Source organism: Chelon labrosus, assembly GCF_963514085.1.
Source record: "Chelon labrosus genome assembly, chromosome: 14".
NCBI lineage: Eukaryota > Metazoa > Chordata > Actinopteri > Mugiliformes > Mugilidae > Chelon > Chelon labrosus.
This window is the reverse complement of record NC_140347.1, coordinates 23,682,516-23,743,463: the sequence shown is the minus strand read 5'-3', so window position 1 is coordinate 23,743,463 and position 60,948 is coordinate 23,682,516. Positions and strand designations below refer to the sequence as shown.

At 40.0% G+C, this 60,948-nt stretch overlaps 3 protein-coding genes and 1 long non-coding RNA gene across 4 annotated transcripts; all 4 read left to right on the top strand.

Moving 5' to 3' along the window:
• Window positions 1–2,043: 2,043 nt before the first annotated feature.
• LOC311499627 (adhesion G-protein coupled receptor F1-like) lies at window positions 2,044–4,684 on the top strand. Its single transcript, XM_084560695.1, has 4 exons — window positions 2,044–3,556; window positions 3,681–3,722; window positions 4,168–4,210; window positions 4,309–4,684. The coding sequence occupies exons 1-4, from the start codon at window positions 2,246–2,248 to the stop codon at window positions 4,419–4,421; spliced, it is 1,509 nt and encodes a 502-aa protein (XP_084416821.1). The 5' UTR covers window positions 2,044–2,245; the 3' UTR covers window positions 4,422–4,684.
• Window positions 4,685–22,482: 17,798 nt separating this feature from the next.
• On the top strand, window positions 22,483–24,370 carry LOC311499859 (adhesion G-protein coupled receptor F1-like; the record flags this gene model as incomplete). Its single annotated transcript, XM_084560997.1, has 2 exons — window positions 22,483–24,287; window positions 24,356–24,370. The coding sequence occupies exons 1-2, from the start codon at window positions 23,289–23,291 to the stop codon at window positions 24,368–24,370; spliced, it is 1,014 nt and encodes a 337-aa protein (XP_084417123.1). The 5' UTR covers window positions 22,483–23,288.
• Window positions 24,371–24,376: 6 nt separating this feature from the next.
• LOC311499498 lies at window positions 24,377–26,775 on the top strand. Its single transcript, XR_014699449.1, has 2 exons — window positions 24,377–24,953; window positions 25,067–26,775. It is a non-coding gene; the product is annotated as an uncharacterized lncRNA (long non-coding RNA).
• Window positions 26,776–49,559: 22,784 nt separating this feature from the next.
• Window positions 49,560–51,924, top strand: LOC311499858 (adhesion G-protein coupled receptor F1-like; the record flags this gene model as incomplete). The annotated part of the gene is made up of 3 exons (XM_084560996.1): window positions 49,560–51,066; window positions 51,191–51,232; window positions 51,814–51,924. The coding sequence occupies exons 1-3, from the start codon at window positions 49,756–49,758 to the stop codon at window positions 51,922–51,924; spliced, it is 1,464 nt and encodes a 487-aa protein (XP_084417122.1). The 5' UTR covers window positions 49,560–49,755.
• Window positions 51,925–60,948: the final 9,024 nt, after the last annotated feature.

Genomic DNA, 60,948 nt, shown 5'->3' with positions numbered 1-60,948 from the left:
TCCAGTGATTGTGGAACTTTTCCACACTGCACACATAAAGAGTGTCCTAACATTTCGTATCTCTGCTAAGTTGGGACACTGAAGCTGTAAGTGCAAGAACAAACTAAATAGGATTGTGGCAATGGCATGCAAAACTGTGGGAAAACCCCAAAAGTCTCTGACCCACATTTACACCGAAAGGACGGGGAGGAAAGCTAAGAGAATCCTGGCTGACAGCTCCCAACCTCCTCTCAAATTTCCATCCCGGTGGACAATAATGTTTTATTCTATTCTATTCTATTCCATTCTATTCTATTATGTGTACCAGTAAACCTTTAACAGGCCGTCTTTGAAGTAAACTAATTGTAATGACTCACTGACAATGACTGATTCTCTCATTAAAAACCATATTTAAAGACAATAGAAAGCCATAGCAACAAATAAAGTTAGAATAAAGTTAGAAAATATATAAAACATCCAAGTAAGTTATTGGTAGATAAGGTAAATAATTTACATCTCTGTTATCTGTGGTATTAAAGACTAAATACATTTCTGTGTGGTTTAATATGCTGCAACAGTAGATTGGCTATCTAGACTACAAACTGGCTTTTACTCAAGAGTTTTAGTTGACATTACTTATTTATGGCAGTAGTGTTTAAAGTGTAATGTAATGTAATATATAATTCAGTTTACATGTGTAATCTGAATTGAACTGAGTCGAATTAAACTGTAAAATGGTATTCCAACAACCTAGTGGAAAAAAATGGCCATGCCGTTGTTTCAGTACTGATTTCATATGACAATGATGATCATTGATTTCAGGACTTTATGAATGTAAGCTGATACGGACAGATGGTTCAGTGTTCCGAGAGACGTCCAATGGATCCTTCACCTTCAGAGAGACACCCGTAATCCAAGTGAAACCACTCAGTGCAAATGTGAAGTGTGGGGGTGGAAATGTATCAGTGGAGTGCTCTGTCAACAGTCCCTACGAGGTTGAGTTTCTGAACATGTCAGGTGCAGGTAAATCTGAGCCAAACAAAAGGCAAATCAGCTATCAGCTAAAATCATGTACCTATTAAAGTATCTCTCATGTCAACTTTTTATAATAATATTTGTTATTTTAAGGTTGTCAATGTTTAAATTTTTGCTTTTTTTTTTGTTTGTTTGTTTTTTGTTCACAGGAATTAACATCACCCATCTGTTTCCGGTCCCTGACAATTGTACAACAAACCAGGAAAGGAAGCTCATTTGTCAATCAACGGATTACCCATCATTTAAAACAGAAATAACACTGACATTTTCAAATGACAGTGAGTGCTGATCCAAATGTTTCAATCCAAATATAATTCAGATCCACATATGTTTTCCTATAACTACAAGCACCGACATGAAAATCTCCTTTTTCCCTCTAGAATTCGTGTGTTTTGATGATGAATTTGGAAATGCTACTGTAGGTTACAAGGTTGTTGCACCATGCGAACCACACAAGGTGGGAGAAAAGACAGCAGTTTGTAAGGGAAATTGTCAATTTGAAGATCGCCAAGACAACTGCGTCCTTCAACTTGTTCAGGAGCTCTTTGTGCAGTCTGAGGTAATCGTGTTCTCCACCTGTTTCTATCACCAGATGATGGCATTAGCGGCTGCCTTCCTTCAGCCATAGTTTTTCCCTTTGTATTATTAAAAATGTTGGTTTGCTTTGGTAACAATAAAACAAAATGTTCAGTGACAAGACAGAATATGCAGAATATCAGTCGATTACATATTTACATAATTGTTTAACCCAATAATGGAGGTCTTGATTCAAAATGTCTAGCTAAACATGACATTGCCTAGCTAGACATTTTGATTGAAGGTTTTGGTTTTCCAACTTAAATTGGATCCTTGAGATAACCCATATATCTTAATTTCCTACTTTCACAGTCTTTAAATAATAATTCACTGCCAGAATTCTTGGATGAGCTCAGCAACATCACTGTCACTTCCACTCAGAAAGTGACTGAATCTCCTGCGACCATCAGGTCCATTGTTGAAATACTCAGAAATGTAGCCAACACGTCATCATCATTAAATATCTCAATAAGCAGAACTTTAATGGAGGTAAGTGACTTAGTCTGCCAAGGTTTAAATGTTGTAAATAGTATTGTTTTAAGATGTAATACCTTCTTTTCTTTCAATTTAGGATGTGCTGTTAACTGTAGGTGCTCTCACCACAGACGAGGCCAGAGAGTCATGGAACTTTCTGAACACCAATGATACCAGAAACATGTCATTAACAAGAAGTAACATCCCCACAGCTGAAAGTGTCAGCTCATTATTGTTGCAGTCTCTTGAGACTATAACAAGGGGCCTTACCAATGACACTTTTGACATTGATACTCCTTTTATTCTCTTGAACAAAACTACATTCACAGACACTTTCAGTGCTGACTTCAATTCTTCAGTTGAGATAGACATACCAGAGTCTGATGGAGGAAATAAGTCAATCACTGTTATAACATTCTCCTCAATGGAAAAAGTACTTCCCGCAAGAGATGAAGGCAATTCATCCCTCAACGTCATCAATGGCAGGGTTATACTAGTTCAATCCAGTGGTACTGTCAATAACATCTCAGTCACATTTAATGTCATAAACAACACTCTGGACAATCCTCAATGTGTTTTTTGGAACTTTAGCTTCTTTGATGGTCTTGGAGGATGGGATGACCAGGGCTGTGAATTGGTAATCAGTGTCAGCGGACGAGTCACCTGCAACTGCAACCATCTGACCTCCTTCTCTATCCTTATGTCACCCAACAGTTTCAATGACCCTGTCTTGGACTATATAACCTACATTGGAGTTGGCATATCCATAGGTTCCTTGTTCATATGTCTCCTCATTGAATCTGTCATATGGAGAAAAATAAGAAAGAACAACACGTCTTACTTGCGCCATGTTTCCATTGTTAACATTGCAGTGTCTCTTCTGATTGCAGACATTTGGTTTATTATTGGAGCATTCATTTCAGACACAAATGAGACAGACAGCAAAGATCTGCACAGCCCAGCATGCACTGCAGTTACATTTTTCATCCATTTTTTCTACTTAGCCCTCTTCTTCTGGATGTTAGCATCAGGTCTGCTGTTGCTCTACCGTATGGTCGCTGTCTTTGAAGGGGGGTTGTCTAAAACATCTATGTTGGCTATTGGATTCTCTCTAGGCTATGGGGCACCCATCATCATTGCAACCCATACCATAGCTGTAACTGCACCCAGAAATGAATATATCCAAAGAACTGGGTCCTGCTGGCTCAACTGGTACGAGTCCAAGGCTCTACTGGCGTTTGTGATACCTGTGCTGTCAATAGTGCTGATAAACCTCATAATCCTTCTTGTGGTGATATACAAAATGTTGAGGAGAAATGTAGGAGGGAGTGCTGCCCAAGCAACTGAGAGGCACATGATTATGGTTATTGCCAGGAGTTTGGCTGTACTCACACCATGTTTTGGATTAACTTGGGGCCTGGGAGTTGGAACCATGGCCAACCCAGACAACAAAGGATTTCATATTGCATTTGCATTGTTCAATTCACTGCAGGTACTAATTCAGTATTTAATAAAGCAGAACTGTATATTATATTGTACTACCTACATTATTTACTGGCTTGTCTGCTATCACTGAATCCCTTATAGCTGACGTTGCTCTTTGTTTCTTTGTAAAGGGTTTCTTCTTATTGGTGTTTGGAACACTGCTGGACAAAAAGGTATGTCTGTCTCAATATACATTTTAATCAACATAATTAAAAGCCAACTCTGATGTAGAATCCACATCTTGTGTAGCTGATTAATGTGTGATTTAATACGTAGATTTAAACAGATAACTTGGGATAAATGTCCACCTTTAAAGGCTACTTCATGGTTTGTCTACGTCCGTTAATGATCCCAAAGTGGCAGATTTTCACATTCCTCTACACGTTCAAGAAAGTGTCATAGCAACATCCTCATGCAAGGAAAAGAAGCTTCCTGTGGTGTTTGGCTGGGCACCTTGAACAAATATAGCTTGATTTGATTGAAGCGATGAGCTTTAAAGTTAGAAACACAAAACATTGCAAAATGTTCCCAACTTTGAACTTCACAGTTCCCTTTAAAAATAAATGCTTGATGCTTGTTGTATAGCAGTGTGCTTATTTCTGAGATGAAACTTTACAGGTGTGGTCAGAATTAGCAGCAGCAACACAACAGTGGGACGAAGGTAATAACAGTTTTCTGAATAATATTTTTTTTTTCCAGCTAATTGGTTCCTTTCAAATATTGTGATGGATAATGTGTTTACTCTTAATTTTGTTGTAGAGCACCAGCGCTGGAATGGACTGGGTTTGGACAAGAAAGTGGCTGGACAGAGTCTGAATGACAATGTCACACATGACACGAAAGTAACCTTTGCAAAACTTAATAAACTTTAAAATTTCTATATTGTCCAAAAACTGCTCACAGCAACAATATGTAATACACACCACCAAGATGTGGGATATAATATGTTGTGAGGACCCTGAAAATAAACATCACTGGAGACAGAGATCCATTTGCACTTGTCATGCCCTTTACATCACATGACCCCAAGAAGGCAGTTTTATTCAAAGAGTTCTCTTTCTCTTTTCCTCAAAACTACAAACTCAACATGCCCTGGATACCAATGAACGCTACAACCATCAGACTCAGCATAAACTATTACTTAGTAACTGTTGCAGAACATTTCATAAATTTTCCTGAACATAAACAATCTCTTATATTGGATGTATAATATTGTATTTGCCCTTTACAACATTTCTGTGTGTACTTGTGCACAGGCTGTGATAAAATACATTGTAAATACAAGAAAAACTGCACAATGCATACTGGCTCTTCTTTTGGTTTACTTTGCAACTCAAATCAGTTAGCCAAAGCAAGGCTGTCTGACACAGCTGAGTGATCTTGTTTACTCACAGTGTGGCATCAGAATGATAAATTGTCCTGGGTGATCCTTTCAGTCAGATTTAATTCCAGCAGGTAGAGGCATATCCTGACATATCTTTATGAATTCTTTTATTAGCATGTCTTCATTTGTTCTGCTGTTTATTTGGTCTATTGCATGTTGCCAGTTACAAAATGTTTATATATAATGCGTAGTATATCTGTTCCTCATTATCTGTAAATAATGTAATGCAGACATGTATCATTTCTTTCTTTGTATGTTGGTTATAATTAAATCCTTTGAGAAGCCATTGGAATTTGTGGGATTCCTCCTTCACATAACTTGCTAATCTGGCACAACGTTAAAAATATTTCTGTCTGTCAAGGTTGGATAGACGCCTGATGGCACATTTTCAAGCTTTTGGTTTTACTTTGAGCCCAAGCAGGCAGAGGTTTCAAGGCAGCTGCAGGGTAAACAGTGAAGCAGGTGATCGCTCACCTGGATCAGTTTGTCAAAGAATATAATACGTCACAGATTTAAAGTGGTTTGGGAATTCCAAAAACCATCACTTCCTTGTTTTATTTTGGGTAAAATGAGGACGCAGTGGACACCACCAGGTCATTCAGGGTTACAGTATATTACTCTTGCACATCAATAATACAATTTGCACTGTTAAAACTTGAGAAGTCAAATAAAACACAAATCCTCTTAACCTCGTCATCTAAACAAAATAATCCTTTTTTTTTTTTGCATGTTTCAGTTGCAAGATTCATCATCCAGATCTATTTGTTTGGTGGTTTTGCATAATGGTTCTATGGGATCGATGGGAGTACTAGGTAAATTTGTGCGTCATCAGTTTAACTATGGCAAGCAGGTTTATTGTTGTAGATGATGTGACGATCAAGTACGGCTTAGAGTCAGCCTTCCTGTGTGTATGGGGATAATTCTAACATCAGATTACATCCTCTTACCCTCACACACAAAGATAAATAATAAATAAATAACTCAATAAATGTGGGAAGGGCTTCCTTGAAGGATTAATAAAGTATTCTGATTCTAATTAATGCTTCCTCTGACATAGCTGATAACAGTGTTGTGCTAAAATGCACCGTGACGTTGATAATACTCACTTCAATTGGCAGGCAACATGTAGACATTCTATACTATTACAGATTACTAATGTTAGGATTGGATGGATAAAAAACAACGCATTCTTTAGCTGCAGTAGGGAAACATTATTTGTCTGTTGGATAGAAACATTATTTGCTTTATGAGATTTATCTTCAATAGGTCTTATGATGTCTTAGAAAATCAAAAGTGCAGCTGATTTAAATGTATTCACTTTCACAGGAAGCACACCAGTGCCAACTCAGTCGCCGCAAGATACGACAGATTGGCACATAAACCAATCTCAGCCAGCTTTCATAGATCGTATTAATACAGAGATGACCACAAAAAAATAGATAAATAAATTAAAAAAAGACAAAAAAAAAAAAATGAAAATTTAGTAGCTGTAACAACTTGGATTTGCTTCTGGTCTGGTCTAGATGTGTGGTAGTAACATCCACATGAAAGCCAGGTCAAAAGGTTCCTGTTGCAGGTAAATCTGAAACAAACAAAAGGCAAATAAGCTATGAGGACATAATTTCCCTATTAAAGCAGTTCTTGTGCAAACTATTGGTGATACAGTATGCTGTATGCACCGTACTGGTGTCTAGCTTAAGTTTTGTGCTTTGTTGGTATTTACGCACAAGGGACGTGGTCACTTGCGAGTTTCCAATCCCTAGTAATTGTACAAACCAGGAAAGGAAATTTATGTGTCCATCATGAACCCATCCAGTTTTTTTTTTTAAAAAACAAAAAAAACTAAAAACAATGTTTTCCCACAGGCGATCCAAACTTGAGAAAGAATTTAGTACAATTTTATTCCACACATGTTCCTGTGTTTACAAAACCTGCCTCTTTTTCTCTAGGGTTTATGTGCTACATTGAAGAATCTGGGAAAGGAACTAGAGGTCGCAAAGCTGAAGTATCCTGCAAACCAAATGGTGTAGGCATAAATACAGCAGTTTGTACCGCAAATAGTAAATTTGAAGGTTGTCAAGACAGCTGCATCTGCTCAGCCAGTCCAAGAAGATCTTGTTCTCCAGCTGTTTCTGATGTGGTGATCTGGGCAAAGCTGGGAACATGGGCCTTATTTTTGGTCTCCTTGTGTTTTAGAAGATTGCTTACAGTGCAAAAACTATGCATTGGCCCTTCTCGTGCTCAGAGAGCGTGACTATTAATTCAAGTAATTTTTATCTTTATTTATTTATTTGATAGGGACAGTGCACATTAATGAACATCTATTCAGACAGCAAGACGTAAATATGCCGGATTATAAAAAGAAAAAATCTTAAGAGCACCGCCCACTGCTGGATTTCATTTTAGTCCCATTACCTCCACTGAAGTATAACGTACTAGGATCTCTGAAGAACTCTGCACCTGGGTTTGACAATAGCAACGCGGAGCTACTTAAAGTAGTTTCTGATCCCATTGCCAATCCACTGACTCATATATTCAACTTGTCATTTATTAAAGGAACTGTGCCACACGAATTGAAAACAGCCAAAATTACCCCCATTAATTACAGGGGATACATCATCAATCTGAATCAATCTAAATCTGAATGAATTGACATGTAAGTGTTTTTTGCCTTGTGGATTATTAATCAATTAAAATCCAGTACAGAATTTGGGCAATGTTTATAAGTAAATAGAAAATACTTTATTTTCACAATAAAAGTTTTTGTTCAGAAACAACACAAAATGATCACTTGAGGACAAATTATTTTTCAGGCAGTGTTCAGAAACTACAATACAATTATAAAACAAAATAATTGCACAATAATTTCATTGCACTTTTGCACAAGTGTACAAAATTATCACTCCACAACAAATATTATAAATAATGTAAGGAAGTGTTTAGGAAGTACAATACAATACAAAAATAAGACAACATTTCTCCCCTTAAGTGCACTTTTTTCTTCTTTTCAGGGGTCTGTCAGGGCTAGGTGGGCGGGGGATTTAAAAAATTCCCATATGCTTATACAAGTTTGTTGTGTTACCACTGTATCATTCATTCATTCAGTCATCTTCTATACCCATTTAGTCCTGTTAAGGGTCACGGGGGTCTGCTGGAGCCTATCCCAGCCTATCCCAGCTGTACACCCTGGACAGGTCGCCAGCTAACACAGAGACAGACAACCATTCACACTCACATGCACCTACGGCCAATTTAGAATCACCAATGAACCTAATGAGCATGTCTTTGGATGGTGGGAGGAAGCCGGAGTACCCAGAGAGAACCCACGCAGACACAGGGAGAACATGCAAACTCCACACAGAAAGGCCAGCCGGCCCATGGATTCGAACCGGTGACCTTCTTGCTGTGAGGTGCTAACCACCTCGCCATTGTGCCGCCCCGCCACCACTGTATCTTACAACCTTTTTACAAATAGTACAACTTGCTAACGTTTCATTTTCGGCCCGAAAAGATAACCAAACAGCCCTACTCTTTCGCTCTGCCATGCTCCTGTGGAACTGTGCCACACTAATTGAAAACAGCCAAAATGACCCCCATTTATAAAGCTGAGGATCCAACCATCCTTACCAACTACAGGCCCGTGTCTCTGTTACCAACCATTTCTAAAATCCTCGAAAAACTAGCTTACAACAGACTGCTGAGATATCTTGAAGAGAATGAAATACTATACCAACATCAGTATGGTTTCAGGAAATCGATATCGATATTTGGATTGATCCGCCCACTAGTGAGCAGTTCCTTCCCTGGAATGTGCCACACGGCGAAGTGTCCTTGAGCAAGACACTGAACCCCCAGTTGCTCCCAGTGCATGGCACTGGTATGTGAATGTGTGTGTGCTTGTGTGAGCGAATGGGTAGATGTGTCTGTGACTGTAAAGCGCGTACCAATAGGTAGAAAAGCAAGGCCATTTAACTATGTAACTAATTTATCTATTTCTCTCAGTATCTTACTATCTATCTACAGTGATTCTCAACAAAATCTGATACAACACTACTAACTCTCAAAGGAACTAACACCAACAACAGCAACAAACCAACCTTCTCTGCAAAGAAACATTCAAATTAACACCACTAATTAGGGATAGGATATCCGGGATATCCCTGAACACACTCGATCCCGCCAAGTGATACACATGACAAACCGAACCCATCAGGTGATTCGTATACCCGCTGAAGCACTTGAACTGCTTCGAACGTAAGTATCTCCCTTTGGGCGCTCTGGTGTGTATTTGTGTGGTGGAACTGTAACTTGTGTGTTATGTGGACACCCGTATTGGCCTTGTGTTTTTATTTTGAGGTGACTTCCGGGACGCTCACTGCAAGTAGCAGCCAAGGCGCCATCAGCACCTGGTGCTGCGGCAGATCTCCGCCACCACCTCTGAACCGCCATGGTACCTGGTCTGGCTGTCACAATAGATTATTTTACTCTCCTATTACAAATTGACTATTTTAACGTGTGTAGCTCACATTTTAAAACCTTTTAATGCTCTGTGGCCTTTTAATGTCAGAAATATAATTCCTTGTAATAAATAACTGTGTAGTGCACCGACATTAATTGTTTCCCGTCCTCTCTTTCGCCTGGTCGCTGTTAGTGTGTTCTCCCCCGATTTTTACAGAACCTGCGTCCCCTTAAACAATAACTTTTCCACTCCATGCTGCTCAACTGTATGTAAAAGTAAAAACAATTCTGAATATAGCAATGAGGTCCCAAGTGGACCCCATCAAAGGTTTAATATGTTTTTATTCACGTGTGAGAGCAGATTTTTTATTTTATTTTGTTTTTGGACTGAATGTTGGACTGATAAAACAAAAAGCAGCACAGCTTTTTTTCTGTACTCTAAGACTAGACTTGCACAAAGACTATAGAACTCCTATACCCATTTTCTGCACATGATGTATCCTCATTTTTCATTTGTTTTACATTTGAGTTTCATCTTACATCGGCTTTTGTGAGGACATGTGCGTGCAGACCAAACCGTTCTGCACATTCAACAACAACAAACTATGGTTCACTGCAGAACTGAGATGTCTACACCAGGACAAGGAGGAGGACCTGTACAAGCAGGCCAGGAACAAGCTGACAAAGGAGATCAAGGCAGCAAAGAGGAAATACACAGAAAAGCTGACGGACCGTTTTTCTGCCAACGACTCTTCTGCAATTTGGAAAGGCTTGCACACCATTACCAACTACAGGAGACCATCCCCCCACCCTGTGGGGAGCCCTCGCCTGGCTGAGGACCTAAGTGACTTCTACTCCAGGTTCGAAAGGACTTTCACACCTTTCACTTCCCCCACCATCTGAAGTGGACCTCCCACATAGACTCTGTAAGGAAGAAGGCCCAGCAGAAGCTGTACTTTTTGCATCAGCTCAGGAAGTTCAACCTGCCTCAGGAGCTGCTGATAATCTTTTACACTGCAATAGTCCAGTCTGTCCTGACCACGTCCATCACGGTCTGGTTTGGATCCACCACCAGGCATGACAGGGACAGACTGCAGAGAACAGTCAGGTCTGTAGAGAAGAACATTGGCACTGACCTTCCCTCCATCCAGGACCTGTACTGGTCCAGGGTCAGGAAGCAGGCCAGTAAAATCTCCACAGACCCCTCACACCCTGGTCACAATCTGTTTAGACTCCTCCCCTCAGGCCGTTGTTACAGAGCACTGTACGCCAAAACCACCCGCCACAAGGACAGTTTCTTCCCCAGTCACAGAGTGTGAGACCATTCACATGAACAATAATCTATAACTCTGCACTATTGTATATAGTCACTATACAAAATCCTGGTTTGGTGTATATATCTGCTCTTATTCTATATTTTATGTGTATAGATAGAGATTTATTTTATTTTTATTTTTATTTTTATTTTTATTTTCTTTCATTTATTTAACTAACCCTAACCGAGTCAAATTCCCTGTATGTGCACATACTTGGCCATTAAAGCTGATTCTGATTCTGATTTTCTATTATACCTGTTGTGACTAAAATGTGTTTTCTATCTGTAATTATGCCTTTAATTTGTAAAACGGAAATGTATAATTGCTTTGCATTGTGTGTTTATGAATGAAAACCTTGTTCGTAGTTACAATTAAACCCTTTAAAAAGGCATTTTAATAGAGTTTGCATTTTCTTACTCGCCATCATCTCCTTGATATACTCCACAGCTAACTTTTCTGTGTTGCCTTGATCTTGCGCTTCAACTTCTTTCCCCGTCCAACCCATTGCAGATGTTCATCTCGTAGGGATCACTGTTGTTAACGGTCAGTGTTGCTGTGGCATATTCTTGCTTTTTGGTCTCAGTGACGGTCGTAGCAAAGATTGTAATGCTGGAAGAGTCCAGTAGATTTTCAGAATGCCCTTCTGTGACGGGGTCAGTTTTAGGTTGCATGTTTTGTTATTTTGCATGTTGGGCTGTTTTGTGTTATATTGCATGTTGTGTTGGTTTGAGTTTTCTAGTGTTGCTTTTTTAGTTGACATTTGTTAAATTGCATGTAGTCTTGCATGTGGTCCGGACTGATCTTGAACTATACACGGACTCAGCAGCAGGTTAATTAAGCAAATGAGCCCCAGCCGGCGGGCAAGGAGCTGTAACCATATTCATTCAGGCAGTGGAAGCAAAGCGGGCAGGAACGCTGAGGGCGGAGTGCTCCCAAGAAAGGACCAGATCACCGAGACACCATCACCTCCTCCACTAAAAGGGAGAAGGGCAGATCGAGCGGCGGACCGTGCGTGTTGGGAGAACAGAGGTGGACGGCAGACAAACGGGAATGGAGGGGAAGCGTCGTGGGCTTGTAGAGGGGTGTGATCACGATGCAACCCTCTTGCAGCTAAGTACCCTCTCTGACCATTTGTAATAGTTTTAGAGTTTTTATCGGGATTTTAGATCTCCCTTCTGGACTTGAAAGATTTTTTCCCGACGGTTTACCTCAGTGTTTTATCTCTTTCCGGTGTATGTGCTCTGGAGCAACTGAGGGCCTTGGCCGCCATCGCCGGGAGTCGAGACCGGTCGGTACAGCCTGGTTCGAGCGTGGGATTTCCTGGCGACTGTGTGACCCTATAGGGGGAGACTTTGGGCGGGGTTATTTATTTTATTGTAATATATTTTGTATACACTTTTAGTCCAATTGTGGTTTTTAACTCTGCTCACCCTGATATACCAAAGAACCTAGGCTCCTTAAACCTAGGTGGCGTTGTCGGCCTTTTTTTTTTTTTTTTTTCCCCAATTTATACATCTTTCTTTAAATTGTAGATTATTCCAACCTCACCACACTTCACTTTGTCTTGGTTCCTGAGGTTCCAGGTGTCTAGCTTACTAAAGATCTTAAATCTTAGGTCAGTCGCCCTTATGTTGAGATTGGAAGGGTTTGCTATTGGGACTTGGTACTCAATCTCTGATGGCAGGGATGATGGTATCTCCCCCTAACATGTCATCCTAGTTATGATACCAGTTGCTGTTTGCGGATGTTGGAACACTGAGCTATCAGTTCTTTTGATGTTAATCTAGATGGGGTTTTGAGTTTCAGTAGGTCCAACATTATCTGTTTAATAATCCCGCTTACTGGGGTTGCTTTTATACCAGTGCTCACATCTCTTGTCATTTAGAATCAGAAAAGACTTTATTGCCAAGCATGTTTGTACATACAAGGAATTTGCTTTGGTGTTTACGCATAAAATAAAATATAGAAACTATATTATAGAATAAATATAGAAACTTGCTCTCACTATGCAAATATTCTCCCTTCGAGATCATAGTTGAGAAGTCCACTGTTGCCATGGGACACAATCCAGTTTCCCATAGTTTGCCATTGGCATGTGGACTACTAGGGAATAATTTATTTAAAACACTAAAAGGAAAAGATATTGTGTGGATCTATAGTCTAGTGTTGTTACAACATTAAAAATGAGAATCTCGGTAGAAGAATTTGTAAAATGTTTTTAAATGTCAAATTGGCATACAGTAGTAATTTACATGTAGAATTTGCATGTGGGTATACAAAATATGCAGAGGTATCATAACAGTGTGAGACTTGTTTAATCTTGTAAATAGGTGTGGGAGTTGGAAAAAAATATTCCAGGAAGTTCACAGATAGTCTCTCTATGTGAATATTTGTCTGTGTATCTGGAGAAGTGCAGTAAAAAGGTTGCATCTTCCTGACAAGAACCTTTTCAGAGGCAAGAGGACAGGTAAAAATCTTAAATTTCACTATATAAGTGGTTATTTATTTTACTATTACTACTAATACTCTTCAATTGTAGAGAGGTGTCTGCTCTGAGAATAAATCCAGTCCAGAAAATAGTCAAAGAAAACTCAGTTAAGTAAATTAAATTATTATCTGTGAATTTCCAAAGTTCACTTCTAGGATATCAAGGCAGAGATGGAGTCTATCTGTTCAGAAGTGTTTACAATCAGTGTAATGAGACTAAGGTGTTGTTCAGTGAATTATTTTTGTAGAAGTGTATGATTGCATGGACAAAGGAGCTTTCTGTGGAGCTCAGAAAAAGTTGCCGGAATAGGTCACAAAACCATTTATAACGAGATTGGTATCCACAAATACACAGACAGTGAACAAATGGAGGATCCAAAAAGTGTTTAATAAAAAAAAAAAAAAAAAAAAAAGGCAACTGGACTAGTAGACGTTTATACAAGTCCAGTTGCCTTTTTTAAAACACTTTTTGGATATACCATGACCTGGATGACTGAGAACCTTCACAGACGACTGTTACCCTCTACAGGAGTAGTAGACCAACAAAGATCTCTTCAAAAACTAATGTAATTAATCAAATAAAAATCCTTGGCTCTTGTGAACCACCATTTAATTCAATTAATTTATTTATATAGCGTCAATAACAATACAAGATGTCTGAAGACGCTTTACGAAACCTGGCCTGAAACCCCCAGAGAAAGCACGAGTTACATAAGAAACTCGAGGGATGTTTAGAATTTTTGATTTTTTTTTTATTAAAAGCCCTCTCTCACATTGGCTAATGTTAATGTTCTTGAACATCTGGGCCAGGACTGCTCATTAACAGACAAATTAATTCATTATAAATTAAACCGGCATATTCTAAAAGAAAATGTCACGACATCTATCCATGCGGTGAACCCTAATCCAGTAGAAATCTTGTGGAAGGACCTGAAGGAAACTGTTCATGTGAGGAAAACCACCAGCATCTCATAACTGAAGTGGTTCTGTACTGAGGAAGGAATGGGCAAAAATTCCTCCCAGCTGTTGTAGATGACAGATCAGCAGTTACAGGAAATGTTTAGCTGCATTATTGCTGGACAGGGGTCAAACCAGTTACTGAAAACAAGAATTCACATATTTTTGATACTGACAGGCTATGTACAAATAATTAATGAAGGGTGTCCTGTGGTGTCTGGCCACAGAATGTTGTTAGTGGGGACCCTCAGGTCCTATGGGTAAATGGAGGGGCCTCTGTGGACCATCTCACAGATACTTGATCAGTTTGCAATCTAGGGAATTTGGAGGTTAGGTCAACACCTTGTGCTGTTTTTCATGTTTTTTGAGTTGTTCCTAAAGCGGTTTTGTGTGTGTGCCTGTGTCAGGCTGCATCCTGATGGGGATGGCTGCTGCCATCAAGGAGTGTCATTGCTATAGGGTGGGGGTGCGTGGTCTGGTCTAGGTGGGTGCTACATGTCTAAGTAATATCTGAATGCCGGGTCCAAAGTTCCCCAGCACAACATTGTATTGTTGCAAGACGGTCAGTGTTATTTACAGCACTACCCCTGGTTTTAATGTTATGCCTTGCATACTACTTACTGTGATGTACTGTACACACAGTGTGTGCAGCATTGCATGGAAACATAAGCAGGAACTTCAGGGCTTGGAAAAACAACATTTGCTTGTTAAATGTAGGCAGGGAGAAAAGGGAAAAGGGAACACCCCACTGAACTCATTAAAAGCATGGATCATACATTTCCAATACTATTTTTATATTTCCTTAGTACCTATCTTGTAGATCAGAGGTCTATATATTTGCATCCAGGATTATCTCCAGAATTTATTTAAAACAGAAGGAATTTTAATTCAGTATCAACTTCTTTTAACAACTAGACACATGTTCTGAAAATTCTCTCCTATTCTAATGGATAGTTAGTTGTTTAGTTTATTTAATCTGCAAACTCTAAAATCCAACAAAACTACGAGCTATTGGAACAGAGCCAAGTGCTGTGTTGTTTGAAATCTATTAACGCTCAAATTTCAGTAACATACTCATAGTGTGGCAAAGATTTATTAAAATGCTGCAGCACCATCATGTGGCATTCCATGGTCATTTGTGAAAGAAGCTGACTTATTTACTATTTGTTTCAGAGATCTATTCTCAGCTCCAATATAACATTTTTGAAAGTTGCATACAATCACTGTAAACTAATTGATCATGATGATGATCATACATAAAGACAAAGATTCCAAAACACAGGATTAGATGTTCTTTGTGCAAACACATACAAGAGTTCTTGCTGAATTGGTTGAAGAAGCTCGGGAGTTTGGTTGAATTTTGGGATGCTTCAGTAGTAGTGCTCCTCTGGTTCATGGGGTGTTTTGGCCTTTCACACTATACACCCTCATCAGAGGCGGCCGGCTATATGTTCTTGGTTATTTTAGTCCGTCCTTTGTCACAGACCCTCTCAAGCTCTGCTAAATGTGATGGGCGTGAGATACCATCCAGAACTCTTTCTGGCCTACTGCTGAAGAAGGGGACTAACAGTATTTTAATATTATTCCAACTGTCTCTTATCCAGTTTAGTTAAGTTTGTCCTTCCATGTGTGTAGCTGTCATTGCTGTATATTTTTAAAGTCTATAATTTCTAAAACTGTCCTCGGCTGTCTCTTGCCGTGCTGAACAATAAACATGAACACATTATGTGAATGCAATGGTCATATGCCACAACAACCACAAGTTTTCACATTGCAGGAAGGTGGGGCAATTTTTATTTGTTGACTTCCTGGTACCATTTCAGACAAGGAATCTGCACAGTCTTAACAAGCTTAACAGCTTATAGTTTTGAGCATCTCCACTGGTTTTCCCTACAATATAATAATGAAAAGTGATTGTATTTACTATATTTACTCTCTAGTCAGGATGGCTTTACCAAAGGCTGTAGGATACGTGGTTATTCTTCTGACTATATGCTGCATTCAGGAGAATCAAGGAAACGGAGAGTCTCTGAATGTCTTCAATGAGGTGAGAGGAAGAATTAATAAGTACTAACACTAGAGTTTTATACCATAAAATACTGAAACTGGTGGGATTTGATCACTAAACATACTCTTAACTTTTTAGTTGATCATTACTACTTAGTTACAGTTATTGATCTATGTAGACTGATCTGCACAGTTGAACTCATCTGATGATTTTTCCAGGAATTAAATGATACAAAAGGAACCCCCATACATGTCAGAGAAAATAGAGCAAGTGAGTCACATTTTAGTTCATCAGCTATTATTAACCGATTGATAATTGCACATCTCTGTGCTGATTATTAGAGCAATACATACTGATCACTGAATCTGTTCTGCCCTGTTTACTGATGTATCAGTTCAACAGTGGCACAGTATCTGATCATGTCTGGTTCTACTCTAGCTCTCACTAATTCCATTGATTATGAGCTCCAAGCTGTTATGAACATCTCTAATCTGGAGGATCTCCGAATGATTTTGAACAATCTCAGCTTTCCGTTAACAATCAACAGCACAAGTGAAATCACCAGCATTGACATCACAACAGGTAAAACATCCTTTTATTTATTTATTTTTTAACTCGGTTGTTTTCCAAAGGTTGATGTGTCTTCACTCTAACAGCAAACATTGAGGTGTGTGCTACTGTTTCTTCTCTCAGTGTGTTCATCATCTCTGAGTGGCTATCGCTGCACATGTGGGGAGAGCTTTGCTTGGTCGTATGACAGCTGCATTAAATATGGAGCCTGTGATGCCATCGCTGGTGAAACATGTGGATGTATTAATGGCATCCCAAATGACGACCAGTACTGCCAGCCCAGCATCAGTCAAACAGGTACAACTGATGGCTGTCACACAATACATCATTTCATCATGGTACAATGCAACCGTGTCTTGGCTGAATCACAGACAGACAGGAAGATAAATGTATTTTTGCTTTTTTAATGGCAGTCAGGTAGTTGACCTCTCCACAAGCCTGAAGAGAGGAATCTGTCACATGCAGAGAGAGATTACATTTGACCCCACTTGTTTCCAATTATTATTTTTAACAAATGAGTGACATTTATTCTAAAGATTTTACTTGGGAAACACTGGATGGAACAAACACCATCTTGTGTCTTCTATAATTTGGAAATATACTATATGCAGCATGTTTGGTTCCATTGTTGCCAGATAATTAATAACAATAATTATTTATACGATATGTTCAGGGCCTATACAATATAAAAGGGCAAATATATGGTCAAAGTTACAATTAAATCATCTGATGTGGGTTTTAAATTAAGACATGGAGTTTTTCTGGGCAGAAAGGGAAATAATTTAGTCTCCACAGATATCATAACATTTACAACCCCAACTCCAACTGGTATGGACAACATTTTACGTTGATCTCAATTCCACACATTCTGTAATCACTTAACTAAAATATTTATCAGTCAAGAAGAGCTTTGACTGATGCTAATGGTGTCTGATTTATTTGCATTGATGATGACCACAAACACAGCAAAGACCTTTACCCTTACCCTGAACATGGATTTCAACTCGTCATACAATGACCCAAGCAGTAAAGTTTTCCAAGACATTGATAAATCAGTGAGTGTTAAGGCTTTTTTCTGTGTTTGTCAATGATATCACAATGTTGATCTAGTTAATGTGATATTTATTAATTCTGGTTTGATTCATCTATCAATTTATCTAACAGATTCAAAACCAATGTAAGGAGCACATCTCAACTTTATGTTCAGCAAAGTTAATCTCATTTAAGTAAGTACATTTTGAGTTGTTTAAGTTTACACTCCCTATTACATAAGTTTTGGACTTTGGAATTTTGGATTCTTTTCAACCATAATAGCAAAGTACGTAAGATTGAGGAAATGTAGTGTTAATTTATTACATGTTTGCATTGGTGTGTAATCATCTGTTGAAGCTTTAATCACCTTAGTCTCTTCTACACACTTGGAAAGGAAGATGTGATTGAGGGGCATTCTTTTGGTTGCAACCTACACACTGCACCTTTAAGTTTAATGTTAAATAGAAATGTGGCAGGGCGGAAGTCTTGACGCTTCAGTAAGATATTTTAAAGTTAGTGCTAACTAAAACTTGGTCCAAACGCTTTCTGTAGGTAATGATTGGGGGATGGCACCATGGTTTCAGAACAGATGTAATGTGGTCCTATATTACTTACGTTATATCTGGATTTTTATTGGTATTCAATTCTGTATTACAGGAGCGGAAGTACCATTGCTACCTTTACTGTCAGTGCTACAACTTTTCAAGATACAGAAATTACAGCACTTAAATCTGGATTATTTACAGAGCTGAGTGGAAAGTAATATTTGACAGTAAGACAGTTTTGTATGTTTTTTATTATTTTCATGTGTATAATCTTTGTGTTGGATGGTTTTATGATAATTGTGTGAGTTTTTTTCATGGAGTTGGTTATCTCTTGTCCATCCAGGTACAGCATTCTTGAAGTTTGATCCAAATGAAGAATTCTTTGAAAATAGTGTGACTGTAACGTGTGGCCCTCCACCAGAGGGGCTCAATTTTGGTACAGACTGGATTGCTGAGTGGACACGTAATGGAAATCTCATACGTGAAGACAGAGAACACAGCTTTTCGAGACAGAAAGGATCAGCAACATTAGCTGTGTCAAGATTTTTCCGAACTGACAATGGTAAGATGGATAGATGGATAGATGGATAGATAGATAATCACACAGTTCCCACCAAGACACATTCAACATTAAAAACACACATTTAGAGAACATTAAAACACACGTGACTGGTGAAGTGATAAAAAGTGCAGTGTCTATTTAAGGGTGTTCAGGATGGTGATTGCAGATGAATGAAGGATTTTTTTGTAGATGTTTTTCCGGCCCAGTGGAACCTTGTACCTTCTGCCTGATGGCAGTAACTGGAAGGAGTGATGAAGGGGATGAGAAGGGTCCTCTGTGATCAGGGTAGCCTTCCTGATCATAGAGCAGCTGTTCAGGGAGTGTGGAGTGAACCACTTATTTTGCTGGCCTGCTTTGTTAAGTTTGATCTTGTGTTTGGTGGTGAGAGAGTTATACCAGGATGACATGTTAAATGTGAGAACAGATTTAATGAGTGACCGGTAAACCAGGGTTAAAATGTCCTTGCTGATGTTGAAAGTTCTAAGTTTCCTCAGGAGGTGGAGGCGCTGTTGTGCTTTCTGATAAATAGTGTCAATGTGCTGCTCCAAGGATAGACAAGTGTCAATCTCAGTCCCCAGACATTTAAAAGACTGGACCTGCTCTACCAGCTGTCCCTGGATGTTGAGTGGCTAGAAAAGAGATGGTGATGTTGCTGCTTTGTTTCTGCCTCCACAGCACAACTCTTTGGTCTTTGTTATGTTCAGCTCGAGTGAGTTCTCACTAAATTGTTTTGACCAGGTTGCTGACTGTCTGCTGGTATTGGGACGGAGCATCAGTGCCAGTCATGTGGGCCACTAGGGCCATGTCATCTGCATACTTAAAAAGCGTCTTTCCTTCACTGCTGCAGGAGGTGCTGTTGGTGTATGCAGAGAAGAGGATGGGGGATAAAACACAGCCTTGAGGGAGCCCTGTGTTTACAACAAGTTTGCTCGATATTAAAACCGTTTAAAAGCACCTGTTGTGGTCTGTCCTGTAAAAAGCTCTTTATCCACAAAACCAGTGTTGGATGGACCTGAGGGTTTAAAAGACAGTGCAGCAGGGTGTTTGTGCTTACAGTTTTAAAAGCAGAAGAGAAGTCCACGAATAATATCCTAGTGTGTGGGTGTGTATAGTCCAGGGGCCTCATGTACGAAGTGTGCATGCGCCCAAAAATGTTCCGTACGTACTCGTTCACAGAAGAGTTCAGATGTATCAAGAATGAATTAAGTTCTTCTTTTTTCCCATTTTACTCATTCTTATGTTTTCATTTTCTGATTGTGCAGAGAGGGGGATCTCAGGTGCAGGGTCAATTTAAATGTAATTTGCATATTTAAAAGAGGGCGTGGATAGGGAAGGGTCGGGTACAACATGTGCACTCAATTCCACGTTGACTGGGATGTACAAGGGAAATGTGCTTCTGGAACTGAGCGTGCGCCACGTTTTAGAAGGAAATCCACGCACGTCTTTGTACATGAGGCCCCACGTGTTTAGTGACAGTGTCTAAAAGTGTGAGATTTGCATCCTCTACACCACATCTTGCCCTGTATGCAAACTGGAGTGGATCCAGTTTCACCCAGGGCTCTCTCCATGCTTTTGCGCAGCACTGATGTCAGGGCCACTGGCCTATAGTCCTTCATGTCCTTTCCATACACCTTTTTGGACTCCTTCCACTGGCTGGGGACACAGCCAGAATCCAGAAGATCCTGGAACAGCCTGGTGAGAATTCCACTTAACTGAGTGGTGCAGTCCTTTAGCACCCTACCTCTGAGCCTGTCAGGGCCAGGGGCCTTGTGTGGATTGATTCTGCCTCGGATGGAAGTCACTGGCTGTTTATCAATAGTGAGTGCCTCCCTCGCATTTCCAGTTGTTACTTTCTTCTCTACTTTACTTTTAAAGTTGATCTTGGCCACCTTGGCCTTTCTCCTGAACTACTTTTCCAACTTCCTTATCCTGGGCTTGTCTCCTTGTAAGAAAGCCTTTTTCTTCTGGACCAGGCAACGTTTCATGTCCTCGGTAATCCATTTCTTATTGTTTGGGTCAATAGTTATCTGTTTGGTGGGAGCAACAGTGTCCTCACAATATAAAATATATGATTTTATCACATCTGTCAGCGGGGCGGCACAGTGGTGAGGTGGTTAGCACTGATGCCTCACAGCAAGAAGGTTCCGGGTTCAAATCCATGGGCCGACTGGGTCTTTCTGTGTGGCGTTTGCATGTTCTCCCTGTGTCTGCGTGGGTTCTCTCTGGGTACTCCGGCTTCCTCCCACTGTCCAAAGACATGCTGGTCAGGTTAATTGGTGAATGGTTGTCTGTCTTTGTGTTAGCCCTGCGAGCGGGGCGATGGACTGGCGACCTGTCCAAGGTGTACCCCGCCTCTCGCCTGATGACAGCTGGGATAGGCTCCAGCAGACCCTGCAACCCTTAACAGGAATAAGCAGTTACAGAAGAAGATGCTTAGATAGCCAGCTGAAAATCAATGTTTCAAAAACAAAGGAGTTGGTTATCTGCACAAAACGAGATCTGACAGTAGTTTCACTTGATGGTCAACTTGTTGAAACTATGGAAACTTTTAACTGGCACAGTTCTGGACTGCCAGATGAACTTCTCAGAAAACACAGACTTTGTTTTTAAGAAATGTTCACAGCGGCTTCACCTTCTGAGAAGACTGAGCTGTCTTGGGGTCATTCCTGTGATTCTGGAACTTGTCTACACTGCACACGTGTCCTAACATTTCATCTTTATGCTTAGTTGGGACGAGGCTGTAAGTGCAAGAACAAACTAAATGGGATTGTGGCAATGGCACGCAAAATTGTGGGAAAACCCCAAAAAGTCTCTGACCCACATTTACGCCAAAAGGACGGGGAGGAAAGCTAAGAGAATCCTGGCTGACAGCTCCCAACCTCTTTTTAATCAGTTTGAAGTTTTGAAGTCTGGGAGGCACTATAGAGCACCTCTGGCCAAGGTTTTTTTTTTTAAAGTCTTTTATCCCTAATGCCATTGGCATTCTTAACACAACTAAGTGACCAATCCACATATGGTGACTCGAACTGCCATCCACCGCTTTACTGTATTTATTATTATGTCAATGCAATGCTGTGTGCCTGTATTTATGTCAACTTTTGTATTTTAGTACTTTCTGTCTCCTGTGTTGGTGAGCTGAAAACAAATTTTCACCCCGGTTGACAATAAAGTTTTATTCCATTCTATTCTATTCTATTCTATTATGTGTACCAGTAAACCTTTACAGGCTGTCTTTGAAACTGTAATGACTCACTGACAATGAGTGATTCTCTCATTAAAAATCATATTTTAGTTTTTGCTAGATAAGCCAAATAATTTACATCTCTGTTATCTATGGTATTAAAGACTAAATACATTTTTGTGTGGTTTAATATGCTGCAGCAGTAGATTGGCTATCTAGACTACAAACTGGCTTTTACTCCAGAGTTTTAGTTGACATTACTTATTTATGGCAGTAGTGTTAAAAGTGTAATATAATGTAATATCTAATTCAATTTACATATGTAATAATAATATAATCTGAATTGAACTGAATCAAATTGAACTGTAAAAGAACAACCAACAGTATTCCAACAACCTAGTGGAAAAAAATGCCCATGCTGTTGTTTCATTAATACTGACTTCATATGACGATGATGAACATTGATTTCAGGACTTTATGAATGTAAGCTGATACGGAAAGATGGTGCAGTGTTCCGAGAGAAATCCAATGGATCCTTCACTTTCACATTCAACTTCATCCTTCAACGTGTTCACGAGCTCTTAGTGCAGTCTGAGGTGATCTAGTTCTCTAACTGTTTCTATCACCAGATGATGGCATTAGCGGCTGCCTTCCTTCAGCCTTTGTATTATTAAAAATGTTGGTTTGCTTTGGTAATAATGAAACAAAATGTTCAGTGACAAGACAGAATATGCAGAATATAAGTCGATCACATATTTACAAAATTGTTTAATCCAATAATGGAGGTCTTGATTCAAAATGTCTAGCTAAACATGACATTGCCTAGCTAGATTGAAGGTCTTTAAATTGGATCCTTGAGATAACCCATATATCTAAATTTTCTACTTTCACAGTCTTTAAATAATAATTCACTGCCAGAATTCTTGGACGAGCTCAGCCACATCACTGTCAACTCCACTCAGAAAGTGACTGAATCTCCTGCGACCATCGTGTCTATTGTTGAAATACTCAGAAATGTAGCCAATGCGTCATCATCGTTAAATATCTCAATTAGCAGAACTTCAATGGAGGTAAGTGACTTAGTCTACCAAGGTTTAAATGCTGTTGTAAATAGCAATGTTTTTGAATTTAATACCTTCTTTTCTTTCAATTTAGGATGTGCTGTTAACTGTAGGTGTTCTCACCACAGACGAGGCCAGAAAGTCATGGACATTAATAAACACCTATGATACCAGGAACATGCCATTAACAAGAAGTAACATCCCCACAGCTGAAAGTGTCAGCTCATTATTGTTGCAGTCTCTTGAGACTATAACAAGGGGCCTTACCAATGACACTTTTGACATTGATACTCCCTTTATTCTCTTGAACAAAACTACATTTACAAACACTTTCAGTGCTGACTTCAATTCTTCAGTTGAGATAGACATACCAGAGTCTGATGGAGGATATAAGTCAATCACTGTTATATCATTCTCCTCAATGCATAATGTACTTCCCACAAGAGACGAAGACAATTCATCCCTCAATGTTATCAATGGCAGGGTTGTACTAGTTCAATCCAGTCGCAACGTCAATAACATCTCACTCACATTTGATGTCATAAACAACACTCTGGACAATCCTCAGTGTGTTTTCTGGAACTTCAGCTTCTTTGATGGTCTTGGAGGATGGGATGACCAGGGCTGTGAATTGGTATTCAGTGTCAACAGAAGTGTCGCATGCAACTGCAACCATCTGACCTCCTTCTCTATCCTTATGTCACCCAACAGTTTCAATGACCCTGACCTGGACTATATAACCTACATTGGAGTTGGCATATCCATAGGTTCCTTGTTCATATGTCTCATCATTGAATCTGTCGTATGGAGAAAAATAAGAAAGAACAACACGTCTTACTTGCGGCATGTTTCCATTGTTAATATTGCAGTGTCTCTTCTGATTGCACATGTTTGGTTTATTATTGGAGCATTCATTTCAGATGCAAATGAGACAGACAGCAAAGATCTGCCTAGCCCAGCATGCACTGCAGTTACATTTTTTATCCATTTCTTCTACTTAGCCCTCTTCTTCTGGATGTTAGCATCAGGTCTGCTGTTGCTCTACCGTACAGTCGCTGTCTTTGAAGGGGGGTTGTCTAAAACATCTATGTTGGCTATTGGATTCTCTCTAGGCTATGGGGCACCCATCATCATTGCAACCCATACTATAGCTGTAACTGCACCCAGAAATGACTACGTCCAAAGAACTGGGTCCTGCTGGCTCAACTGGTACGAGTCCAAGGCTCTACTGGTGTCACGGGGCAGAAGTGTGGGTTTTAGTATGATTTGAATATTTTGTTTTATTGAATTTTAACCTTTGCATGCTTTTACTTGTGTTGTTTTTAACCATTTTATTTATTATGTTTTTAATGCATGCGTGTGTTTTTAACTAACTACTGCCCGTGAACACACCACCATTTGCACCTGGGAGGCTCCGCCCTCTCCCCGTACCACGGAACCAATCGGTAGCGGGGGAGAGTGGCGGAGGGGTATATAGAAAGGTACGACCCGGAAAAGAAGGCACGATGGGAGAAAGACGCCAGAGGTCCGGCGATAACATGTAGGAACAGAAGGAGAACGTGATGGACGGATGGACGGATGGACGGACGGACGGATGGACGGATGGATGGACTGACTGACTGGGGACTGAGATAGGACAGAGTCATCATGCGAGAGGAACGCCAGAGGGACGTTGTGGCGGCGTGAGGGGAGGAGAACGAGGAGGAGGCCTTGAACGAGAAGAGAACGGCCGAAGGCAGCGGGTGTCCCAGCAGCGGGTGTGCCGGCCGCACGAATGAAGAGACCGCGGAGCGTTACTACACGAAGTACTCGCAGCGGCAGGGCAGTGCGCCCTGCCTGGCGGGTAAGTTTCTCCCTATGGGCCGTCAGTAACGCTCTCGTGTGTGGTTGTGCGGCGGCACCGGAACCCGTGCGTTGTGTGGGCACCCGTACTGGCCGTGTCTTTTTATCTTCCAGGTGTCAGCCGGGCAGCCGACTGCCAAGAGAGAAGAAGAGGCGCCTGCGGCACCTGGAGAGGTGGAAGGCCTCCGTCATCTTCCCCTCTGAGCCGCCTCGTCCCCGGTCTGGCGGCCATGATTGACTCTCTTTTTTATTTTGTTTTAGTAGTGGACAGTTTTTAATGTTTATTTGTATTCTTTTAACTTTTGGTTTTAAAACCTTTTTAAGGTTTTAACGTTTTGTTCTTTTATTGTTTTTGTATTTATTTTAAGTTCTATTAATAAACCTTTTGTTTTTAGTACACCGGCTCTCGTTGGTTTGCCGTCCTCTCTCTCCTCTGGTCGCTGTCAGCGTGCTCTCCCCCGATAAATCACCAGTACCTGTGCTTCCCCCCTTTCCCTTCAATAACAATAATAACCTTCTCTTCATTCATCATCATCCACTTCTCATCTCCCCCTCTTTCCCCTCGTGACAGAAAATGGCGTTGTCGGCAGGATCGGGGTAAGAGCACCTGCAGTGACTATGAGAGGAGGCGGCCATGTTGTATGCCGGTGTACCCTGATACACCTAGGTCAGAGTTTTTAGGACCAAGTGACTGTTTTAAAATGCAAGGTTGGAGGAACACGGACGAAGCTGGAAGGAACTCGGACAAAGTTGGAATGACCCCCCAGTGCGATGTGAAGACGGTTAATGTTTGCAGGGACTGCAATTATTAAGATCTGGGGAGATGTCACGGGGCAGAAGTGTGGGTTTTAGTATGATTTGAATATTTTGTTTTATTGAATTTTAACCTTTGCATGCTTTTACTTGTGTTGTTTTTAACCATTTTATTTATTATGTTTTTAATGCATGCGTGTGTTTTTAACTAACTACTGCCCGTGAACACACCACCATTTGCACCTGGGAGGCTCCGCCCTCTCCCCGTACCACGGAACCAATCGGTAGCGGGGGAGAGTGGCGGAGGGGTATATAGAAAGGTACGACCCGGAAAAGAAGGCACGATGGGAGAAAGACGCCAGAGGTCCGGCGATAACATGTAGGAACAGAAGGAGAACGTGATGGACGGATGGACGGATGGACGGACGGACGGATGGATGGACTGACTGACTGGGGACTGAGATAGGACAGAGTCATCATGCGAGAGGAACGCCAGAGGGACGTTGTGGCGGCGTGAGGGGAGGAGAACGAGGAGGAGGCCTTGAACGAGAAGAGAACGGCCGAAGGCAGCGGGTGTCCCAGCAGCGGGTGTGCCGGCCGCACGAATGAAGAGACCGCGGAGCGTTACTACACGAAGTACTCGCAGCGGCAGGGCAGTGCGCCCTGCCTGGCGGGTAAGTTTCTCCCTATGGGCCGTCAGTAACGCTCTCGTGTGTGGTTGTGCGGCGGCACCGGAACCCGTGCGTTGTGTGGGCACCCGTACTGGCCGTGTCTTTTTATCTTCCAGGTGTCAGCCGGGCAGCCGACTGCCAAGAGAGAAGAAGAGGCGCCTGCGGCACCTGGAGAGGTGGAAGGCCTCCGTCATCTTCCCCTCTGAGCCGCCTCGTCCCCGGTCTGGCGGCCATGATTGACTCTCTTTTTTATTTTGTTTTAGTAGTGGACAGTTTTTAATGTTTATTTGTATTCTTTTAACTTTTGGTTTTAAAACCTTTTTAAGGTTTTAACGTTTTGTTCTTTTATTGTTTTTGTATTTATTTTAAGTTCTATTAATAAACCTTTTGTTTTTAGTACACCGGCTCTCGTTGGTTTGCCGTCCTCTCTCTCCTCTGGTCGCTGTCAGCGTGCTCTCCCCCGATAAATCACCAGTACCTGTGCTTCCCCCCTTTCCCTTCAATAACAATAATAACCTTCTCTTCATTCATCATCATCCACTTCTCATCTCCCCCTCTTTCCCCTCGTGACACTGGCATTTGTAACACCTGTGCTGTCAATAGTGCTGATAAACCTCATAATCATGATTGTGGTGATATACAAAATGTTGAGAAGAAATGTAGGAGGGAGTGCTGCCAAAGCAACTGAGAGGCACATGATTATGGTTATTGCCAGGAGTTTGGTTGTGCTCACACCATGTTTTGGATTAACCTGGGGCCTGGGAGTTGGAACCATTGCTGACCCAGACAACAAAGGATTTCATATTGCATTTGCATTGTTCAATTCACTGCAGGTACTAATTCAGTATTTAATAAAGCAGAACTGTATATTATATTGCACTACCTACATTATTTGATGGCTTGTCTGCTATCACTGAATGCCTTATAGCTGACGTTACTCTGTGTTTCTTTATAAAGGGTTTCTTCATATTGGTGTTTGGAACACTGTTGGACAAAAAGGTATGTCTGTCTCAACATACATTTAATTAGCATAATTAAAAGCCAACTCTGATGTAGAATCCACATCTGATTAATGTGTGATTTAATAAGTAGATTTATACAGATAACTTGGGATAAGTGTCCACTAGGGATGTGCGATATTTAATCGCTTACGATATATTGTCAAAAACATTTCCCACGGTAAGAATATGTCGTCCCGCGATAAAAACGATAAATTCCCATTGATGACGTATATATGTGCGCGACACACTCGCAACCCAACTCCTATGGAATATTGACAAACTGACAATAGCAGATACGCAGATACGCCGCAGCGAGGAGCTTGTTCCTAAACGAGGCTCCACCTCCGTTATCTGGTTTGGTTTTAACCCCTTAATGCCTGAATTGATTTTTTAATTATATAAAGAAACTAAATATTTGTATTTTTGCTTACCACTCCGGCTGGTCCTACGAGAAACTAGTGCTTGCAAAAGGTTCCTAGGAATTTTTTGAATCAGCACAAACCGACACTGGAGTATTACATGCGTTATTTCGGCTGCAGTCTGAACGGAAACAGTGCGTCGCGAATTTGCAACACTAGGCATGAAGGGGTTAAAAAGTCTGATGCAGAGCAGCAAATTACAACATGCAAGGTTTGCAAACAAATAGTGCATAAAAAGGACAGTAACACCACTAATTTGTTCCACCACCTCAAACCCAAGCACAAACCAGAATATAAAGAAAGACAGAAATGCGCGAGGATGCAGAAGCAGCGTCGACTTCATCCAAAGAGTCCGGTAAAAAAACAACTCAGATAAAACTTGCCGATGCATTATAGTCAAAAAGATTAGGCTGAAATGTTGTTTATTTATCGTCATTTTTATCGTTACTGTGATAAATACCAGAAATTATCGGGATAAATTTTTTAGTCCATATCGCCCATCCCTAGTGTCCACCATTAATGGCTATTTCATGGTTTGTCTCCATCTATTAATGATCCCAAAGTGGCAGATTTTCACATTCCTCTACACGTTCAAGAAAGTTTAATAGCAACATCCTCATGCAAGGAAAACAAGCTTCCTGTGGTGTTTGGCTGGGCAACTTGAACAAATATAGCTTGGTTTGATTAAATTGATGAGCTTGAAAGTTGGAAACCCAAAACATTGCAAATGATTCCCAACTTTGAACTTTACAGTTTCCTCTAAAAATAAATGCTTGATGCTTATTGTATAGCAGTGTGCTTATTTCTGAGATGTAACTTCACAGGTGTGGTCAGAATTAGCAACAACGAAACAACAGTGGGACGAAGGTAATAACAGTTTTCTGAATAATATATTTTTTTCCAGCTAATACGTTGCTTTCAAATACTGTGATGGATCATGCGTTTGCTCTTAATTTTGTTGTAGAGTACCAGCACTGGAATCCCTCCAAGTAGACTGGGTTTGGACAAGAAAGTGGCTGGACAGAGTCTGAATGACAATGTCACACATGACACTGTTTGGATCTCTGGGAAATGAGGTTCAAAAACATGCCTGTGATTTTTGAGAATATGGAGATATTTGCAGTTGGCACTTTAAAAAAAAGAATTAGTACTTAGTTCTTAATTATTCTCTTGTTTTAGTACAGATCTGCTGTTTTATTGTTTTGCCACAGACTGAGTCATGTTGTTTTCTTGTCAGTTTTCTGATGGCAACAATGTGTCATCTGGTCCATCATCCAGTGACTCTCTCTCTTCTAGTCAGTCAGAATAACAACTAACTAGGCAAACCAGCTTAATACAATATTCTTTTCACTGCCTCAACTAGTGATTTGGCTCCTTTGGCTCAGCTCCCTAGAAGAGCCGACTCATATGGCTCCCAAACGGCTCCAAAATGGCTCTTCGTTTATTTTCACACTAAGCCTTCTATTTTATTGTAATACCTGTTATGGATACTTATTGTGTTGGTTAGCATTTCTCATTCACTGTTTTCATAAAAGCCTTATTTTTATGCATTTTTGTCATTACAAAAATACAGTTACTATTGTTTTAATCAAAGGTTTAAATGAACAACTGAAGCACAGCAAACAAATCAATTAAATACAGGCCAAAGTCTTAACATTAGGACACTTTAGATAAATGTCTTTAGAGCAGGTTGGCATTCTGACATGCCAGATGCCTCAGCATGGATGTCTCGTTTTTAGATTCGTAGGAGCAGCTAAAGTTTTGGCTCTCCCAGACAGGAATCGGCTCTTCTCGTCCACTACAAAGAATCAGCTCTTAGAGACGGCTCGTTCCTTAACGACACATCACTAGCCTATATGACAAGTCACATGTAAAACAGTTAAATAATTATCTGAAATTATTAGTAAACTTTAAAATTTCTATATTGTCCAAAAACTGCTCACAACAACAGTATGTAATATACACCAGCAAGATGTTGGATATAATATATTGTGAGGACCCCGTAAATAAACATAACTGGAGACAGAGATCCATTTGCACTTGTCATGCCCCTTACACCACGTGACCCCAAGAAGGCAGTTTTATTCAAAGAGTTCTCTTTCTCTCTTCCTCAAAACTACAAACTCAGCATGGCCTGGATACCAATGAACGCTACAACCATCAGACTCAGGCTGTGAATCTGTCACCATTATTAACCTGACAGCTCCAAACGTATAAACTATCACTTAGTAACTGTTGCAGAACATTTCATAAATGTTCCTGAACAAAAACAGTCTCTTAGTTGTTTGAGGGTGGGGCAGACTCCTCCACTTGCTACATTATATTGGATGTATAATACTGTATTTGCCCTTTACAACATTTGTGTGTGTGTACTTGTGCACAGGCTGTGATAAAATACATTGAGGGAGTAAATACAAGAAAAACTGCACAATGCATACTGGCTCTTCTTTTGTTTTACTTTGCAACTCAAATCAGTTAGGCAAGGCTGTCTTACACAGCTCACTGATCTTGTTTACTCACAGTGTGGTATCAGAATTATTAATTGTCCTGGATAATTCTTTCAGTCAGATTTAATTCCAGCAGATATAGGTGCAAGCAATTAAGCAATTATATACATGTGTATATATATCAAGGAGACTCTGTTGCTACTTTAATGTAATATATATATATGTTGTCATACATGTCATATCTTTATGATATGTCAGGTATGTTATGGTATGATATGTTTGTTCCTGACATATCTTTATGAATTCTTTTATTAGCATGTCTTCATTTGTTCTGCTGTTTATTTGGTCTATTGCATGTTGACAGTTACAATATGTTTATATACAGTATAATGTGTAGTATATCTATTCCTCATTATGTTTTGAATTTGTAAAGCAGACATGTATCATTTCTTTCTTTGTATGTTGGTTATAATTAAACCCTTTGAGAAGCCATTGGACTTAGTGGGATTCCTCCTTCACATAACTTGCTAATCTGGCACAACGTTAAAAATATTTCTGTCTGTCAAGGTTGGCTAGAGGCCTGATGGCAGATTTTAAAGCTTTTGGTTTTACTTTGAACCCAAACGGGTGGAGGTTTCAAGGTAGCTGCAGGGTAAATAGTGAAGCAGGTGATTGCTCACTTGGATCAGTTTGTCAAAGAATATAACACGTCACAGATTTAAAGTCGTTGGGGAATTCCTAAAACCATCACTTCCTTGTTTTAATTTGGGTAAAATGAGGAAGCAGTGGACACCACCAGTAATCTGAGAGGTCATTCAGGGTTACAGTATATTGCTCTTGCACATCAACAATATAATTTGCACCATTAAAACTTGGGAGTCAAATAAAATACCAATCCTCTTAACCTGGTCATCTTAACAAAACAATTTTTTTTCCCCCTTGTTTCAGTTGCAAGATTCATCATCCAGATCTATTTGGTTGATGGCTTTGCATAATGGTTCTATAGGATCAATGAGAGTACTAGGTAAATTTGTGCGACATCAGTTTAACTATGGCAAGCAGGTTTGTTGTTGTAGATGATGTGGCGATCAAGTACGGCTTAGAGTCAGAATCAGAATCGGAATACTTTATTAATCCTTCCTGTGTGTATGGGGATAATTCTAACATCAGATTACATCCTCTTCCCCTCACACACAATGATAGATAGTAAATAAATAATTTAATAAATGCAGGAAGCTCTTCCTTAATGCTTCCTCTGACACAGCTTATAACAACATAGTGCTAAAATGCACCGTGACCTTATTTTTACTCACTTCAGTTCGTTACATTGATAAAACAATGTTACTTGTTCCAAGCTTAACTTAAGTGAGCAATTTTACAGTGTAGCATTTTGTATTTGTCCAAAACCAGTATTCATTCATTCATTCATTGTCACTTTGCTGCAATGAGGCCAAACTATGTAATTATTTTTCTTCATAGTTTAGTTAGTTAGCAAAGGGAAATAAAATGTGCAGATATATTTGTCAGTGATAATCCTGATTTTCATTCAGGAACATTTATCAGTAAATGTTTGAAGTCATTTATTAGAGTCATTTTGCTTCTGGGGCAGTTGCCTGTTCTGGCCAGTAGATGATGATATGTATGCATCCACAGCCTACATGTTATGCGAATATGACTCATAGAACAAAAGAGCATCGATGTCTGGAGTGTAAAAAAAGGCATGTTCTTGTTCTTCTAATCAGAGCCTGAAGAAATATAGTGTCACAGAAAGATCAGTGGATGATGGCTTGTTCCTCACATTCTAAATACATTGTATAGCAGCATCTGATGGTTTGGAAGTATGTGCAGTAACTTTGAGGTTTGTAGGCAACATGTAGACATACTGTTACAGATTAATGTTTGGATTTGCATGGATAAAATACAACACAGTCTTTACCTGCAGTAGGGAAACATTATTTGCTTCTTGAGATTCATCTTAAATAGGTCTTATGATGTCTTAGAAAATTAATAGTGCAGCTGATTAAAATTTATTCACTTTCACAGGAAGCACACCAATGACAACTCAACCACCACAAGGTACGACAGATTGGTACAAACAAAAACAAATCTCAGCCAGCTTTCATAGATCATGTTAATACAGAGATGACCACAAAAATAATAATAATAAAAAAAAGACAAAAAACTGAAACTTTAGTACAGGGCTGTTCAGTTAATTGGGGCCGGCTCATGAATCTGAAACAAACTAAGGGGCCAGAGAATAAAAGTAATCACGGTAACAAATTAAGAAATTTTTGTTGAATTTTTTTTAGCACTTTTTTGTGTGTGTGAAACAAATTTTTAACTATTTGACTCGAACCTGAATTGAATTAGATGCATATTTTTGAGTGCAAACAGAAACTGTATGAGGAAAAGCTGTTGCTTTGTTGCTTTCTTCTTCGTAAGCAACAGTACCTCGACTTTCCTCAGGGACCGGATCGGCCTGGGCCGCTAATTCAATAGTCCGGCTTTAGTAGCTGTAACAACTTGGATAGGGGTGGGGGCTCCTGGTCTGGTCTAGATGTGTGGTAGTAACATCCACATGAATGCCAGGTCCAAAAGTTTCCCAGCAGAACATTGTATTGTCACAAGATGGTCAATGGTATTTACTTCTCTTTTCAGTGGTTTTAATGGTACGCCTGATTAGTGAATACATATGGAGTGAGAGAAATCCAGTGGACCCCTCACTTTCAGAGAAAGAGAAATGTGATGATAGAATTGTATCACTGGACTGCTCTGTCAACAGTCCTTACAAGGTGAAGTTTCTGGACTTCCCTGTTGCAGATAAATCTGAAACAAACAAAAGGCAAATCAGCTATTAGGACATCATTTCCCTTTTAAAGCAGTTGTTGTAAAAACTATTTGTGATACAGTATGTGGCTGTATGCACCGTACTACTGTCTAGGTTGAGTTTTGTGCTTTGTTGTTGTTTATGCACAAGGAAAGTGGTCACTTGTCAGTTTCCAATCCCTGGTGATTGTACAAACCAGGAAAGGAAATTTACCTGTCAATCACAAATCCATCCCATAACTCAAGAAAGCATTTATTACAATTCCATTCCACACATGCCTATTTCTCTCTCGGGTTTATGTGCTATCTTGAAGAATTTGGGGAAGGAACTAGAGGTTGAAGTATCCTGCAAACCAAATTGTGTGGGCGTAAAGACAGCAGTTTGTACAGCAAATGGTAAATTTGAAGGTCTTCAAGACAGCTGCATCTGCTCAGCCAGTCTGAGAAGATCTAGTTCTCCAGCTGTTTCTGGTGTGGTGATCTGGACAAAGCTGGGAACATGGCCCTTATTTTTGGTCTCTTTTAGAAGATTGCTTACAGTGCAAAAAATAATGCACTGGCCTATCTAGTGCTCACAGTGCATGACTATTCATTCAAGTAAATATCATATATTTTTTTATTCATTTTTTTTAATTTAATTTTATTTATTCATTTTTTTAACTTTTAAAATGCTGAGGTTTCAGAATAAAATCGTCTTCCCAAATGTGCATCTGTGCAGACAGCTGAGAAAGACATACTTGTGGTCATTGCCAGGAGTTTGGATTAACTTGAGGTCCAGGAGTCGGAACATTGGCCAGCCAAGACAACAGAGGAATCTATATTCCATCCGTATTGTTCGACTAACTGCAGGTTCCAATTTAGCAGCCATTAATGCTTTAGTACTGTTTCTGCTGTCTTATTGTTTTGCCACAGACTGAGTCATGTTGATTTCTTGCTGTTTTTTTAGATGGCTACAACATTTCATCTGGTCCAACATCCAGTGACTCTATCTCTTTCACCAATACATGGTAATATCTGGAGACAGCTCTGGTCAGTTTGCTCACTAAAACATGTGTGTGCATCAATGTTCCCTCTAATTTTTCATGTGTCTGAGCATACACAAAAACTCTGTGAGTACACTGTGGATACTATGAGCAACATCACACGTGCACGCTGGGGCCACACACCAGTATCACACCTGTCCAAAACCTGAGATCATAGCAAGTTACATAGTTTATCAAAAGAATCACATTACAGCAGTAATTTCCATTACTTTTAATATAAGTGATTTGGCCCACTTAACATGAAAAGGACAAAAATCTTGTTGTTCATGAGCTGTGTAGTATGTTATATGTCACTGTGAGGGTCCTGCTCTGAAAGAATTGACACATGTACACCTTTCAGAGATAAAATAAACCCTGTATCAAAAAAATATTCAAATTAACAATTAAAATAAATATCTTTCTTAAGCAGAAACCTGTCCTGCTTAACTTAAACTGTATAAATTAATATAAAACAATAGAAAGCAGAGCATTCCTCTTGTAATAGAAGGAATCAGAGCAGACCTTTCTCTCTTGAAAAAGAAAAAATCTCCCCCAGTTTCACCGCTGGTCACACTCAGACAGCCATTCCATCTTAAAAGAACCACATTTAATTTTTACTTTGTCTTGGTGAGTGGATGTACCACTGCCTTAACTCCGCCACATTGTTACCTAGCTAACCTGCAAAACACCAGCGCCGCGGTGCGTATGGGCGGGCACGTACGGCAGCATAAGTGAACTGGATCATATCATTGGCTGGACACCTGTCACTCACTGAGTTACATTGCAAAGTGGTACATAAACAAATAACAATTTATTTGTTTAATTTATTTACAGTTCATGTTGGATTTTTTTATGCGCTGCAAAGATTTTCTTGTGCACGGAGAACGTGCACGCAGTGCAGCTTAGAGGGAACATTGGTGTGCGTGTAGTCACACGCTGGCTGTGATTAACTATACCTTAAGAGTCCACTCTCCATTACTGGGAGAGTCCATTATTCACAAGATAATTTCAGTTAACTAAACTTCCACAGTGGCGGCACAGTGACGAGGTGGTGAGCACTGATGCCTCACAGTGGGAAGGTCCCGGGTTCGAATCCATGGGCCGACTGGGCCTTTCTGTGTGGAGTTTGCATGTTCTCCCTGTGTCTGTGTGGGTTCTCTCCAGGTGCTCCGGCTTCCTCCCACCGTCCAAAGAATTAGGTTAATTGGTGATTCTAAATTAGCTGTAGGTGTGAGTGTGAATGGTTGTCTGTCTCTCTGTGTTAGCCCTGCAATAGACTGGCTACCTGTCGCCCGATGACAGCTGGGATAGGATCCAGCAGACCGTTAACCCAGCGACCCTTAACAGGAATAAGCGGTTACAGAAGAAGAATTTGCATGTCGGTATACAAAATATAAAAGTGTGACTTGTTTGACCTAGTAATAAACGGGTGTGTTAGTCAGACAAAATATTATACACAGGTATAACAGTGTGTGACCTGTTTGACCTAGTAATAAACAGGTGTGGGAGTCAGACAGAATATTCCAGGAAGTTTTCAGATAGTCTCTCTTTGTGTGAATATTTGTCTGTGTTGTCTGGAGAAGTGCAGTAAAATGGTTAACTATACCTTAAGTGTCCACTCTCCACTACTGGGACAGTCCATTATTATAATTTCAATTAACTAAACTTCCACAAAGTCAGTACAAACTGCCACTTCTTTCAGATTAGTTTGCTAGTCATGTCAGTGAGACAACACAAGGATGTCTTAGACATAGATCAGTGAACTTATTTCTTCAAGGTCATGATGATAAATGGTCCTGGATGGTTAAACATAATACCAGCAGGTAAAGATAGGGTCTGGAATTGGCCTTTTGTTTTAATAAGGAGCATCTGCTGCTATTTTGACTTGGCAGCAAGAAGAAGGACGCCTTCTACTCTATGTCTTGTTGCTCAGCAGTATGTAAAAGTAAAAACAATACTGAATATAGCAATGAGGTCCCAAGTGGACCCCATCAAAGGTTTAATATGTTTTTAGTCATGTGTGAGAGCAGATTTATTTATTTTTTTTAATGTTGGACTGATAAAAAAGCAGCACAGTTTTTTTTCTGTACTCTAAGACCAGACTTGCACAAAGACGTAGGTACTCGTATACCCATATTCCAAGGTACATAAGGACACTTTAAATGTATATTTTGTATGTATATTTTTTCTACACATGGTATATGTGATGTATCTTCATTTTTCATTTGTTTACATACATGTACATGTGACTAAAATGTGTTTTCTATCTCTAATTATGCCTTTAATTTGTAAAACGGAAATGTATAATTGCTTTGCATTGTGTGTTGATGAATGAAAACCTTTATTGTAGTTACAATTAAACTCTCTAAAAAGTAATTTTAATAGTTTCCATTTACTTACTCTCCATCATCTCCTTGATATACTCCACAGCTAACTTCTCTGTCTTGCCTTGATCTTACCCTTCAACTTCTTTCCCCATCCAACTCATTGCAGCTGTTCATTTCCTACTTATGATCTTAAATCTTAGGTCAGTCGCCCTTGTGTTGACCTTGGAAGGGTTTGCTATTGGGACTTGGTACTCAATATCGGATGTCAGGGATGATGGTATCTCCCCCGAACCTGTCGTCCCAGTTATGATACCAGTTTCTGTTTGCGGATGTTGGAACACTGAGCTACCAGTTCTTTTGATGTTAATCTAGATGGGTTTTGAAGCTTCAATAGGTCCAACGTTATCTGTTTAATAATCCCGTTTACTGGGGTTACTTTTATAGCAGTGTTCACATCTCTTGTCATTTACTATGCAAATATTCTCCCTTCAAGATCATAGTTGAGAAGTCCACTGTTGCCAATGGACACAATCCAGTTTCCCATAGTTTGCCATTGGAATGTGGGCTACCAGGGAATCACTTATTTATTTTTTTTAACTTTATTGCCCATATAAAACTTTGCAGGCAATTTAAGCATTACAAATCAATGCGAACACACACACAAAACTAAAAAAAAAAAAAAAAAGGTTCACCTTGTAATACATCACATTCAACACATATTGGTTACATATTCACACAGTATGTCTACAGTATTTAGTACAGTATTAGTGTAAGTTCATGCCTAGAATGACTGGGGTCTATCGTCTTATGAACAGCGATACTTTCAACTGTAATATAGCTGTCATATTCTCCCTTTGAGATCATAGTTGAGAAGTCCACTGTTGCCATGGGACACAATCCAGTTTCCCATAGTTTGCCATTGGAAAGTGTACTGCTTTTGCTTTTTCAATTCACTTTTGATGATTAACAATAATGACCATAGGGAATCATTTATCTAAAATACAAAAAGGAAAAGATATTGTGTGGATCTATAGTCCAGTGTTGTTGCAACATAAAACAATTGAGAATTTACCGGGAATAGGTAGAAGAATTTGTAAAATGCATTTATTTAAACGACAAATTGGCATACAGTAGATATTTACATGTAGAATTTGCATGTCGGGGCGGCACAGTAGATAGATAGATAGATAGATAGATAGATAGATAGATAGACAGGTTTTATTTGTCACATGCACAGTTATACATAGTGAAATGTATTCTTGTACCTGCAGCCAGTAGTAAAAGAATAATAAAATAAAAAGTAAGTACTACAGTAAAACAGTAGTAATTGCAATTTCCAGAAAAGTAGAACAAAATATACATGGTGAAACTCGAGTGTAAACTTAGAGGGGGGGTAGTTTGTATATACCGATGTCTCACAGCGAGAAGGTCCCGGGTTCACATCCATGGGCTGACTGGGCCTTTCTGTGTGGAGTTTGCATGTTCTCCCTGTGTCTGTGTGGGTTCTCTCCAGGTGCTCCGGCTTCCTCCCACCGTCCAAAGAATTAGGTTAATTGGTGATTCTAAATTGGCCGTAACTGTGAGTGTGAATGGTTGTCTGTCTCTCTGTGTTAGCCTTGCAATAGGGTGGCGACCTGTCCAGGCTGGACCCTGCCTCTCGCCCGATGACAGCTGGGATAGGATCCTGCAGACCGTTAACCCAGCGACCCTTAACAGGAATAAGCGGTTACGGGAGAAGAATTTGCATGTCAGTATACAAAATACACAGTGTGTGACTTGTTTGACCTAGTAATAAACGGGTGTGTTAGTCAGACACAATATTATACACAGGTATAACAGCGTGTGACTTGTTTGACCTAGTAATAAACAGGTGTGGGAGTCAGACAGAAAATTCCAGGAAGTTTTCAGATAGTCTCTCTTTGTGTGAATATTTGTCTGTGTATCTGAAGAAGTGCAGTAAAATGGTTGCATCCTCCTGACAAGAACCTTTTCAGAGGAAAGAAGACAATGACAGGTAAAAATCTTACTAACATTTCACTCATACATTATATAAGTGGTTATTATTATTTATTTTACTATTACTAATAATACTAATACAGAAGTGTTTACGATCAATGTAATGAGACTAAGGTATTGTTAAGTGAATTATTTTTGTGGAAGTGTATGATGGCACGGACAAAGGAGCTTGATGTGGAGCTCAGAAAAAGAGTTGTTGTTGCTCATCTGGCTGGAAAAGGTCGCAAAACCATTTATAAAGAGATTGGAATCCACAAATACACAGTCAGACAGATAGTGAACAAATGGAGGATCCAAAAAGCATTTAAAAACAGGCAACTGGACTTGTAGAAGTTTATACAAGTCCAGTTGCCTGTTTTTAAACACTTTTTGGATACCATGACCTGGATGACTGAGAACCTTCACAGACAACAAATGGAGGAGATTTAAGATGACTGTTACTCTCTACAGGAGTAGCAGACCAACAAAGATCACTTCAAAAGCTACATGCAAAATTTATGTAATTAATCAAATAAAACTCCGAGTCCCTTGTAAACCACCATTTAATTCAATTCATTTATTTATATAGCATCAATAATATTACAAATTGTCTGAAGACGCTTTACAAAACCTGGCCTGAAACCCCCAGAGAAAGCACGAGTTACATATGAAACTTGAGGGATGTTCAGAATTTTAGTTTGGTCTGATAGTTCTGATTTTTTTTAATTAAAAGCCCTCTCTCCCATTGGCTAATGTTAATGTTCTTGAACATCTGGGCCGGGACTGCTCATTAACGGACAAATTAATTAATTCTATATTATACCAGCATATTCTAAAAGAAAATGTCACGACATCTATCCATGCGGTGAACCCTAATCTAATAGAAATCTTGTGGAAGGACCTGAAGGAAACAGTTCATGTGAGGAAAACCACCAGCATCTCATAACTGAAGTGGTTCTGTACTGAGGAAGGAATGGGAAGTGTGTGCAGCATTGCATGGAAACATAAGCAGGAACTTCAGGGCTTGAAAAACAACATTTGCTTGTTAAATGTAGGCAGGGAGAAAAGGGAAAAGGGAACACCCCACTGAACTCATTAAAAGCATGGATCATACATTTCCAATACTATTTTTATATTTCCTCAGTACCTATCTTGTAGATCAGAGGTCTATATATCTGCACCCAGGATTATCTCCAGAACCTATTTAAAACAGAAGGAGTTTTAATTCAGTATCAACTTCTTTTAACTATGGACACATGTTCTGAAAATTCTCTCCTATTCTAATGGATACTTAGTTGTTTAGTTTATTTAATCTGCAAAGTCTAAAATCCAACAAAACTACAAGCTATTGGAACAGAGCCAAGTGCTGTGTTGTTTGAAATCTATTAACGCTCAAACTTCAGTAACATACTCATAGTGTGGCAAAGATTTATTAAAATGCTACAGCACCATCATGTGGCGTTCCATGGTCATTTGTGAAAGAAGCTGACTTATTTATTATTTGTTTCAGAGATCTATTCTCAGATCCAATATAACATTTTTGAAATTTACATACAATCACGGCAAACTAATTGATAATTATGATGATCATACATAAGACAAAGATTCCAAAACACAGGATTAGATGTTCTTTGTGCAAACATATACAAGAGTTCTTGGTGAACTGGTTGAAGAAGCTCAGGAGTTTGGTTGAATTTTTGGGATGCATCAGTAGTAGTGCTCCTCTGGTTCACGGGGTGTTTTGGCCTTTCACACTATACACCCTCATCAGAGGCGGCCGGCTATAGGGTGATCAGTCCTGAGCCTGCATCTCATGTCCAGTTGTTCACGAGAGTCACCTTATTGTAATGTTGCGGACATCTCATGGGACTATGCGTGGCATGGGCATCCTGTTCCCTGAGTCAAGCCTCACCACATACCTTGGGTCTGCTACTTGGGGGCCCAGCAGGGGTCCTTCCGCTTCATCCAGAGCCACTGGCTGCTTCTCTGATGCATTTTTGATGGCACTGACTCTGACTGTCTCTCTGACTCTTGCTCCTGACTCCCAGTTCTCTCAGCAGTTTGGTGGTTGTATTCCTCCTCCATGCAATCCTCACAGGGTACAGTCAGCTCGATGATATAAACCTTCTTTAGCGAAGGAGACCAGAGCACAATATCAGGTCTTAAGGTGGTAGTAGCGATCTCTGGAGACAAGCTGTCGGCCAATATACACCAGCAGTTTCTAGTCACGTGCTGAGCACAGCTGGCCTTTCTCTGATGGTGTAGAGCTGCTCCTGGCTGCTTTAGCCCCTTCATGGACAAAGGCAGTTGTCCATGGGGGGTTGGGTACAGGCGATGGCAGGGAGTTGATGGCAGCTCGCTTGTCCTCCAGGGTGGACACAAGCCTCTTTAGAGCTTGGCTGTGACGCCAAGTGTACCGCCCTTGGGTGAGACTTGTTTTACAGCCTGAGAGTATGTGCCAGAGGGAGGCTGGCCTGGAGCAAAGGGCGCACCGTGGATCTTCACCGAACCACTGGTGGTGTTTGGTTGGTGTTGAAAAGACACTGTAAGTAGTTCTGATGGCAAATCTCAGGCTCCTCGCTTCCATGGCCCACACATCCTTCCAGCTGTCCTCCACTGCTGTTGCTGGTCTCCATTTGCGCCCAGTGGCCAAGGCTGGTTCATTGTTCCTCACTACTACGTCTATGGATTCATTCATTTGGAGTTGTGTTTTAGCGCACTTGAACTCTTTCTTGAGACTGGTGAGGGGCAACTTGAGGACATAAACCACTGTCCATTCTCTTCTTTATATTTTTGAATATACTGTTTTTAAAATGAATTAAAATCCAAGATTTAAATATTCCGTTCAATTCAATATGTGATTGCAACAGTATTTACACCCATAGTTTAATGCTCATAGGATACTTGTTGGAGAACATATGGTAACACTTTACTTGACAGTGTCGACATAAGAGTGACATGACACTGTCATAACTATGACGTGACACTGTCATACAAGTGTCATAAACTTTATAAACATGTCATAATCATTTATGACCTCTGTCATTAAGTGTCATTCGGTTTTTGTTATGACAAGTTGACATGGCTTGGGTTGTCTTGGTCATGACAAGTTGACATTAAATATGTTTGGGATGTCTTTGTAATGACAACTTGACATTAACCATGATGACATTACCAGAGGATGTCTTTGTCATGACAACCTGACATTAAATTTGTTTGGAGTGTCCTTATTAAGATAACTTGGCATTAAACAGGATGACATTACCAGAGGATGTCTTTGTCATGACAGCTTGACATAAACAGAAAACCCACCTCTTTTGGTATTCATGACATGTTGACATAATGATTATTAGTGCTAGAATTGGTCTCTAACCTTGCACATCTAATTATAATAATCATTATGTCAACATGTCATGAATACAAAAAGGTGGATTTTCTGTTTATTTCAAGCTGTCATGACAAAGACATCCTCTGGTAATGTCATCCTGTTTAATGCCAAGTTATCTTAATAAGGACACTCCAAACAAATTTAATGCAGGTTGTCATGACAAAGACATCCTCTGGTAATGTCATCCTGGTTAATGTCAAGTTGTCATTACAAAGACGTCCCAAACATATTTAATGTCAACTTGTCATGACCAAGACAACCCAAGCAATGTCAACTTGTCATAACAAAAACCGAATGACACTTAATGACAGAGGTCATAAACGATTATGACATGTTTATAAAGTTTATGACACTTTTATGACAGTGTCACGTCATAGTTATGACAGTGTCATGTCACTCTTATATCGACACTGTCAAGTAAAGTGTTACCGAACAGATATATTGCAAGTGTGTCTCCTATCCAGTTTAGTTAAGTTTGTTCTTCCATGTGTGTAGCTGTTACTGCTGTATATGCTGCTGAACAATAAACATGAACACATTATGTGAATGCAATGGTCACGTGCCACAACAACCACAAGTTTTCACATTGCAGGAAGGTGACGCAATCTTTATTTGTTGACTTCCTTGTAGCATTTCAGACAAGGAATCTGCACAGCCAGCTTGTATTTTTGAGCATCTCCACTGGTTTTCCCTACAATATAATAATGAAAAGTGTTTGTGTTTACTGATTTACTCTCCAGTCAGGATGGCTTTACCAAAGGCTGTAGGATACGTGGTTATTCTTCTGACTATATGCTGCATTCAGGAGAATCATGGAAATGGAAAGTCTCTGAATGTCTTCAATGAGGTGAGAGGAAGAATTAATAAGTACTAACACTAGAGCTTTATACCATAAAATACTGAAACTGGTGGGATTTGATCACTAAACATACTCTTAACTTTTTAGTTGATCATTGGTATTTAGTTACAGTTACTGATCTATGTAGACTGATCTGCACAGTTGAACTCATCTGATGATTTTTCCAGGAATTAAATGATACAAAAGGAACCCCCATACATGTCAGAGAAAATAGAGCAAGTGAGTCACATTTTAGTTCATCAACTGTTATTAACTGATTGATTATTGCACATCTCTGTGCTGATTTTTAGAGCAATACATACTGATCACTGAATCTGTTCTGCCCTGGTTACTGATGTATCAGTTCAACAGTGACACAGTATCTGATCTTGTCTGGTTCTACTCTAGCTCTCACTAATTCCATTGATTATGAGCTCCAAACTGTTATAAGCAGCTCTAATCTGAAGGATCTCCAAATGATTTTGAACACTCTCAGCTTTCTGTTAACGATCAACAGCACAAGTGAAATCACCAGCATTGACATCACAACAGGTAAAACATCCTTTTATTTATTTATTTTTTAACTCGGTTGTTTTCCAAAGGTTGATGTGTCTTCACTCTAACAGCAAACATTGAGGTGTGTGCTACTGTTTCTTCTCTCAGTGTGCTCATCATCTCTGACTGGAGTCCGCTGCACATGTGAGGAGAACTTTGCTTGGTCGTATGACAACTGCATTAAATATGGAGCCTGTGATGCCATCGCTGGTGAAACATGTGGATGTATTAATGGCATCCCAAATGACGACCAGTACTGCCAGCCCAACGTCAATCAAACAGGTACAACTGATGGCTGTCACACAATACATCATTTCATCATGGTACAATGCAACCATGTCTTGGCTGAATCACAGACAGGAAGATAAATGTATTTTTGCTTTTTTAATGGCAGTCAGGTAGTTGACCTCTGAACATGCCTGAAGAGAGGAATCTGTCACATGCAGAGAGAGATTACATTTGACCCCACTTGTTTCCAATTATTATTTTTAACAAATGAGCAACATTTGTTCTAAAGATTTTACTTGGGAAACACTGGATGGAACAAACACCATCTTGTGTCTTCTATAATTTGGAAATATACTATATGCAGCATGTTTGGTTCCAGTGTTGCCAGATAATTAATAACAATAATTATTTATACGATACGTTCAGGGCCTATACAATATAAAAGGGCAAATATATGGTCAAAGTTACAATTAAATCATCTGATGTGGGTTTTAAATTAAGACATGGAGTTTTTCTGGGCAGAAAGGGAAATAATTTAGTCTCCACAGATATCATAACATTTGCAACCCCAACTCCAACTGGTATGGACAATATTTTACGTTGTTCTCAATTCCACACATTCTGTAATCACTGAACTAAAATATTTATCAGTCAAGAAGAGCTTTGACTGATGCTAATGGTGTCTGATTAATTTGCATTGATGACGACCACAAACACAGCAAAGACCTTTACCCTTACCCTGAACATGGATTTCAACTCGTCATACAATGACCCAAGCAGTAAAGTTTTCCAAGACGTTAATAAATCAGTAAGTGTTAAGGCTTTTTTCTGTGTTTGTCATTCAATGATATCACAATGTTGATCTAGTTAATGTGATATTTATTAATTCTGGTTTGATTCATCTATCAATTTATCTAACAGATTCAAAACCAATGTGAGAAGCACATCTCAACTTTACGTTCAGCAAAGTTAATCTCATTTAAGTAAGTACATTTTGAGTTGTTTAAGTTTACACTCCCTATTACATAACTTTTGGACTTTGGAATTTTGGATTCTTTTCAACCATAATAGCAAAGTACGTAAGATTGAGGAAATGTAGTGTTAATTTATTACATGTTTTCATTGGTTTGTAATCATCTGTTGAAGCTTTAACCACCTTAGTCTCTTCTACACACTTGGAAAGGAAGATGTGATTGAGGGGCATTCTTTTGGTTGCAACCTACACACTGCACCTTTAAGTTTAATGTTAAATAGAAATGTGGCAGGGTGGAAGTCTTGACGCTTCAGTAAGATATTTTAAAGTTAGTACTAACTAAAACTTGGTCCAAACGCTTTTTGTAGGTAATGATTGGGGGATGACACCATGGTTTCAGAGAAGATGTAATGTGGTCCTATATTACTTAACGTTATACCTGGATTTTTATTGGTATTCAATTCTGTATTACAGGAGCGGAAGCACCATTGCTACCTTTACTGTCAGTGCTACAACTTTTAAAGATACAGAAATTACAGCACTTAAATCTGGATTATTTACAGAGCTGAGTGGAAAATACTCTGTGATATTTGACAGTAAGACAGTTTTGTATGTTTTTTATTATTTTCATGTGTATAATCTTTGTGTTGGATGGTTTTATGATAATTGTCTGACTTTCTTTGTCCATCCAGGTACAGCATTCTTGAAGTTTGATCCAAACAAAGAATTCTTTGAAAATGGTGTGACTGTAACGTGTGGCCCTCCACCAGAGGGGCTCAATTTTGGTACAGACTGGATTGCTGAGTGGACACGTAATGGAAATCTCATACGTGAAGACAGAGAACACAGCTTTTCGAGACAGAAAGGATCAGCAACATTAACTGTGTCAAGATTTTTCCGAACTGACAATGGTAAGATGGATAGATGGATAGATGGATAGATAGATAATCACACAGTTCCCACCAAGACACATTCAACATTAAAAACACACATTTAGAGAACATTAAAACACACGTGACTGGTGGAGTGATAAAAAGTGCAGTGTCTATTTCAGGGTGTTCAGGATGGTGATTGCAGATGAATGAAGGATTTTTTTGTAGATGTTTTTCCGGCCCAGTGGAACCTTGTACCTTCTGCCTGATGGCAGTAACTGGAAGGAGTGATGAAGGGGATGAGAAGGGTCCTCTGTGATCAGGGTAGCCTTCCTGATCACAGAGCAGCTGTTCAGGGAGTGTGGAGTGAACCACTTATTTTGCTGGCCTGCTTTGTTAAGTTTGATCTTGTGTTTGGTGGTGAGAGAGTTATACCAGGATGACATGTTAAATGTGAGAACGGATTCAATGAGTGACCGGTAAACCAGGGTTAAAATGTCCTTGCTGATGTTGAAAGTTCTAAGTTTCCTCAGCAGGTGGAGGCGCTGTTGTGCTTTCTGATAAATAGTGTCAATGTGCTGCTCGAAGGATAGACAAGTGTCAATCTCAGTCCCCAGACATTTAAAAGACTGGACCTGCTCTACCAGCTGTCCCTGGATGTTGAGTGGCTAGAAAAGAGATGGTGATGTTGCTGCTTTGTTTCTGCCTCCACAGCACAACTCTTTGGTCTTTGTTATGTTCAGCTCGAGTGAGTTCTCACTAAATTGTTTTGACCAGGTTGCTGACTGTCTGCTGGTATTGGGACGGAGCATCAGTGCCAGTCATGTGGGCCACTAGGGCCATGTCATCTGCATACTTAAAAAGTGCAGGAGGTGCTGTTGGTGTATGCAGAGATGAGGATGGGGGATAAAACACACAGCCAAACCAGTTTGCTAGATATTAAAACCGTTTAAAAGCACCTGTTGTGGTCTGTCCTGTAAAAAGCTCTTTATCCACAAAACCAGTGTTGGATGGACCTGAGGGTCTAAAAGACAGTGCAGCAGGGTGTTTGTGCTTACAGTGTTAAAAGCAGAAGAGAAGTCCATGAATAAAATCCTAGTGTGTGGGTGTGTATAGTCCAGGGGCCTCATGTACGAAGTGTGCATGCGCCCAAAAACGTTCCGTACGTACTCGTTCACAGAAGAGTTCAGATGTATCAAGAATGAATTAAGTTCTTCTTTTTTCCCATTTTACTCATAGTGACAGTGTCTAAAAGTCTTTTGCGCAGCACTGATGTCAGGGCCATTGGTCTATAGTCCTTCATATCCTTTCCATCTCCTGAACGACTTTTCCAACTTCCTTATCCTGGGCTTGTCTCCTTGTAAGAAAGCCTTTTTCTTCTGGACCAGGCAACGTTTCATGTCCTTGGTAATCCATTTCTTATTGTTTGGGTGAATAGTCATCTGTTTGGTGGGAGCAACAGTGTCCTCACAATATAAAATATATGAGTTTATCACATCTGTCAGCGGGGCGGCACAGGGGAAAGGTGGTTTGCACTGATGCCTCACATCGAGAAGGTCCCGGGTTCAAATCCATGGGCTGGCTGGGTCAGTTTGGGGAGTTTGCATGTTCTCCCTGCGTCTGCGTGGGTTCTCTCTGGGTACTAGAGGTGGGCAGATCGATCCAAATATCGATAATATCGATACCAACGTTGGTATCGAGATTGATCGATATCAAAGTAATGAGATCGATACTTAAGTTTCAGTTTCTCTCGTTTCATTAAAGACGCGACCTGACTCTGTTTGTCTCGATGCCGCTGCCGTCACAGAGCAGATCAGGCTCATTTTGCTCCTCCTCCCCCTCGCGTGTGTTTGTTGTACCGTCACGTGACTCTGCGGCGCCAGGTGACCGAACACCGCGCACCGCTACCTGCCAGGCCTGACCAGCAGCAACGCATTACACCCAACGAGAGAAAGAGTAGGGCTGTTTGGTTATATTTTCGGGCCGAAAATGAAACGATAGCAAGTTGTGCTATTTGTAAAAAGGTGGTAAGATACAGTGGTAACACAACAAACTTGTGAAAGCATATGGACATTTTTAAAATCCCCGCCCACTTGGCCCCTCCAGATCGCTGATAAGAAGAAAAAAAGTGCACTAAAGGGGAGAAATGTTGTCTTATTTTTGTATTGTATTGTACTTCCTAAACACTTACTTTCATTATTTATAATATTTTGTGAAAAAAAACAAATCCAGAAAGAAGTTCAATGAAGGGAGAGATTTAGCTTTTATTTTAGTTTCTGAACACTCTGCCTGAAAAATAATTTGTTTTTATTTGTCCTCAAGTGATCATTTTGTGTTGTTTCTGAACAAAAACTTTTATTGTGATAAAGTATTTTCTATTTACTTATAAACCAAATTCTGTACCTACTGGACTTTAACTGATTAATAATCCAAAAGGCAAATCACAAAAACACTTAAAATGTCATGAGAATTCATTCAGATTTAGATTTATTCAGATTGATGGTGCATCCACCTTAATTATTAAAAAGTATCGATATCGGTATCGGTATCGGCGATACTGGCCCAGTATTTACTTGGTATCGGATCGATACCAAATCTAGCGGTATCGCACACCTCTACTGGGTACTCCAGCTTCCTCAAACTGTCCAAAGACATGCTGGTTAGGTTAATTGGTGATTCTAAATTGGCCATGGCTGTGAATGTGAGTGTGAATGGTTGTCTGTCTCTGTGTTAGCCCGGCTCCAGCAGACACCGCAACCCTTAACAGTAATAAGCGGTTACAGAAGAAGATGCTTAGATAGCCAGCTGAAAATCAATGTTTCAAAAACGAAGGAGTTGGTTATCTGCACAAAACGAGATCTGACAGTAGTGACAGTAGTTTCACTTGATGGTCAACTGGTATTGACTTTTTGAAACTATGGAAACTTTTAAATACATTGGCACAGTTCTGGACTGCCAGATAAACTTCTCAGAAAACACAGACTTTGTTTTTAAGAAATGTTCACAGTGGCTTTACCTTCTGAGAAGACTGAGCTGTCTTGGGTTCATTCCAGTGATTCTGGAACTTGTCTACACTGCACACAAAGAGAGTTTCCTAACATTTCATCTTTCTGCTTAGCTGGGACTAAGCTGTAAGTGCAAAAACAAACTAAATGGGATTGTGGCAATGGCACGCAAAATTGTGGGAAAACCCCAAAAAGTCTCTGACCCACATTTACACCAAAAGGACGGGGAAGAAAGCTAAGAGAATCCTGGCTGACAGCTCCCATCCTCTTTTTAATCAGTTTGAACTTTTGAAGTCTGGGAGGCACTATAGAGCACCTCTGGCCAAGGGTTTTTTAAAAAAAAAAAAAAAAAAGTCTTTTATCCCTAATGCCATTGGCATTCTTAACACAACTCAGTGACCAATCCACATATAGTGACTCGAACTGCCATCCACTGCCTTACTATATTTATTATTATGTCAATGCAATGCTGTGTGCCTGTATTTATGTCAACTTTTGTATTTTAGTACTTTATGTCTTCTGTGTTGGTGAGCCAATAACAAATTTCCACCCTGGTGGACAAAGTTTTATTCCATTCTGTTCTATTCTATTATGTGTACCAGTAAACCTTTACAGGCTGTCTTTGAAACTGTAACTGTAATGTTACTGTTGTTTCAGTAATACTGACTTCATATGACGATGATGATCATTGATTTCAGGACTTTATGAATGTAAGCTGATACGGAAAGATGATGCAGTGTTCCGAGAGAAATCCAATGGATCCTTCACTTTCACATTCAGCTTCATCCTTCAACGTGTTCAGGAGCTCTTTGTGCAATCTGAGGTGATCTAGTTCTCCACCTGTTTCTATCACCAGATGATGGCATTAGCGGCTACCTTCCTTCAGCCATCGTGTTTCCCTTTGTATTATTAAAAATGTTGGTTTGCTTTGGTAACAATGAAACAAAATGTTCAGTGACAAGACAGAATATGCAGAATATAAGTCGATTACATATTTACATAATTGTTTAACCCAATAATGGAGGTCTTGATTCAAAATGTCTGGCTAAACATGACATTGCCTAGCTAGACATTTTGATTGAAGGTCTTTAAATTGGATCCTTGAGATAACCCATATATCTTAATTTTCTACTTTCACAGTCTTTAAATAATAATTCACTGCCAGAATTCTTGGACGAGCTCAGCAACGTCACTGTCACTTCCACTCAGAATGTGACTGAATCTCCTGCGACCATCATGTCTATTGTTGAAATACTCAGAAATGTAGCCAATGCCTCATCATCGTTAAATATCTCAATAAGCAGAACTTCAATGGAGGTAAGTGACTTAGTCTACCAAGGTTTAAATGTTGTAAACAGCAATGTTTTTAAATTTAATACCTTCTTTTCTTTCAATTTAGGATGTGCTGTTAACTGTAGGTGTTCTCACCACAGACGAGGCCAGAAAGTCATGGACATTAATAAACACCTATGATACCAGAAACATGTCATTAACAAGAAGTAACATCCCCACAGCTGAAAGTGTCAGCTCATTATTGTTGCAGTCTCTTGAGACTATAACAAGGGGCCTTACCAATGACACTTTCGACATTGATACTCCCTTTATTCTCTTGAACAAAACTACATTTACAAACACTTTCAGTGCTGACTTCAATTCTTCAGTTGAGATAGACATACCAGAGTCTGATGGAGGAAATAAGTCAATCACTGTTATAACATTCTCCTCAATGCATAATGTACTTCCCACAAGAGACGAAGACAATTCATCCCTCAATATTATCAATGGCAGGGTTGTATTAGTTCAATCCAGTGGCGCCGTCAATAACATCTCACTCACATTTGATGTCATAAAGGACACTCTTGACAATCCTCAATGTGTTTTCTGGAACTTCAGCTTCTTTGATGGTCTTGGAGGATGGGATGACCAGGGCTGTGAATTGGTATTCAATGTCAACAGAAGTGTCACCTGCAACTGCAACCATCTGACCTCCTTCTCTATCCTTATGTCACCCAACAGTTTCACTGACCCTGTCTTGGACTGTATAACCTACATTGGAGTTGGCATATCCATAGGTTCCTTGTTCATATGTCTCATCATTGAATCTGTCGTATGGAGAAAAATAAGAAAGAACAACACGTCTTACTTGCGCCATGTTTCCATTGTTAACATTGCAGTGTCTCTTCTGATTGCAGACATTTGGTTTATTATTGCAGCATTCATTTCAGATGCAAATGAGACAGACAGCAATGATCTGCCCAGCCCAGCATGCACTGCAGTTACATTTTTTATCCATTTTTTCTACTTAGCCCTCTTCTTCTGGATGTTAGCATCAGGTCTGCTGTTGCTCTACCGTACAGTCGCTGTCTTTGAAGGGGGGTTGTCTAAAACATCTATGTTGGCTATTGGATTCTCTCTAGGCTATGGGGCACCCATCATCATTGCAACCCATACTATAGCTGTAACTGCACCCAGAAATGAATACGTCCAAAGAACTGGGTCCTGCTGGCTCAACTGGTACGAGTCCAAGGCTCTACTGGCATTTGTGACACCTGTGCTGTCAATAGTGCTGATAAACCTCATAATCCTTCTTGTGGTGATATACAAAATGTTGAGGAGAAATGTAGGAGGGAGTGCTGCCCAAGCAACTGAGAGGCACATAATTATGGTTATTGCCAGGAGTTTGGTTGTGCTCACACCAGGTTTTGGATTAACCTGGGGCCTGGGAGTTGGAACCATGGCCAACCCAGACAACAAAGGATTTCATATTGCATTTGCATTGTTCAATTCACTGCAGGTACTAATTCAGTATTTAATAAAGCAGAACGGTGTATTATATTGTACTACCTACATTATTTGATGGCTTGTCTGCTATCACTGAATCCCTTATAGCTGACGTTACTCTGTGTTTCTTTGTAAAGGGTTTCTTCATATTGGTGTTTGGAACACTGTTGGACAAAAAGGTATGTCTGTCTCAATATACATTTTAATCAGCATAATTAAAAGCCAACTCTGATGTAGAATCCACATCTTGTGTAGCTGATTAATGTGTGATTTAATAAGTAGATTTAAACAGATAACTTGGGATAAATGTCCACCTTTAAAGGCTACTTCATGGTTTGTCTACGTCTGTTAATGATCCCAAAGTGGCAGATTCTCACATTCCTTTACACGGTCAAGAAAGTATAATAGCAACATCCTCATGCAAGGAAAAGAAGCTCCCTGGTGTTTGGCTGGGCACCTTGAACAAATATAGCTTGATTTGATTGAAGCGATGAGCTTGAAAGTTAGAAACCCAAAACATTTCAAATGATTCTCAACTTTGAACTTCACAGTTTCCCCTAAAAATAAATGCTTGATGCTTGTTGTATAGCTGTGTACTCATTTCTGAAATGTAACTTCACAGGTGTGGTCAGAATTCGCAACAACGACACAACAGTGGGACGAAGGTAATAACAGTTTTCTGAATAATATTTTTTTCCAGCTAATATGTTGCTTTCAAATATTGTGATGGATCATGTTTTTACTCTTAATTTTGTTGTAGAGTACCAGCGCTGGAATCCCTCCAAATGGACTGCGTTTGGACGAGAAAGTGGCTAGACAGAGTCTGAATGACAGTGTCACACATGACACTGTTTGGATCTCTGGGAAATGAGGTTCAAAAACATGCCTGTGATTTTTAAGAATATGGAGATATTTGCAGTTGGCACTTCAAGAATTAGGACTTAATTTGAAAATGCTAACAAAGTTTTTATTCTTCTCGTTTTAGTACAGTATCTGCTGTTTTACCACAGACTGAGTCATGTTATTTTCTTGTCAGATGGCAACAACGTGTCACCTGGTCCATCATCCAGTGACTCTCTCTCTTCTTGTCAGTCAGAATAAGAACTGACTAAGCAAACCTGCTTAATACAATGTTTTTTTCACTGCCTCAGTTAGTGATTCGTCTCCTTCCGGCTCATATGGCTCCTAAATGGCTCCAAAATGGCTCTTTGTTTAGTTTCACTCTGAGCCTTCTATTTTATTGTAATTTACCTATTATGAATAGTTTGTGTGTTGGTAAGCAATTTCTCATTCATTGTTTTCATACAAGCCTTATTTTTATGCATTTTTGTCATTACAAAAATACAGTTACCATTGTTTAACATTTTAATCAAAGCTTAAAATCAACAACTGAAGCACAACAAACAAATCAAATAAATACAGGCCAAAGTCTTAACATTAGGACACTTTAGATAAATGTCTTTAGAGCAGGTTAGTATTCTGACATGCCAGATGCCTCAGCATGGATGTCTAATTTCTCGGTTCGTAGGAGCTGCTGAAGCTTTGGCTCTCCCAGACGGGAATCGGCTCTTCTCGTCCACTACAAAGAATCAACTCTTAGAGATGGCTCGTTCCTTAACGACACAACACTAGCCTCTATGACAAGTTACATGTAAAACAGTTAAATTATTATCTGAAATTATTATATTACATATTTACTAAACTTTAAAATTTCTATATTGTCCAAAAACTGCTCACAACAACAGTATGTAATACACACCAGCAAGATGTTGGATATAATATATTGTGAGGACCCTGGAAATAAACATAACTGGAGACAGAGATCCATTTGCACTTGTCATGCCCCTTGCACCACGTGACCCCAAGAAGGCAGTTTTATTCAAAGAGTTCTCTTTCTCTCTTCCTCAAAACTACAAACTCAACATGGCCTGGATACCAATGAACGCTACAACCATCAGACTTGGGCTGTGAATCTGTCACCACTATTAACCTGACAGCTCCAAACGTATAAACTATCACTTAGTAACTGTTGCAGAACATTTTGATTAATTTTTCTTAAAATAAACAGTCTCTTAGTTGTTTGAGGGTGGGGCAGACTCCTCCACTAGCTACATTATGTTGGATGTATAAGACTGTATTTGTCCTTCACAACATTTGTGTGTGTGTACTTGTGCACAGGCTGTGACAAAATACATTGTAAATACAAGAAAAACTACACAATGCATACTGGCTCTTCTTTTGGTTTACTTTGCAACTCAAATCCGTTAGGCAAGGCTGTCTTACACAGCTGAGTGATCTTGTTTACTCACAGTGTGGCATCAGAATGATAAATTGTCCTGGATGATCCTTTCAGTCAGATTTAATTCCAGCAGGTAGAGGCATATCCTGACATATCTTTATGAATTCTTTTATTAGCATGTCTTCATTAGTGATGCAGAGCTACGCAATGCAAACTATTGACCCTCATAGCAAAGCTATGGGAGTCAATAGTTTGCAGTGCGAAGCACTGCAAACTATTGTTCTTCACTACGTTTTTTCTTCTTATTAGTGATGCAGTGCTACGCAATGCAAACTATTGACCCCCTCATAGCAAAGCTATGGGGGCCAATAGTTTGCAGTGCGAAGCACTGCAAACTATTGTTCTTCACTACGTTTTTTCTTTTTATTATTATTATTATTAAACTTTTTCCTACGCATTTTCGAAACTTTTCAACTCAAATACCGTTCGTCGCACACAGGTCAAAATACATCAAAACGTGCGTCTCGATCGGACTCGGTGTGCTTCTATACAGTTCTTTCAAACACGATTTTTTCGCGACGTAGTCGCGAAAAAACTGCGACAAATTTCCCAATTGAAATGAATGGAGAAGCCCGAAAAAAAAAAAAATTCAACAGACATTTTCAACAATGAACTGCTCTGGCATACTTTAACCGAGAGGCTTCATTTAAACTTTAAAACGTAGGTACTCTTGCCTTCTCTTCAGAGATTCACTTCACTTGTCGACAACTTTTACCGTTTTTAAACTATGAAGCCTCAGAGTTGTGTAGGTTTTTACTCAAATTTCAGGGTTTATAATGGGTGTGTATTGCGCGTAATGTTTGTGCTAGAGTGGATGACATCATCAGCTAGAGTGAGGAGGGGAGAAGAAAGTTAGTCAAAAAACTGCACAGAAACTGCTCCCGTGGCCACAAATTTCACACGACAGACATAATTTATACATAGAAACGTAGGAAAATTTGTCTTCTCACTCAAATTCGTCTGCTAAAGCTGTAAGTCTTATAGTTTTGGCGTCAGACACAAAGATGCGCCAGCAACACCCATCCACAGCTCCATAGACTGCCATGTTAAAAAGGCAGGGAAATTTCTGGAGGAAAGCAGACGTAACCTTTCTTTGAATCGCTTAGAATAGGTCACATTTCGTCATTTTACCCACAAACTGCATATGTAGACGTTCAGGAAAGCCTCAAGATGCCCAAAGTTAAGTCGGTTCAATGATTGGAAATACGGTTTGGCCACAAGTCCTTCCTGTTCGAGGCGATTTTTCAGCATTTTCTCTCTCTTTCCCCGTCTTCCAACTGACATTCTAACAGGAGCAGTTGACCCTGGTAGCCATGACAACCAGACCCCAACCAGCTTACACACGTTCACACACGCAGCTGCTGGGGACGAGAGGCGGGAAAAGATCTCTCAGTGGAAAACATGATCTGCCAAAACATTAAAACCCCCCAAACCATTACTGCAGTACTGTAGGGGGCCAGAACCTGACATTATGACCTTTTCCTTTATTTTAAACACAAATTATATCTGGCTGCTTTGCTGAAACTCCTGACACAACATCCCTGACCCGTTTCCTTCATCTTATTAGGTCAGTGAATAGCTCAACTGGTAACAGACGCTAACTACTAGCCGCCCAGTGATTTAGCCGACGACTAGCCTTCCAGCATAGCGCATGTATGTTAGCAAGCTAGCGGAGCTAACGGAGCTAGCTAGCCGCTACCTTAACGCCGCGGACTCAACCGCGGAGTTAGCCTCGAGCTAACCGCTAACTAACCGCTAGCTAACCGGGATTTAACCGCGGACCCGCGGGAGTTAAACACGAATTAGCCGCGGCAGCTGGCCGTGAGCTAACGCGGAGGCTAGTGGGGTTAGCCGCCGGCTAATTCGCCGCCTTGCTAGCGGGTGCTTATCACAGTAATAATGTTGAAGTTTTACAATTTAAAGGGAAGATATTTTTAAATGAAACTGTGTCAAACTGAAAAATATATTATTCCACCACATAAAGTAGGAAACATTTATGGCTTGCAACAACATTAATGACAGTATATATATATAATTGGAGTAATTTAATATAATATGATGTTTTTAATTAAATAAATAATGAGCTGTTGAACACTCATAAGAGTTATATTAAGTATGTTACATAACATTATTTGACATGTCTATTTGTCTGCCTATAGTTTTCCTCCAGCTGATCCAGACAGACTGCAGTGACGTCCAACATGAGACAAAGAGCTGGACTCGCAGGACAATTTGAAGGTCTTCACTTCATCGCTGATTCCTTGTTACAGCCTGGATGTGTTAAGTTTAATATTATTGTTTTTCTAACTGTAAGACTGTGCCGTAAACTGTTAAACTATTGCTCAGGTAGGAGTAATGAGTTTTATTGTTAAAATTATTATGATTAACGATCAATTGTTACGATTTGCTCGTTCTTTGTCTGGGGATCCTAGTGAGATCCCTCCCACTCTCTTCCTTATTTGATGCTGGCTTTCAGGTGGAGCTGGGAGGGGTCTGGTGCCTGTACCTGCCCTTCAGTTTGTAGAAGGGCATAAAGGACGACCCTTCTCAGTGTCTCTCTCTCTCAGCCAGGCCTACTGCATCCTCCTCATCCTGTTTGGTTTGTTGTACCCTGCATGACATCAAACTCACACCCATCCAGTCAGAAGGAACCAGGCCTTAAATGACTATTTGAGTTGTGCTTTTTGTTATAGCTGCTGCTCATGGTAGTAAAGACATGCTACTTAGTAAAGACATTCGCGACGTAAGTCGCGAATACTTTCATACCTGTCTTGACCTGACCATTACTTTTTGTAGTCAAACATGAAATTATTTGCAACGTAAGTCGCAAATATTTTCACCAGGATTATATTATGACTATATGAACAGGTGATCATTAAAGCATCATAGCATCTTAGTATAATTGCATTGTAACATCTTAGCATCGTAGCAACATAGTATCTTAGCTTTGTAGCATCTTAGTATCATAGCATCTTAGTATCTTAGCATCATAGCATTGTAGCATCTTGGCATAGTACCATCATCATAGCATCGTAGCATCGTACTATCACAGCAATATAGCATGGTATCGCAGACTGCTGCGGCCACTGCATCACTCTCGCGATTTCCCGCAGGGGAATTGTCTAGTTAGTGATGCAGTGCTACGCAATGCAAACTATTGACCCCCCTCATAGCAAAGCTATGGGGGTCAATAGTTTGCAGTGCGAAGCACTGCAAACTATTGTTCTTCACTACGTTTTTCTTCTTATTATTATTATTATTATTAAACTTTTTCCTACGCATTTTCGAAACCTTTCAACTCAAATACCGTTCGTCGCACACAGACACAAAATACATCAAAACGTGCGTCTCGATCGGACTCGGTGTGCTTCTATACAGTTCTTTCAAACAAGATTTTTTCGCGACGTAGTCGCGAAAAAACTGCGACAAATTTCCCTATTGAAATGAATGGAGAAGCCCGAAAAAAAAATAAATTCAACAGACATTTTCAACAATGAACTGCTCTGGCATACTTTAACCGAGAGACTTCATTTAAACTTTAAAACGTAGGTACTCTTGCCTTCTCTTCAGAGATTCACTTCACTTAGCGACAACTTTTACCGTTTTTAAACTATGAAGCCTCAGAGTTGTGTAGGTTTTTACTCAAATTTCAGGGTTTATAATGGGTGTGTATTGCGCGGAATGTTTGTGCTAGAGTGGATGACATCATCAGCTAGAGTGAGGAGGGGAGAAGAAAGTTAGTCAAAAAACTGCACAGAAACTGCTCCCGTGGCCACAAATTTCACACGACAGACATAATTTATACATAGAAACGTAGGAAAATTTGTCTTCTCACTCAAATTCGTCTGCTAAAGCTGTAAGTCTTATAGTTTTGGCGTCAGACACAAAGATGCGCCAGCAACACCCACCCACAGCTCCATAGACTGCCATGTTAAAAAGGCAGGGAAATTTCTGGAGGAAAGCAGACGTAACCTTTCTTTGAATCGCTTTGAATAGGTCACATTTCTTCATTTTACCTACAAATTACACATCTAGACGTTCAGGAAAGCCTCAAGATGCCCAAAGTTAAGTCGGTTCAATGATTGGAAATACGGTTTGGCCACAAGTCCTTCCTGTTCGAGGCGATTTTTCAGCATTTTCTCTCTCTTTCCCCGTCTTCCAACTGACATTCTAACAGGAGCAGTTGACCCTGGTAGCCATGACGACCAGACCCCAACCAGCTTACACACGTTCACACACGCAGCTGCTGGGGACGAGAGGCGGGAAAAGAGCTCTCAGTGGAAAACATGATCTGCCAAAACATTAAAACCCCCCAAACCATTACTGCAGTACTGTAGGGGGCCAGAACCTGACATTATGACCTTTTCCTTTATTTTAAACACAAATTATATCTGGCTGCTTTGCTGAAACTCCTGACACAACATCCCTGACCCGTTTCCTTCATCTTATTAGGTCAGTGAATAGCTCAACTGGTAACAGACGCTAACGACTAGCCGCCCAGTGATTTAGCCGACGACTAGCCTTCCAGCATAGCTCATGTATGTTAGCAAGCTAGCGGAGCTAACGGAGCTAGCTAGCCGCTACCTTAACGCCGCGGACTCGACCGCGGAGTTAGCCTCGAGCTAACCGCTAGCTAACCGCTAGCTAACCGGGATTTAACCGCGGACCCGCGGGAGTTAAACACGAATTAGCCGCGGCAGTTAGCCGTGAGCTAACGCGGAGGCTAGTGGGGTTAGCCGCCGGCTAATTCGCCGCCTTGCTAGCGGGTGCTTATCACAGTAATAATGTTGAAGTTTTACAATTTAAAGGGAAGATATTTTTAAATGAAACTGTGTCAAACTGAAAAATATATTATTCCACCACATAAAGTAGGAAACATTTATGGCTTGCAACAACATTAATGACAGTATATATATAATTGGAGTAATTTAATATAATATGATGTTTTTAATTAAATAAATAATGAGCTGTTGAACACTCATAAGAGTTATATTAAGTATGTTACATAACATTATTTGACATGTCTATTTGTCTGCCTATAGTTTTCCTCCAGCTGATCCAGACAGACTGCAGTGACGTCCAACATGAGACAAAGAGCTGGACTCGCAGGACAATTTGAAGGTCTTCACTTCATCGCTGATTCCTTGTTACAGCCTGGATGTGTTAAGTTTAATATTATTGTTTTTCTAACTGTAAGACTGTGCCGTAAACTGTTAAACTATTGCTCAGGTAGGAGTGATGAGTTTTATTGTTAAAATTATTATGATTAACGATCAATTGTTACGATTTGCTCGTTCTTTGTCTGGGGATCCTAGTGAGATCCCTCCCACTCTCTTCCTTATTTGATGCTGGCTTTCAGGTGGAGCTGGGAGGGGTCTGCTGCCTGTACCTGCCCTTCAGTTTGTAGAAGGGCGTAAAGGACGACCCTTCTCAGTGTCTCTCTCTCTCAGCCAGGCCTACTGCATCCTCCTCATCCTGTTTGGTTTGTTGTACCCTGCATGACATCAAACTCACACCCATCCAGTCAGAAGGAACCAGGCCTTAAATGACTATTTGAGTTGTGCTTTTTGTTATAGCTGCTGCTCATGGTAGTAAAGACATGCTACTTAGTAAAGACATTCGCGACGTAAGTCGCGAATACTTTCATACCTGTCTTGACCTGACCATTACTTTTTGTAGTCAAACATGAAATTATTTGCAACGTAAGTCGCAAATATTTTCACCAGGATTATATTATGACTATATGAACAGGTGATCATTAAAGCATCATAGCATCTTAGTATAATTGCATTGTGGCATCTTAGCATCGTAGCAACATAGTATCTTAGCTTTGTAGCATCTTAGTATCATAGCATCTTAGTATCTTAGCATCATAGCATTGTAGTAGCATCTTGGCATAGTAGCATCATCATAGCATCGTAGCATCGTACTATCACAGCAATATAGCATGGTATCGCAGACTGCTGCGGCCACTGCATCACTCTCGCGATTTCCCGCAGGGGAATTGTCTAGTTATTATTATTAGTGATGCAGTGCTACGCAATGCAAACTATTGACCCCCTCATAGCAAAGCTATGGGGGCCAATAGTTTGCAGTGCGAAGCACTGCAAACTATTGTTCTTCACTACGTTTTTTCTTTTTATTATTATTATTATTAAACTTTTTCCTACGCATTTTCGAAACTTTTCAACTCAAATACCGTTCGTCGCACACAGGTCAAAATACATCAAAACGTGCGTCTCGATCGGACTCGGTGTGCTTCTATACAGTTCTTTCAAACACGATTTTTTCGCGACGTAGTCGCGAAAAAACTGCGACAAATTTCCCAATTGAAATGAATGGAGAAGCCCGAAAAAAATAAAAATTCAACAGACATTTTCAACAATGAACTGCTCTGGCATACTTTAACCGAGAGACTTCATTTAAACTTTAAAACGTAGGTACTCTTGCCTTCTCTTCAGAGATTCACTTCACTTGTCGACAACTTTTACCGTTTTTAAACTATGAAGCCTCAGAGTTGTGTAGGTTTTTACTCAAATTTCAGGGTTTATAATGGGTGTGTATTGCGCGGAATGTTTGTGCTAGAGTGGATGACATCATCAGCTAGAGTGAGGAGGGGAGAAGAAAGTTAGTCAAAAAACTGCACAGAAACTGCTCCCGTGGCCACAAATTTCACACGACAGACATAATTTATACATAGAAACGTAGGAAAATTTGTCTTCTCACTCAAATTCGTCTGCTAAAGCTGTAAGTCTTATAGTTTTGGCGTCAGACACAAAGATGCGCCAGCAACACCCATCCACAGCTCCATAGACTGCCATGTTAAAAAGGCAGGGAAATTTCTGGAGGAAAGCAGACGTAACCTTTCTTTGAATCGCTTAGAATAGGTCACATTTCGTCATTTTACCCACAAACTGCATATGTAGACGTTCAGGAAAGCCTCAAGATGCCCAAAGTTAAGTCGGTTCAATGATTGGAAATACGGTTTGGCCACAAGTCCTTCCTGTTCGAGGCGATTTTTCAGCATTTTCTCTCTCTTTCCCCGTCTTCCAACTGACATTCTAACAGGAGCAGTTGACCCTGGTAGCCATGACAACCAGACCCCAACCAGCTTACACACGTTCACACACGCAGCTGCTGGGGACGAGAGGCGGGAAAAGAGCTCTCAGTGGAAAACATGATCTGCCAAAACATTAAAACCCCCCAAACCATTACTGCAGTACTGTAGGGGGCCAGAACCTGACATTATGACCTTTTCCTTTATTTTAAACACAAATTATATCTGGCTGCTTTGCTGAAACTCCTGACACAACATCCCTGACCCGTTTCCTTCATCTTATTAGGTCAGTGAATAGCTCAACTGGTAACAGACGCTAACGACTAGCCGCCCAGTGATTTAGCCGACGACTAGCCTTCCAGCATAGCTCATGTATGTTAGCAAGCTAGCGGAGCTAACGGAGCTAGCTAGCCGCTACCTTAACGCCGCGGACTCAACCGCGGAGTTAGCCTCGAGCTAACCGCTAACTAACCGCTAGCTAACCGGGATTTAACCGCGGACCCGCGGGAGTTAAACACGAATTAGCCGCGGCAGTTCGC

Coding starts and splice junctions, on each gene's coding strand:
- LOC311499627 (XM_084560695.1), top strand. CDS start 2,246: ATGTCATTAACAAGAAGTAACATCCCCACAGCTGAAAGTGTCAGCTCA. Junction 3,557..3,680: donor CATTGTTCAATTCACTGCAG/GTACTAATTCAG, acceptor TTCTTTGTAAAG/GGTTTCTTCTTATTGGTGTT. Junction 3,723..4,167: donor GAACACTGCTGGACAAAAAG/GTATGTCTGTCT, acceptor GAAACTTTACAG/GTGTGGTCAGAATTAGCAGC.